General features: G+C 45.1%; 2 protein-coding genes, 2 long non-coding RNA genes and 1 pseudogene across 4 annotated transcripts; 2 read left to right on the forward strand and 3 right to left on the reverse strand.

Moving 5' to 3' along the window:
- Positions 1-25,115: 25,115 nt before the first annotated feature.
- LOC120973795 (uncharacterized) lies at positions 25,116-27,894 on the reverse strand. Its single transcript, XM_045233363.2, has 4 exons — positions 27,815-27,894; positions 27,539-27,685; positions 27,195-27,442; positions 25,116-26,242 (listed from the first exon to the last, which is right to left on the reverse strand). The coding sequence occupies exons 1-4, from the start codon at positions 27,854-27,856 to the stop codon at positions 25,501-25,503; spliced, it is 1,179 nt and encodes a 392-aa protein (XP_045089298.1). The 5' UTR covers positions 27,857-27,894; the 3' UTR covers positions 25,116-25,500.
- A 12-nt stretch (positions 27,895-27,906) lies between these two features.
- LOC141042108 (uncharacterized) lies at positions 27,907-30,140 on the reverse strand. The gene is made up of 3 exons (XR_012203925.1): positions 29,660-30,140; positions 29,444-29,547; positions 27,907-28,054 (listed from the first exon to the last, which is right to left on the reverse strand). It is a non-coding gene; the product is annotated as an uncharacterized lncRNA (long non-coding RNA).
- A 19,834-nt stretch (positions 30,141-49,974) lies between these two features.
- On the forward strand, positions 49,975-52,856 carry LOC109770068 (uncharacterized; annotated as a pseudogene).
- A 286-nt stretch (positions 52,857-53,142) lies between these two features.
- On the forward strand, positions 53,143-54,705 carry LOC109770069 (uncharacterized). The gene is made up of 2 exons (XM_045233651.2): positions 53,143-53,205; positions 53,374-54,705. The coding sequence occupies exons 1-2, from the start codon at positions 53,143-53,145 to the stop codon at positions 54,028-54,030; spliced, it is 720 nt and encodes a 239-aa protein (XP_045089586.1). The 3' UTR covers positions 54,031-54,705.
- Positions 54,706-68,829: 14,124 nt separating this feature from the next.
- Positions 68,830-70,656, reverse strand: LOC109770072 (uncharacterized). The gene is made up of 3 exons (XR_005769221.2): positions 70,540-70,656; positions 69,718-69,981; positions 68,830-69,622 (listed from the first exon to the last, which is right to left on the reverse strand). It is a non-coding gene; the product is annotated as an uncharacterized lncRNA (long non-coding RNA).
- Between the last annotated feature and the right edge of the window lie 1,433 nt (positions 70,657-72,089).

The following is a 72,089-nucleotide window of genomic DNA, read 5'->3' on the forward strand; positions in this document are numbered from 1 at the left end:
CCCCTTGGTATTTGATACTGGTTTAGTTGCTAAAGTAGTAACTCGAAACGGGAGTTGTAGAATAAACAGAGACTAGTAAAAAGGCGAGGTGACGATGTGTGTTGGAAGTAGTTCCAAGATTGATATGATCATCATCGCACACTCCCTGTACTTTCGGGATTATTGTTGAAACTAAATAAGTGTTATTTAGTGTTTACGTTGAGCATGAATATGATTTGATCATGTTTATTGCAATACGGTTATTCATTTAAGTTAGAGAACAATTGTTGTTCTGTTTACATGAATAAAAACCTTTTATGGTCATACACACCAACAAAAATGATTTGTTGGATCTTGATCGTAGTGATACACATAATCATTATATTGAAGCCAAAAGATGTAAAGTTAATAATGATAGTGCAACTTATTTGTGGCACTGCCGTTTAGATCATATTGGTGTAAAGCGCATGAAGAAACTCCATACTGATGGGATTTTGGAATCACTTGATTGTGAATCACTTGATGCTTGCGATCCGTGCCTCATGGGCAAGATGACTAAAACGCCATTCTCCGGAACTATGGAGAGAGCAACAGATTTGTTGGAAATCATACATACAGATGTATGTGGTCCGATGAATATTGAGGCTCGTAGCAGGTATCATTATTTTCTGAACTTCACAGATGATTTGAGCAGATATGGGTATATCTACTTGATGAAACATAAGTCTGAAGCATTTGAAAAGTTCAAAGAATTTCAGAGTGAAGTAGAAAATCATCGTGACGAGAAAATAAGGTTTCTATGATTTGATCGCGGAGACAAATATTTGAGTTACGAGTTTGGTCTTCAATTAAAACAATGTGGAATAGTTTCACAAATTCACGCCACCTGGAACACCACGGTGTAATGGTGTGTCCGAACGTCATAACCGTACTTTATTGGATATAGTGCAATCTATGATGTCTCTTACCAATTTACCACTATCGTTTTGGGGTTATGCATTAGGGACAGTTGCATTCACGTTAAATAGGGCACCATCAAAATCCGTTGAGACGACGCCTTATGAACTGAGGTTTAGCAAGAAACCAAAGTTGTCGTTTCTTAAAATTTTGGGGTTGCGATGCTTATGTGAAAAAAGTTTCATCCTGATAAGCTCAAACCCAAATCGGAGAAATGTGTCTTCATAGGATACCCAAAGGAGACAGTTGGGTACACCTTCTATCACAGATCCGAAGGCAAGACATTCGTTGCTAAAAATGGATCCTTTCTAGAGAAGGAGTTTCTCTCGAAAGAAGTGAGTGGGAGGAAAGTAGAACTTGATGAGGTAACTGTACCTGCTCCCTTATTGGAAAGTAGTTCATCACAGAAATCTGTTCCTGTGACTCCTACACCAATTAGTGAGGAAGTTAATGATGATGATCATGTAACTTCAAATCAAGTTACTACCAAACCTCGTAGGTAAACCAGAGTGAGATCCACACCAGAGTGGTACGGTAATCCTGTTCTGGAGGTTATGTTACTAGACCATGACAAACCTACGAACTATGAAGAAGCGATGGTGAGCCCAGATTCCGCAAAATGGCTTGAGGCCATGAAATCTGAGATGAGATCCATGTATGAGAACAAAGTGTGGACTTTGGTTGACTTGCCCGATGATCGGCAAGCAATTGAGAATAAATGGATCATCAAGAGGAAGACGGACGCTGATAGTAGTATCACTATCTACAAAGCTAGAATTGTCGCAAAAAGGTTTTCGACAAGTTCAAGATGTTGACTACGATGAGAGTTTCTCACTCGTATCTATGCTTAAGTCTGTCTGATTCATGTTAGCAATTGCCGCATTTTATGAAATATGGCAAATGGATAAACAAAACTACATTCCTTAATGGATTTATTAAAGAAGAGTTGTATATGATGCAACCAGGAGGTTTTGTCAATCCTAAAAGTGCTAACAAAATATGCAAGCTCCAGCAATCCATCTATGGACTGGTGCAAGCATCTCGGAGTTGGAATATACACTTTGATAAGTTGATCAAAGGATATAGTTTTATACAGACTTGCGGTGAAGCCTGTATTTACAAGAAAGTGAGTGGGAGCACTACAGCATTTCTGATAAGTATATGTGAATGACATATTGTTGATCGGAAATAATGTAGAATTATTCTGCAAAGCATAAAGGAGTGTTTGAAAGAAGTTTTTCAAAGAAAGACCTCGGTGAAGCTGCTTACATATTGAGCATCAAGATCTATAGAGATAGATGAAGACGCTTGATAAGTTTTTCAATGAGTACATACCTTAACAAGATTTTGAAGTTGTTCAAAATAGAACAATCAAAGAAAGAGTTCTTGCCTGTGTTACAAGGTGTGAAATTGAGTAAGACTCAAAGCCCGACCACGGCAGAAGATAGAAAAAGAATGAAAGTCATTCCCTATGCCTTGGCCATAGGTTCTATAAAGTATGCCATGCTGTGTACCAGATCTATTGTATACCCTACACTGTTTTTGGCAAGGGAGTACAATAGTGATCTAGGAGTAGATCACTGGACAGCGGTCAAAATTATCCTTAGTGGAATAAGGATATGTTTCTCGATTATGGAAGTGACAAAAGGTTCGTCGTAAAGGGTTACGTCGATGCAAGTTTTGACACTAAATCTAGATGACTCTAAGTCCCGGTCTAGATACATATTGAAAGTGGGAGCAATTAGCTAGAGTAGCTCCGTGCAGAGCATTGTAAACATAGAAATTTGCAAAATACTTACGGATCTGAATGTGACCGACCCGTTGACTAAAATTATCTCACAATCAAAACATGATCACACCTTAGTACTCTTTGGGTGTTAATCACATAGCGATGTGAACTAGATTATTGACTCTAGTAAACCCTTTGAGTGTTGGTCACATAGAGATGTGAACTATGGGTGTTAATCACATGGTGATGTGAATTATTGATGTTAAATCACATGGCGATGTGAACTAGATTATTGACTCTAGTGCAAGTGGGAGACTGAAGGAAATATGCCCTAGAGGCAATAATAAAGTATTATATATTTCCTTATATCATGATAAATGTTTATTATTCATGCTAGAATTGTATTAACCGGAAACATAATACATGTGTGAATACATAGACAAACAGAGTGTCACTAGTATGCCTCTACTTGACTAGCTCGTTAATCAAAGATGGTTATGTTTCCTAGCCATAGACATGAGTTGTCATTTGATTAACGAGATCACCTCATTAGGAGAATGACGTGATTGACTTGACCCATTCCGTTAGCTTAGCACTTGATCGTTTAGTATGTTGCTATTGCTTTCTTCATGACTTATACATGTTCCTATGACTATGACATTATGCAACTCCCGTTTACCGGAGGAACACTTTGTGTGCTACCAAACGTCACAACGTAAATGGGTGATTATAAAGGTGCTCTACAGGTGTCTCCAAAGGTACTTGTTGGGTTGGCGTATTTCGAGATTAGGATTTGTCACTCCAATTGTCGGAGAGGTATCTCTGGGCCCACTCGGTAATGCACATCACTATAAACCTTGCAAGCATTGTGACTAATGAGTTAGTTGCGGGATGATGTGTTACGGAAGGAGTAATGAGACTTACCGGTAACGAGATTGAACTAGGTATCGAGATACCGACGATCAAATCTCGGGCAAGTAACATACCGGTGACAAAGGGAACAACGTATGTTGTTATGCGGTCTGACCGATAAAGATCTTCGTAGAATATGTGGGAGCCAATATGGGCATCCAGGTCCCGCTATTGGTTATTGACCGGAGACGTGTCTCGGTCATGTCTACATAGTTCTCGAACCCGTAGGGTCCGCACGCTTAACGTTACGATGACAGTTTTATTGAGTTTTGATGTACCGAAGGAGTTCGGAGTCCCGGATGAGATCGGGGATATGACGAGGAGTCTCGAAATGGTCGAGATGTAAAGATCGATATATTGGACGACTATATTCGGACTTCGAAAAGGTTCCGAGTGATTCGGGTATTTTTCGGAGTACCGGAGAGTTACGGGAATTCGTATTGGGCCTTAATGGGCCATACGGGAAAGGAGAGAAAGGCCTCAAAAGGTGGCCGCACCCCTCCCCATGGTCTGGTCCGAATTGGACTAGAGAAGGGGGGCGCACCCTTCCTTCTTTCTCCTTCCCCCTTCCCTTCTCCTACTCCCACAAGGAAAGGAGGAGTCCTACTCCCGGTGGGAGTAGGACTCCCCCCTATGGCGCGCCTCTCCCCTTGGCCGGCTGCCTCCCCCTTGCTCCTTTATATACGGGGGCAGGGGGGCACCCCAGAGACCAAACAATTGATCCTTAAGATCTCTTAGCCGTGTGCGGTGCCCCCCTCCACCATATTACACCTCGATAATACCATTGCGGAGCTTAGGCGAAGCCCTGCGTCGGTGGAACATCATCATTGTCACCACGCCGTCGTGCTGACGAAACTCTCCCTCAACACTCGGCTGGATCGGAGTTCGAGGGACGTCATCGAGCTGAACGTGTGTAGAACTCGGAGGTGCCGTACGTTCGGTACTTGATCGGTCGGATCGTGAAGACGTACGACTACATCAACCGCGTTGTGATAACGCTTCCGCTGTCGGTCTACGAGGGTACGTGGACAACACTCTCCCCTCTCGTTGCTATGCATCACCATGATCTTGCGTGTGCGTAGGAATTTTTTTGAAATTACTACGTTCCCCAACAATTTATGCTACCGTCGTTCTAAGCAAATAAGATGTAAAACATGATAAACATCACATGCAATCAAATAGTGACATGATATGGCCAATATCATTTTGCTCCTTTTGATCTCCATCTTCGGGGCGCCATGATCATCATCATCACCGGCATGACACCATGATCTCCATCATCGTGTCTTCATGAAGTTGTCTCGCCAACTATTACTTCTACTACTATGGCTAACGGTTAGCAATAAAGTAAAGTAATTACATGACGTTCCAGTTGACACGCAGGTCATAAATAAATTAAGGCAACTCCTATGGCTCCTGCCGGTTGTCATACTCATCGACATGCAAGTCGTGATTCCTATTACAAGAACATGATCAATCTCATACATCATATATATCAGTCATCACATCCTTCTGGCCATATCACATCACATGACACTTGCTGCAAAAACAAGTTAGACGTCCTCTAATTGTTGTTGCAATTTTTTACGTGGCTGCTATAGGTTTCTAGCAAGAACATTTCTTACCTACGCCAAAACCACAACGTGATATGCCAATTTCAATTTACCCTTCATAAGGACCCTTTTCATCGAATCCAATCTGACTAAAGTGGGAGAGACAGACACCCGCTAGCCAGCTTATGCAACTAGTGCATGTCAGTCGGTGGAACCTGTCTCACGTAAGCGTACGTGTAAGGTCGGTCCGGGCCGCTTCATCCCACGATGCCGCCGAATCAAGATAAGACTAGTAACGGCAAGTAAATTGACAAAATCGACGCCTACAACAACTTGTGTTCTACTCGTGCATAGAAACTACGCATAGACCTAGCTCATGATGCCATTGTTGGGGATCGTTGCAGAAATTAAAAAATTTCTACGCATCACCAAGATCAATCTATGGAGTTTACTAGCAACGAGAGGGGAGTGCATCTTCATACCTTTGAAGATCGCGATGCGTAAGTGTTGCAAGAACACGGTTGGAGGAGTCGTACACGTAGCGATTCAGATCGCGGCAGAATCCGATCCAAGCACCGAACAACGGTGCCTCCGCGTTCAACACACGTGCAACCCGGTGACGTCTCCCGCACCTTGATCCAGCAAGGAGGAGGGAGAGGTTGAGGAAGAAGGCTCCAACAGCAGCACGACGGCGTGGTGGTGGTGGAGTGGCAGTTCTCCGGCAGGGCTTCGCCAAGCTCACGCGAAGGAGGAGAGGTGTTGGGGAGGGGAGGGGCTGCGCCTTGGATGTGGTCCTGCAGCCCTCCCTCCACCCCTCTATTTATAGGGAGAAGGGGGAAGGGGGCCGGCTCCTCTAGATGAGATCTAGAGGGAGGGCGGCGGCCAAGGGGGAGGGGGCTTGCCCCCCAAGCAAGGGGGGCGCCCCCCTTTAGGGTTCCCCCAACCCTAGGCGCATGGGCCCTAGGGGGATGGCGCCCAGCCCACTTAGGGGCTGGTTCCCTTCCACCTACAGCCCATAAGGCCCTCCGGGGCAGGTGGACCCTCCCGGTGGACCCCCCGGAACTCCTCCGGTGGTCCCGGTACAATACCGGTATACCCCCGAATATTTCCGGTGACCGTATGATGACTTCCCATATATAAATCTTCACCTCCGGACCAATCCGGAACTCCTCGTGACGTCCGGGATCTCATCCGGGACTCCGAACAACATTCGGTAATCACATACAAACCTTCCTTATAACCCTAGCGTCATCGAACCTTAAGTGTGTAGACCCTACGGGTTCGGGAATCATGCAGACATGACCGAGACACCTCTCTAGCCAATAACCAACAGAGGGATCTGGATACCCATGTTGGCTCCCACACGTTCCATGATGATCTCATCGGATGAACCACGATGTCGAGGATTCAAGCAATCCCATATACAATTCCCTTTGTCAATCGGTACGTTACTTGCCCGAGATTCGATCGTCGGTATCCCAATACCTCGTTCAATCTCGTTACCGGCAAGTCACTTTACTCGTTCTGTAATGCATGATCCCGTGACCAACTACTTGGTCACATTGAGCTCATTATGATGATGCATTACCGAGTGGGCCCATAGATACCTCTCCGTCATACGGAGTGATAAATCCCAGTCTCGATCCGTGCCAACCCAACAGACACTTTCGGAGATACCTGTAGTGCACCTTTATAGCCACCCAGTTACGTTGTGACGTGTGGTACACCCAAAGCATTCCTACGGCATCCGGGAGTTGCACGATCTCATGGTCTAAGGAAATGATACTTGACATTAGAAAAGCTTTAGCAAACGAACTACACGATCTAGTGCTATGCTTAGGATTGGGTCTTGTCCATCACATCACACTAGTAGGAAAAGGGGCTTTTACCCCGGTTTGTAAGGGCCTGTTGTCCCGGTTTTCGAACTGGGACTAAAGGGTCGTTACTAAAGCCCTAACCCTTTAGTCCCGGTTCTTACATGAACCGGGACAGAAGGTCCTCCACGTGGCCGCTGCTGCCAGCCCAGGCAGGGGGGGCCTTTGGTCCCGGTTGGTGCCAACAACCAGGACTAATAGGCAGGGCCTTTTGTCCCGATTGGTGTCACCAACCGGGACCAATAGGCAGGGCCTTTTGTCCCGGTTGGTGTCACCAACCGGGACCAATAGGCATCCACGCGTCAGCATTTCAGGGGCTGGGGTTTTTGTTTTTTTTTGAAAGGTGGAGGGGTTGGGGGGTTAATTTAGGTGTTTCATATATTGTGTTAGCTAGCTAATTAATAGAGAGAAGTGCCCTCTCTTATCTCCGTGCTTGGTCGACGCTACGTACTATATACGTATGGAGAGGGCTAGACACGCTAGCTAGTAATCAAATGAAGGAAACAGAAGATCGTCATGAACATATGCATACAGAGAGAAGTGATATCGACCACCTCTCCTTCTCCGAGAGATTGGTCGAACAACAAGTTCTCGTATATCTATCTGACACTACCGGCTACATATATACAATAATTATCTCTTACAATACAATCTCCTAATTAAATTGTAAGAACACAGGGTCCACATAGTATTCTCCGTTTTCAGCGATCACGTGGTCAAGGAAGAATGCCGCCAATTCCTCTTGAATTCCTCGCATACGATTTGGTGCTAGGAGTTCATCCCGCTTCCGAAACATCTAATTTGAAGAAGGGGGTCAATACATATATATATGAATAAATGAAACTCAACACAAATGATGGTAATAAAATAAAATTGTGAATATTATTGCTTACGCACTTCATATTGTTCTTCAGTGTAGCCCCGCTCACAGGTCGTGTAGCGGATGGACTCGCAAACGTAGTATCCACAGTAATTATTCCCGGGTTGCTGCCACAACCACTTTTCAAGAAATAGAGGTCAATCAAACTGATAAGCAAGCATGCTAAATGGTATTGATGAAACTAGCGCTTGAATCACTAGGAGATGCGCGGAACATGCTACTATAGTACTTACTTTCGGGTGTTTAAATTGCAGCTTCTTCGGCAGTCCCGGAGCTTTTGTGGTGAATTTTCTCCAAACCCTGCCAGACAAAGAAAACAATTACTTGATATCAGGAAATGAACAAAGTTGCTGATATGGTGGATAATGATCGATTTAACTTACTTCTCGAGCATTTGAGTCATGTTCGCATAGTCCTGGGGATCTTTTCGTCTCGAGTCTAAGACGGTTACTACTCCCTCCTCAAGCTTAATCTCTAGGAGAATATAGTGGAAGCTGCGCATGCATGCATAAGTCATCAATTACATTACCATAACCAGGACTAATAAGGGAAACCGAATATGCACAAGACATTAACACTCACTTGAAGTTGTAAGGAAAGAGTATTATATCTTTGTTTTGATTTAATACCAACGATTGTAGCAAGTTGGCCTCGGCTTCTTTGGGATGTTTTTCAACCGTATATGCATCTATGAGATTTGTGTTAATGAACCCAATATCACCGATTTGTCTTTTCTTCAATTCGGCGATCTTCAATCTGCATAATATAGTGAGGATAATTATAAATACATGCAATGAAAGAGTTGACCTATATAGAGAGACTTAATGACAAAAGTAGTACTACTTACAGATAGTAGCAAGTGATCGTTGTTTTATCGAGGGCCTTTTGATTGTAAAACTGGAAGAAATCCTCAAATGGAACATTCAGCAGTTCAATTCCAACGAGGTCATGCTCCGGTTTAACTCTCAGCGTCAAAGTACTCGTCCCATCAGACTCTCTGCAGGTTTTCATGTACCAATCATGTAATCTTCGCATCATCGTTGTTAGAGATCTTTCATCTTTGACGAGAGGCTTCCCGTAATGGTATTTGTGTTCGTCCACCTCCATGATTTCATAATGTACATCGTCGGGCAGGTAATCTCCAAGATTGCTATAACCGGGCACCATCCTCGGATCATTAGCGACGATGTCTTTTGACACCTTGAGCGGGGGGCGCGATTGGTTCGCTTGTTCGCCGAGCTGGGCAATTTTTTTCCCAGCTCGTCGTTCTTTTAACCTTTGATCACTGACAGTACTTCCCGACCGCTCCGCTTCGGCATATGTCTTTGCAAGAATGCGCTCATAGTTGCTTCTTGGCGGAGACTTTGGTGGTTTTGTCAGGGCAGCCAGAGTGCACTTTGCTTTCACCGGATCTACCTTCTCCTCCGGAGGTGGATGTTTCTTTGCTTTCACCCCTTCAAAGAAGTTTGTCACTTCGGCTCGCACGATCTTCCTGGTTTCCTCCTCGGTCCTCTCGTATGGTAACTTCTCTGGAGTCTTCAGAGAAAGACCGAATCTGTATTGCCTCCCGCCTCTGGCAGCTGTGCTGCTAGATGCCGGCAGAGCAGACGGAGCGGCTGCAGCTGTCTTCTTTCCTTGCTTACGAGGCGGAGGAGAAGGACTACGACGCGCCGGAGCAGCCGCAGCGGCGGCGGGTCTCTTCCGCCCTTGCTGACGAGGCGGAGAAGGAGGAGGCTGGCTGCTCTGGCGCGCCGGCGCAGGCGGAGAAGGAGGCGGAGTGCCGCCACGCGCCGGAGAAGGAGGCTGAGTGCCCTGATCACTCGCCGGAGGAGGAGGCGGAGGAGGAGGCGGAGTGCCGCCACGCGCCGGAGAAGGAGGCTGAGTGCCCTGATCACTCGCCGGAGGAGGAGGCGGAGGAGGAGGCGGACTGCCCTTACTCGCCGGAGCCGTCCAGTTCGGAAGGTTGATGAGCTCCTTCTGCCATAGGCACGGAGTCTTCAGGGCTAAACCCAGCCGAGTCTCCCCTTCACCGGTAGGGTGGTCAAGCTGGAGGTCCTCAAATCCCTCCGTTATTTCATCCACCATCACCCTAGCATATCCTTCTGGAATCGGCCGGCAATGATAGGTTGCGCCGGGTTCAGGAGGTAAAACAAAGCCAACAACCGCCTTGACTTTGAAGTTCTGCCATTGCGGCATAAGGTGGCAATGTAGAGACTCCGTGATAGCATCCACGGGGTAGCTAGCAGGAGCCGTCAAGACATGCTCCAGCTGAAGCAGCTTGGTGGAAGCCACGCTGCTTCTCCGCTGAGATGGCGGGGTAGCTTCGGGGATAGTTTCGGCATGTCGATTGCTGTCTCGTTCCTCTAGCGCTTGAACCCTTTCGTGCAGCTTCTGAATTTGGGTCTGCTCCATTTTTTTCCTCCTCTCCTGGCTTTTGTAACCGTCTGCATCCAGAAAACCAGCCTTCCACGGAACGGAGCCTGGCGTGCCTCGTGTCCGTCCAGGGTGCTCAGGATTCCCGAGGGCCATTGTGAGCTCGTCGTTCTCTCTGTCTGGAACGAACGTCCCTTCCTGCGCTGCATCGATATATTGCTAAATCTTCTTGACTGGTATTCTCAAAAGCTCGTTCGTCCAAACGCACCTCCCTGATACAGGGTCCAAGGTTCCGCCAGCCCCGAAGAACCAAGTCCGGCAACGGTCTGTCCAGTTCATTGTCTGTGGTTCGATCCCTTTTTCAAGCAGATCATTCTCAGCCTTGGCCCACTTAGGTCGGGCTTTGAGGTAGCCACCTGACCCCGTGCGATGGTGAAGCTTCTTTTTCGCAGCATTCTTCTTGTTTGTCGCTGACATCTTCTTACTCTTTTCTGATGTCTTGTGGGCCACAAATGCGGGCCAGTGATCTCTGATCTTCTCATACCGGCCGATGAATTCGGGTGTCTCTTCTTTGTCGACAAACGTTTTCAGCTCATTCTTCCACCTCCTGAATAGGTCTACCATCTTCTTAAGAGCATGAGACTTGATTAATTGCTCTTTAACTGGCTTCTCCGGATCCTCCTCTGGCGGTAGGGTGAAATTTGCCTTCAGCTCAGTCCAAAGATCATCTTTCTGCATATCATTGACATAAGACACCTCAGGGTCTTCCTTCTTAGGCTTATACCATTGGTGGATGCTGATCGGGATCTTGTCCCTAACTAGAACCCCGCACTGAGCAGCAAATGCATCCTTTGTCCGGATGGGTTCAATCGGTTGGCCGCCGCGCGTGATTGCTGTGATCTCAAACCTTTCATCCGAGCGCAACTTTCTCTTCGGGCCTCGTCTCTTTACCGCAGTTGTGCTCGATCCGGAGGGCTAGAAAAAAGAAGAAAGACGAGTGTTAATTAATATGCGTACATACCAAAACAATGAATGCATCAATTAGCTAGTCAGCAAAGTCTTAACTAATATATTTACCTGGCCGGACTCTGTTCGGTCACCGGAGCCGTCACCACGGGCTCCTTCTTGCACCAGCATTGGGTCACCGGAGCCATCATAATCATGTCTTTCCTCCTCCACTCTTCGATCACCGTAGCCTGCTTCTTCACCCTATTCTTCCAGACCATCATTGTCGTTAAGATACGACAAGATATCACCTCCGGCTAAGATTATGTCCCCCAACACCTCTTCTGCTTGCTCGTCTCGTCTGTGCTCCATTGTTTCTGCAAATATTACAACATGGCAATTATTACACAAACATGACAGCAGGTGGTTAGTGCAAACGTAGACCTAGCTTATTCCGGGTTTGGGGTGGCCTCAGCAACGCTTCAAGGGTAGGGGCGCGGCGGGAGGGGGTAGGAGACCGACATCGTTTTTTTCTACGGTTTGGGTGTGATTGAGGTTTTGGTCGAGCGAGAGGGCCGGGGGGGGGGTGCTCCCGTGGTATAAGTTATCACGGTCGAGAGGGGGTATAAATATCGACCGTCCATCATGTCGAAGTTATCTGGGAGGGAGTTATATATATCGACAACGACGACATACATACATGGGAAAATAATGTTATCGGGGAGGGGGTATATCGACCCCCCCCCCCACGTGTTGAAGTTATCTGGAGGGGGTTATATCGACAACGACAATGAACGTACATGGGAAAATAATATTATCGGGGAGGGCGTCGGCGTCGTCGGGGCGGCAACTGCTAGGTAACTCTGAAAATTTCCTAAGTGTGAACTTATATAGCAAAGCCTTTAGTCCCGATTCGTGGCACCAACCGGGACTAAAGGTAGGCATTAGTCCCGGTTGGTGCCACCAACCGGGACCAAAGGCCTCTTTTCAGCAGCGCAAAGGGCGGGAAGCGGCGGCCTTTGGTCCCGGTTGGTGGCACCAACCGGGACCAAAGGCCTCTTGCTGTCCGCGTCGCGGCCAAAAGTTTAGTCCCACCTCGCTAGTTGAGAAAGGCTCGGAGTGGTTTATAAGCCCCGTTGCGGCTGCTGTATCGAACTCCTCTCTATAGCAGGCTTCTGGGCCTAACTTTGGCGCGCTGCCCGTTGAGCCCTCTAGCCCTTCTGGGCCTGTATTTGCAAACCCGAGGGTTGGAGGGCCCAGCGGACAGCGCCCCAACAATTTTTATTGCTGTTTTTAGTTTTTTTGTTTTCTTTTTTGCTTTATTTATTTTGTTTTGTTTCTACTTACAACAAAAAAACTTATTTATTTTATTTTATTTTGTTTCTAATTACTTATTTATTTTACTTTATGATAAATCTTTTTGCTATTAAAGTTTCTATCAAAAAAAGTTCTTTATGAAAATTCTTTTTGCTGTATTTAGTTTTTTGTTTTCTTTTTTGCTTTATTTATTTTGTTTTGTTTCTACTTACAATAAAAAACTTATTTATTTTATTTTATTTTGTTTCTAATTACTTATTTATTTTACTTTATGATAATTCTTTTTGCTATTAAAGTTTCTATCAGAAAAAGTTCTTTATGAAAATTCTTTTTGCTGTATTTAGTTTTCTTGTTTTCCTTTTTGCTTTATTTATTTTGTTTTGTTTCTACTTACAACAAAAAACTTATTTATTTTATTTTATTTTTTTTCTAATTACTTATTTATTTTACTTTATGATAATTCTTTTTGCTATTAAAGTTTCTACCAAAAAAAGTTCTTTATGAAAATTCATTTTGCTGTATTTAGTTCTTTTGTTTTATGTTTTGCTTTATTTATTTTGTTTTGTTTCTACTTACAACAAAAAACTTACTTATTTTATTTTATTTTGTTTCTAATTACTTATTTATTTTACTTTATGATAATTCTTTTTGCTATTAAAGTTTCTATCAAAAAAGTTCTTTATGAAAATTCTTTTTGCTTCTAATGATTTTGAACAGAAAATACTTCGATAATTTTAGTTGCATCAATTTTATATGATTTTAGTTTCAATAATAATAGAGGTTTCTTATAATGTTTTGAACAGAAAATACTTTGTTAATTTTAGTTTCATAAATTTTATTAAAGTTTATTTTATTTTGTCGGAACACAAGAAGTCCGGAGTTGTAATAAGTTATTAAAAATAAAAAAGGGCGCAATGCTCGTTGATTTGCTTCAAGCCTTTCGGAATAGTGTAGACTGCACTGCACATAGCTCCATGCAGTCTACCTTATTCCTCAAGGCTTGAAGCTAAGCAACGTGAGCATTGCGCCTCTTCTTCATCGTCTCTGCACTCAGGGCTTATAAACCGCTCCTAGTGCCTCTCAGCTAGCGAGGTGGGACTTAAAAACTGCTTAGTAAGAAACTCTAGTACCGGTTCGTGCCACGAACCGGTACTAAAGGTGCTCGTGGGGCCACAGCCTCATTACTAGATGCACTTCGTGTACAAAACGGACAATGGTATCATACTCGTCTGTTACAAAGTTGGCATGGTATCATCATAATAGTTGCGGGAGAAAGTCTTCACTTTTTCTTCGCTTGTGTCATTTGCTTATTGCGCCGTAACCATGGATAATCTTCATCGTTTATCAGGATGCTTGGGTCAGCCTTGACTTTGAAGGGAGGAATTTCATGAAACTTTTCATAATCTTCAGACATGTCTGTCTTGCCCTCCACTCCCACAATGTCCCTTTTTCCTGAAAGAACTATGTGGCGCTTTGGCTCATCGTATGATGTATTCGCTTCCTTATCTTTTCTTTTCCTCGGTCTGGTAGACATGTCCTTCACATAGATAACCTGTGCCACATCATTGGCTAGGACGAACGGTTCGTCAGTGTACCCAAGATTGTTCAGATCCACTGTTGTCATTCCGTACTGTGGGTCTACCTGTACCCCGCCTCCTGACAGATTGACCCATTTGCACTTAAACAAAGGGACCTTAAAATCATGTCCGTAGTCAAGTTCCCATATGTCCATTATGTAACCATAATATGTGTCCTTTCCCCTCTCGGTTGCTGCATCAAAGCAGACACCGCTGTTTTGGTTGGTGCTCTTTTGATCTTGGGCGATCGTGTAAAATGTATTCCCATTTATCTCGTATCCTTTGTAAGTCAATACAGTCGAAGATGGTCCCCTGGACAACGAGTACAACTCATCGCAAACAGTGGTGTCACCTCTGAGACGTGTTTCCAACCAACTGCTGAAAGTCCTGATGTGTTCACATGTAATCCAGTCGTCACACTGCTCCGGGTGTTTGGAGCGCAGGCTGTTCTTGTGTTCATCGACATACGGGGTCACCAAGGTAGAGTTCTGTAGAACTGTGTAGTGTGCTTGAGACCAAGAATATCCGTCCCTGCATATTATTGAGTCCCCTCCAAGCGTGCCTTTTCCAGTCAGTCTCCTCTCATACCGCGATTTAGGGAGACCTATCTTCTTAAGGCCAGGAATGAAGTCAACACAAAACCCAATGACATCCTCTGTTTGATGGCCCATGGAGATGCTTCCTTCTGGCCTAGCGCGGTTACGGACATATTTATTTAGGACTCCCATGAACCTCTCAAAGGGGAACATATTGTGTAGAAATACGGGCCCCAAAATGACAATCTCGTCGACTAGATGAACTAGGACGTGCGTCATGATATTGAAGAAGGATGGTGGGAACACCAGCTCGAAACTGACAAGACATTGCGCCACATCACTCCTTAGCCTTGGTATGATTTCTGGATCGATCACCTTCTGAGAGATTGCATTGAGGAATGCACATAGCTTCACAATGGCTAATCGGACGTTTTCCGGTAGAAGCCCCCTGAATGCAACCGGAAGCAGTTGCGTCATAATCACGTGGTAGTCATGAGACTTTAGGTTCTGGAACTTTTTCTCTGGCATATTTATTATTCCCTTTATATTCGATGAGAAGCCAGTCGGGACCTTCATACTGAGCAGGCATTCAAAGAAGATTTCTTTCTCTTCTTTCGTAAGAGCGTAGCTGGCACGACCTTCATACTGCTTCGGAGGCATGCCGTCTTTTTCGTGCAAACGTTGCAGGTCCTCCCGTGCCTCAGGTGTATCTTTTGTCTTCCCATACACGCCCAAGAAGCCTAGCAGTTTCACGCAAAGGTTCTTTGTCACGTGCATCACGTCGATTGAAGAGCGGACCTCTAGCTCTTTCCAGTAGGGTAGGTCCCAAAATATAGATTTCTTCTTCCACATGGGTGCGTGTCCCTCAGCGTCATTCGGAACAGCTAGTCCGCCGGGACTCTTTCCAAAGATTACGTCTAAATCATTGACCATAGCAAGTACGTGATCACAGGTACGCATGGCGGGCTTCTTCCGGTGATCTGCCTCGCCTTTGAAATGCTTGCCTTTCTTTCGACATTGATGGTTGGTCCGAAGAAATCGACGATGGCCCAGGTACACATTCTTCCCGCATTTGTCCAGGTATATACTTTCAGTGTCATCTAAACAGTGCGTGCATGCGTGGTATCCCTTGTTTGTCTGTCCTGAAAGGTTACTGAGAGCAGGCCAATCGTTGATGGTTACAAACAGCAACGCGTGCAGGTTAAATTCCTCCTTTTTGTGCTCATCCCACGTACGTACACCGTTTCCATTCCACAGATGTAAAAGTTCTTCAACTAATGGCCTTAGGTACACATCAATGTCGTTGCCGGGTTGCTTAGGGCCTTGGATGAGAACTGGCATCATAATGAACTTCCACTTCATGCACATCCAAGGAGGAAGGTTATACATACATAGAGTCACGGGCCAGGTGCTGTGATTGCTGCTCTGCACCCCGAAAGGATTAATGCCATCCGCGCTTAAACCAAACCATACGTTCCTTGGGTCAGCTGCAAACTCAGCCCAGTACTTTCTCTCGATTTTTCTCCACTGCGACCCGTCAGCGGGTGCTCTCAACTTCCCGTCTTTCTTACGGTCCTCACTGTGCCATCGCATCAACTTGGCATGCTCTTCGTTTCTGAACAGACGTTTCAACCGTTGTATTATAGGAGCATACCACATCACCTTCGCAGGAACCCTCTTCCTGGGGGGCTCGCCGTCAACATCACCAGGGTCATCTCGTCTGATCTTATACCGCAATGCACCGCATACCGGGCATGCGTTCAGATCCTTGTACGCACCGTGGTAGAGGATGCAGTCATTAGGGCATGCATGTATCTTCTGCACCTCCAATCCTAGAGGGCATACGACCTTCTTTGCTGCGTATGTACTGTCGGGCAATTCGTTATCCTTTGGAAGCTTCTTCTTCAATATTTTCAATAGCTTCTCAAATCCTTTGTCAGGCACAGCATTCTCTGCCTTCCACTGCAGCAATTCCAGTACGGTACCGAGCTTTGTGTTGCCATCTTCGCAATTGGGGTACAACCCTTTTTTGTGATCCTCTAACATGCGATCGAACTTCAGCTTCTCCTTTTGACTTTCGCATTGCGTCCTTGCATTGACTATGACCCGGCGGAGATCATCATCATCGGGCACTGGTTCCTCTTGATCTCCAGTAGCTTCCCCCCTTGCAGCATCATTGGGCACATCGTCTGGTTCCTCTTGATCTTCAGCAGCTTCCCCCGTTGCAGCATCACCGTATTCAGGGGGCACATAGTTGTCATCGTCCTCTTCTTCTTCGTCGTCTTCCATCATAACCCCTATTTCTCCGTGCCTCGTCCAAACATTATAGTGTGGCATGAAACCCTTGTAAAGCAGGTGGGGTGAAGGATTTTCCGGTCAGAGTAAGACTTCGTATTCCCACATATAGGGCATGGACAACACATAAAACCATTCTGCTTGTTTGCCTCAGCCACTTCGAGAAAATCATGCACGCCCTTAATGTACTCGGAGGTGTGTCTGTCACCGTACATCCATTGCCGGTTCATCTGCGTGCATTATATATAATTAAGTGTGTCAAAAACCATTACAGAACATCATGAATAGATAATTAAGTGACCAAATTAATAGAAGTTCATCATCACATTAAAACCAAAGTACATACATAGTTCTCATCTAACAACATATATATAGCTCTCCAGAGCATCTAATTAATTAAACCATACATTGAAACTATGTAAAACATTTCAATGCGAAAACAAATCAGATCATAATCGCAACCAAGGTAACAATTGATCCAACGGCATAATGATACCAAGCCTCGGTATGAATGGCATATTTTCTAATCTTTCTAATCTTCAAGCGCATTGCATCCATCTTGATCTTGTGATCATCGACGACATCCGCAACATGCAACTCCAATATCATCTTCTCCTCCTCAATTTTTTTTCCTTCAAGTAATTGTTTTCTTCTTCAACTAAATTTAACCTCTCGACAATAGGATCGGTTAGAATTTCCGGTTCAACCACCTCCTAGATAAATAAGATCTATGTCACGTTGGTCGGTATATTTGTCATAAACAATAAATGAACCAAATAGTTATAAAAAGATAATATATACCACATCCGAATCATAGACAGGACGAGGGCCGACGGGGGCGGATACCAAAACCATCGCACTATGTAATAAGAAGGAATAATAAAAGTAACAAAATTAGACAAGTAACTATCTAAAGTAAGAATTTTTTTTCCTTTCAGAAAGAAGATAAGAACAAGAGGCTCACCACGGTGGTGCTGGCGACGAGATCGGCGCGGGCGATCGACGGCGGTGAAGACGGGGACGGGACGTGACGGACCGCGAAACCTAGACAAATCTCAGGGAAAATGGAGCTCGGAGGTCGAGTTTCGAGAGGAGAAAGATTAACTAGTGTGGCTCAGACATTTCATCGAACACCTCATGTGCATAGGAGGTGAGCTAGAGCACCCAAATGCCCTCCCCTCGCCGGCCAGAAAAAACAGAGCACTGTGGAGTGCTCTGCTGTGGCGATGGGGTATATATAGGGAACTCTTTGGTCCCGGTTCGTGGCACCAACCGGGACTAAAGGCCTTTGGTCCCGGTTGGTGCCACGAACCGGGACCAATGCCCCCTTTAGACCCGGTTGGTGGCACCAACCGGGACCAAAGGCCTTGTGCTGCCCCACGTCAAAAGTTTAGTCCCACCTCGCTAGTTGAGAGGGCTCGAGAGTGGTTTATAAGCGCTGCTGCGCCCACCCTCTCGAGCTCCTCTCAACTGCAGGCTTTCGGGCCTAACCATTCTCTTTGCCTGTGGGGCCTACTAGGCCTTCTGCGGGCCCGAATCCTGGCCCACGGACGGGTTTCAAATCGTATTCAGGCCGTGGTGGCCCAGTAGGTGGCATAATTTTTTTTCTCTGTTTTTTGGTTTCTCTTTTGCTTTATTTGTTTTGTTTTGTTTGTACTTACAACAAAAAACTTATTTATTTTATTTCTAATTACTTATGTATTTTACTTTAATTATTTTGTTTTTATTTATTTTACTGCTGCTATTTTTATTTATTTTACTGCTGCTATTTTTATTTATTTTACTGCTGCTTTTTTATTTAATTTATTAAGGTTTATTTATTTTAGTTACTATAGTTTATTTTATTTTATTTTATTAAGGTTTATTTATTTTATTTACTATAAAAAATGAACATAGATGCGCTTATAGAGGAAATTCAACCTAAATTCATAATAAATTTCTATGAAATTTACTGTGAATTTAGGTCAAATTCCCTGTATAAGGGCATCTATTTTCACTTTAAGAGGAGCTCAACAAGGCAGAGAGGGACGGGCTTATAAACTGGTGTGACCGCCCTTCGGTTGGCGAGGTGGGACTAAACACTGGCCGCAACTAGGACCAGCCCTTTAGTCCCGGTTTGTGGTATGAACCGGGACTAAAGGGTGGTGGGCCAGGAGTGTGGCCCATTGGTCCCGGTTTGTCCCACCAACCGGGACCAAAGGGTCCGGACGAACCGGGACCAATGCCCCCACGAGGCCCGGTAGGCCCCTGGCCGCACGAACCGGGACCAATGCTCACATTAGTCCCGGTTCGTGACTGAACCGGGACTAATGTGAATATTGCCCTGTGACCAAAGCCCAGTTTTCTACTAGTGTCATTCTCCTAATGATGTGATCCCGTTATCAATGACATCCAATGTCCATGGTCAGGAAACCGTAACCATCTATTGATCAACGAGCTAGTCAACTAGAGGCTCACTAGGGACATGTTGTGGTCTATGTATTCACACATGTATTACGATTTCCGGATAACACAATTATAGCATGAACAATAGACAATTATCATGAACAAGGAAATATAATAATAACCATTTTATTATTGCCTCTAGGGCATATTTCCAACAGTCTCCCACTTGCACTAGAGTCAATAATCTAGTTACATTGTGATGAATCGAACACCCATAGAGTTCTGGTGTTGATCATGTTTTGCTCGTGGAAGAGGTTTAGTCAACGGATCTGCGAAATTCAGGTCCGTATGCACTTTACAAATATCTATGTCTCCATCTTGAACATTTTCACGAATGGAGTTGAAGCGACGCTTGATATGCCTGGTCTTCTTGTGAAACCTGGGCTCCTTGGCCAGGGCAATAGCTCCAGTGTTGTCACAGAAGAGAGTCATCGGGCCCGACGCATTGGGAATAACTCCTAGGTCGGTAATGAACTCCTTCATCCAGATTGCTTCATGCGCTGCCTCCGAGGCTGCCATGTACTCCGCTTCACATGTAGATCCTGCCACGACGCTTTGCTTGCAACTGCATCAGCTGACTGCCCCACCATTCAAAATATACACGTATCCGGTTTGTGACTTAGAGTCATCCAGATCCGTGTCGAAGCTAGCGTCGACGTAACCCTTTACGACGAGCTCTTCGTCACCTCCATAAACGAGAGACATATCCTTAGTTCTCTTCAGGTACTTCAGGATATTCTTGACCGCTGTCCAGTGTTCCATGCCGGGATTACTTTGGTACCTTCCTACCAAACTTACAGCAAGGTTTACATCAGGTCTGGTACACAGCATGGCATACATAATAGACCCTATGGCCGAGGCATAGGGGATGACACTTATCTTTTCTCTATCTTCTGCCGTGGTCGGGCATTGAGCCGTGCTCAATCTCACACCTTGCAATACAGGCAAGAACCCCTTCTTGGACTGATCCATATTGAACGTCTTCAATATCTTGTCAAGGTACGTGCTTTGTGAAAGACCAATGCGGCGTCTTTGATATCAATATATATTGTTATTATCATCATTCTATTTTGTAAAAACACAATATATATTGTATCAGCATTTTGATATCAATAAAATTTGTATGTATCCTATATATCCAATAAAGTGTTTTTCATTAAACTGAAAATTCCACATTTTTAATATATAGATTTCTACGGGAGTCAATCCAATGGAGGAGGAAATGTGCCTTGTGGACAGTGGCACCACAAACTCTATACTTAGGGAAATAAAGTATTTCCAAACTCTTACAAAATTGAATGGAGATATTTTAACAATCGCTGGACGCGATGCGGTAATTGTTGGCAAAGGACGTGCCACATTTACCCTCCCTATGGGTACACAAATTGTAATTGAGGATGCTTTATTGTATCCCGATTCAACTCGTACCCTCATAGGTTATAGAGATATCCGCAAAAATGGTTTCCACATTGAAACTTATGAAGATAACAAAGAGGAATATCTCCTCTTTACCAAAGACAACGGATATGGCAAACATATATTTGAGAAAATTCCCTCTTTATCATCAGGATTGTACTACACGTACATAAAACCCATAGAGCATGTTGCGTATAAGGTAATTTTTCAGAATGTAAATGCATTCCAAACTTGGCATGATCGCCTTGGTCATCCTGGTATAGGGATGATGAGGAAAATTATCTGCAATTCCAATGGTCATGACTTAAATGAAGCTAAATTCCCACAATCTTCAGATTTTATGTGCACTGCATGTGCTACTGGGAAACTCATTTTAAGACCCTCATATCTTAAAATTCAAGCAGAACCACTACAATTCCTTGAACGAATTCAAGGTGATATTTGTGGTCCGATCCAACCATTGTCTGGACCTTTTAGGTATTTCATGGTTCTAATAGATGCATCTACACGATGGTCTCACGTGTGTTTACTATCTACACGAAACCATGCATTTGCCAAAATAATGAGACAAGTTATCAAATTGCAAGCTCATTATCCTGAGAATCGAATTAAATCAATTCGAATGGACAACGCTGCTGAATTCTCTTCACATGCTTTCAATGATTATTGCATGGCATTAGGCATTGAAGTTCAGCACTATGTCCCATATGTCCACACTCAAAATGGATTGGCCGAATCTCTAATTAAGAGAATTAAGCTCATTGCACGACCCTTACTAATGAATTGCAATTTACCAACTTCTTGTTGGGGTCACGCAGTTTTACACGCTGCTGACTTAATCCAATTGCGACCAACTGCATATCACAACACTTCCCCTCTGCAATTAGTACGTGGAAACCTACCAAATATTTCCCATCTGCGTAAATTCGGATGCGCCACATATGTGCCAATCTCACCACCACAGCGTACATCCATGGGCCCACACAGAAAATTGGGGATCTATGTGGGGTCCAAATCACCGTCGATAATCAAGTACCTTGAACCCCTCACAGGGGATTTGTTCACAGCCCGTCACGCTGACTACATCTTCAATGAGGACCATTTCCCGGCATTAGGGGGAGACATCAAGTACCAAAAAGAATGCCCGGAAATCGATTGGAATGCCCAAGGCATTTCCTCCTCTGATCCACATACTCAAGAAACTGAACTTCAAGTTCGGAAAATAATTAATTTGCAACACATTGCAAATAACCTGCCAGATTCATTTACTAACTATAAAGGTGTTACCAAATCCTACAATCCTGCTAAAAACGCGCCCGAAAGAGTGGAGGTACCAACAAAAACTACTCAACCCCCTGTTCAAAGGAAGAGGGGGAGAAGTACGGCCACGGAACAGGATTCAGCTCCTCACAAGCAACAAAGCAAACAGAGAAAGAAACTCTCTGAACCAGTAAATGTAAACCAACCTAGCATTGATAATCATCAAATGGGTAATATACACCCAGTGGAAGAACAACCTCCACAACCCAGCTCAGTGGTGCACAAACTAACTGGGACATCGGAACACCCAGACTCAATCGTATTGGGAAATCACGAAGAGTCACTAAGGGTGCAGGAAATTTCTATCAACTATGTTGATTCTGGAGAATCATTTGACTGTAAGACTACGACTGTCGACATATATTTTGCTGAAAAGATTGCAGATACCCTTCTCACTGATCATGATCCAAAGACCATGGCAGAGTGCAAGAAACGCTCCGCCTGGCCTAAATGGAAGGATGCAATCCAAGCAGAATTATCCTCGCTCAATAAACGAAAGGTATTCACTGAAGCAATACCTACACCTCCCAGAGTTTTCCCCGTGGGATTCAAATGGGTTTTTGTTCGTAAAAGAAACGAGAACAACGAGGTGGTGAGATATAAAGCAAGGCTCGTAGCACAAGGTTTCACGCAGAAACCCGGCATTGATTTCACCGAAACATATTCTCCAGTAATGAGTGCAACCACTTTCCGATATCTTATATCTTTGGCAGTGCAAAATTGTCTATCTATGCAGTTGATGGACGTAGTGACCGCTTACCTTTACGGTTCACTTGATTCGGACATATACATGAAGGTTCCTGATGGAGTCCCAATCCCGAATCCAAACGCAAAACGCAATGCATATTGTGTAAAACTAAATAAGTCTTTATACGGCTTAAAACAGTCGGGTCGCATGTGGTACAACCGACTTAGTGAGTTCTTTTTGAAAAAAGGATACTCCAATAATGATGATTGCCCATGTGTTTTCATAAAAAAAAGTCCAAAACTGGATTTTGCATTATTTCTGTGTATGTTGATGATCTGAACATCATTGGACCCACACAAGATATTGATGAAGCACGCAATCACCTAAAGACGGAATTTGAGATGAAGGATTTGGGTAAAACCAAATTTTGCTTAGGATTACAACTTGAGCACCTTCCCTCGGGTATTTTGGTTCATCAAACCGCCTATATCCAGAAAATATTGGAGAAATTCAATATGGACAAATCCTATCCATCCAAAACTCCTATGGTAGTTCGATCTCTAGACGTAGAGAAAGATCAATTTAGACCAATGGATAATGGAGAAGAGATATTAGGACCTGAAGTTCCATATCTCAGTGCCGTTGGAGCGCTCATGTATCTTGCAAATTGCACCAGGCCTGATATTGCATTTGCAGTGAATTTACTAGCTAGACATAGCGCAGCTCCTACTAAACGCCATTGGACGGGAGTTAAGAATATCTTTTGATATCTCCAAGGCACAAAGGATCTTGGCCTATTCTTTCAATTTCAGAGAAATTTGGACATTGATATGATTGGGTATGCTGATGCTGGCTACTTATCTGACCCCCACAATGCCAGATCACAAACCAGTTTTGTGTTCCTACATGGTGGGACAACCATATCATGGAAGTCTTCCAAACAGACTCTAGTGGCTACATCCACCAATCATTCTGAAATAATCTCTTTATTTGAGGCAACACGTGAATGTGTATGGCTTCGTAGAATGATAAATCACATACAAAAATCATGTGGTAAAGGTTCTATCGAATCTCCAACCATTATCTATGAAGATAATGCAGCTTGTGTTGCTCAAATGCAAACAGGTTACATAAAGAGCAATATCACTAAGCATATTTCTCCTAAATTATTTTTCCCCCATCAATTACAAAAGAAAGGGAAGATAAACATTTTGCAAGTCAAATCATGCGATAATCTAGCTGATCTATTCACAAAGTCACTCCCAGCTTCAACATTTGAAAAATATGTTCATGGGATTGGTATGCGACGACTTCGAGATTTGCAAAGATCAGGGAGAGAGTCTCTCTGAATCATAACATGTTCAAACATTATATTGCACTCTTTTTCCCTTTATGAGTTTACTCTCATGGTTCTTATCAAGGTTTTTAATGAGGTAATATCAACATAAGAATATATGTCATACATCCTATTTTTCCCCACCGAGGTTTTTAATGAGTGTATACAAGACATATTAATTGTCCTCTAAACTTACCAATGAGTTTTATCCTCAAGGTTTTCTCATATAAGTTATCAAAGAGACGATAACATATGTTGTAACATTTTCTCCTTATTTTTCCTACCGGGTTTTAATGGAGTTTTAACAACATATCAAGTTCTATTCTCCTCATATTTTTCCCACAGGGTTTTTGGAGGAGTTATTCAAGATCATATACGCTTGTGATTAAGAGCAATATTCTCAAAGTTATACAAGGATGCAAGACATAGAAGAAGCAGCTTTGTACAAGGGGGAGTGTTAAGAATAAAGCGACGTCATTAGCATTAAGAGTCGTCACGTGTGTCCAAAGCGCCGTACGGACGCGAACGTCCGTACAGGCGTCTTCTCGCGCCACAGGCGCCTATTGTAAACGGACGCCTCTCCGGAGACGCCCCAAATCCTTGTATAAATAGGGCTTTACCCAGAATCAATAAACACAAGTTTTCATCAAATCTTTACATGTTGTACGCGAGGTCGAGGTCCGGTTGAGGATGCTGTTGCTGTCTGAAGTAGGAGTATATATAAGTTGTAGAGACCGGGGTAGAGAGCAGGCCACTTGCCGTAGCCGGCACTACGAGACGCGCGATCGGGAGGAGCGTGTTGGCGGGCCAGTCGATGCTCTGCCAAAGCGCCCGCCCTCTGGAGTTGCACAGGGTTACCGGAATCGTTAGGCAAAGCTCCCAACTGGGAATTGAGCAATCTATAGACATTACAGAGGATAATGACGTGATAAAAAACAAACACATTACAGCATTCTCCAGACGCCTCCCAACTGTGAGCCTGAGCCAGGTTCCATTACTCCTCATTAACGGAAAAAAGGTACAGTACAAAACAGAAGCAGTAACCGAATTCCAAACCATACCAAAAACCAAAGGCCCAACTACACAAGTGACTAGTACTGTACCAAGTAACCGAGTTCCAATGCGAAAAGATAACTACACAAGTGACTAGTACTGTACCAAGTAACCGAGTTCCAAAACTGCCAAGATCTAGATTCATATACAAGTTCAGCGCCCATCAAGCAAGACTAGGGCCAAAACGACTATACATTTTCCCAGGACACCGCATGAACTATACATGCTGACCTCCACAAAACGACTTCTGGCATCTTCGCACCACTGGTCATCACCCTTCTCAAAACAGCATCCTCTTCACCTCGACTTCTGGAGTTACTGGGCCTCATCGATGGGCAAATCATTCAAGAGGAAATCTATCAATTTCAACCCTTGCACATCTCTGATAGTCCCCCATCGAACATATTCAGCATCGTCTTCATTTTTCCTAAGCTCTGCTGCAATCTTATCCTCTGGTGACAACTCTTTCGGGTTTTGCTCTTCAGGTTTGGGTGGGTACTCGTGGAGGAAGTTGGTGACTCTATGTTTAGTCCGCATGATGATCCTAATGATATCATGCTTTTCACACTTCAAGACCCGAAGATAACTCCCCAGCAGTGTTCTCAAATTGAACCTCCCATCTGCTCCACAAAAATCTAGCTGCAGGGTCTTCAAATTGAGGCTGTCATCCAGCTCCAGGGCAGGCCTACCTCTCCCAAGTGCCGTATGCATCAGCTCCCTAGCTTCATCAAAACTAGCTCGAGACCCCCGGAAATGCATGTCGAATTCTATGATGGCGACGAAAAATTTGAACGCCAGTTTTGATAGAAAAGACCATATATGGATCAGTCCATCCAGCCTCTGGGTCACCCTTGACAGATGAGAAAGGGGCCTGTCCCAATTCGCAACCACAAAGTCCTCACTTTCAGGGAAAGCGTGGGCACTCTCCGATAAGAACATCGCCAGATTCAGCAAACGAACGATATAAGGATCAAATTCTCGTCGATTGTCCACATTGAGGGTCCTAAGTCCATCGCTCATTCTCTTAAGAAAGCTCTGGAATATTTCAACTTGTTTCCTGGGTGAAACAAATGACAACATCAGAACTCAATTAACTTTTGCTAGTTAGAGATCAGAACATGATTATATTAGATAAAATTCATGAAAACAGAGCAGCAGCTATAATATTTTTCACACGATCAGGAAACTTAATTGTTCCAACTTCCAAGCTTGCCAGGGTTGAAATAGCAACCACCAGCCTAATAAACTGCATATTGCTAATTGGCCTGGGTACTATTACACTCATAAATTGGTCAGACCTGTTGCTACACATAAATAGGTCTCGTACGTTATTCCTTCCCGCAACCCATGTGCCGGAGCACATGCGCATTTGTGATTCATCCATCATCATGTGGTTACAAAACTTATGAGCGACCCTAAAGCACAGATACTGTCGCCTGCTTTGCATGCAAGCCTCAAGTGCCATGTATCTTCGGCGAAGAGGCCAAGACATTCCCACTGATAAATTATTTGAGCAGGAAGCAGCCAGTATCTTCAGTGAAGTGCTAAACTCAGCTGACGTAGATTCACAACTAAATATTTGACATGGAATTAGACATAAGGACTGACCAAGTGTCAGAAAAAATGTGAACAGAAGTCACATCATGTCTTCATGTCATTACTTTATTGAGCATCACAGAAGTTGAACAATGTCATGAGCACTACCGTGGCACGTTATTTCCTACTCCCTCCACCGTTCACAAATATAAGATGTTTTGGATATTTCAATATGGACTACATACGGAGTAAAATGAGTGAACAAACACGCTAAAACGTGTCTATGTACATCCGATTTAGAAAAAAGGTTAAAACATCTTATATTTGTGAACTGTGGGAGTATTTTGTTAGGTTTTTCTTCAAACACACAAAAAGGCTTTCAAGTGTTCCCTGTGATTCTTCTTTCAAAAAAAGTACTTGTTGCACTAACCAAAAATAATAAAATATTGTAGTAAAGAAGTATTGTCACTTACACATCCGTGTAAGCTTCTTCATATTGCTCTAACTCAGTGATGGGTCCAAAAATATCTGGCAAATACATCTTCTCCTTCATGCGAGCAAATGTCAAGAAACCTCCTTTCTGGTACCTCTTCTTAGGGTCCTGCGAGTAGTCTGGAGTTTCTCGCAATAGCATGAAATAACCACTCCAATCACAGCAGAGCATTTGCAATACAGATACCTCAGGGCTACCTTCCATTAGTTCGGTCATATTGAAGGTAACCTGCACACCCATACATAAATGGAGACATTCAGATATAGACAACCAATGGGCAGGCAAAGCATGTTCATGGACAGAAAGGCATTGTAACCCACTTACCACATGATCAGGTGGTGTTGCCACAATTTTTTCCCCAAAATTGTACGACGCAACTTTTCTGATGTGTAGTCTTCTTTTCCTGATATATTCCTTGAATTCTTGGCCTGAACAATTGACTTTGAGCTCAAACTTTTGAAGACTTTCACTCTGTTCAAAATAAAGGCTTTAGCAAGGTGGTTTTTTTTACACCGGTAGCAGCAGATTTACAGTATGGCATACCTATCATGTTTTTGAAACTAGAAACTGGTAGCCAGAAATAAGCATAAAACAACTCACCTCAATGAGTTTCTGCCTCTCTGCCACGAGGGTACCTCGCATACCTGCCTCTGTCCAAGCGCGCTCGCACCTATTTGTCCCCCCCCCCCCCCGGTGAGCTTGCTGAATGCACCCCTAAGGCGTCGCTGCACCTCCTCCTCTAGCTTCCTGTCATCCTCCTCCTCCTTCTCCTCCGGGTAAGTTGAGCACCCCCAGCTCGCCTGCCTCTCCTCCGCTTGGACATCGCATTCCACTTTTACTCTGGGGCAAGAGAAGGGTGTCAACTTATCAGTAATTTGCTGGTAACAGATATCAAAAAAGAATGTTACTAACATGAAATAAGCAAAGCAAATTATTATAATCCAGAATATAAATATCAAAATATCAAAAAGACTGTTACTAAGATTACAAAATCATCTAGAAATTGACGAATTATGTATGTGATGTTACTAGTGATTATGCTTCTGTTTGGAAGTAAAACAGTATGGTGATCAAATTTGGTAATTTATCTTTAGTTACAAAATGTGTAGTGCTTGTTCTGTATTTCCCTTACATGCCTGTGCCATGGCTAGGATTTCTCTACTCCTATAAAAGAGCCAGTTCGTGGTGATGGTTTGTCAGTCTTCCTGCTACCTATACCATTCAATCTTAAATTAAAGGCTGAGATCCAGTCGGATTGCCCCCGAGCCACTTAACCACCTTTCGCAAAAACACCCCACATGTCATACAAAATTTCGGAGAAGACAGCCAAAACACAGCACCACGCACACCTCTCTCTCCCTCTTTTTCTCCACCGAGCGCCGCCACCGGCAACCTCCACCATTTCTACAGATGGATGATCCCTTCTCTACCAGTTCCCATAAACTCAGGTCAGATCTGAAGGGAGGGAGAATATCAAGGGTGTACACTAGGAGTTGACCTCTTCTTTCCAACACACATGCTGCCATCACCGTTTTGAAGGAATGGAGCAACTCAGCGGGAGGATAGATGGTATATCTTGAAGGAATGGAGGAGCAACTCAACTCAAATCTGTAATCCATCCGCAGAGATAAGCCTCAAGCCGTAACGCTCATTCCCTATGTAAGTTCCGTGGTTCTCCTATCAGATCCAATAAATTTGTCTAAGTCTTTTGTGTGTTGATGTGAACCAGATCGATGCACTTGTGCGATTGAAACCGTAGTCTCTCCGTAAACACGTGAATCTATGTAATATGGATATGCCAATTGTTTGTGGATCTACAAAGTAGCTCGTGAACTGCGGAATTAAGCATGCGGGTGTGGCAAGCATGGTAAAAGCAATCTCAAACAGACAAATTAGCCTTTGTACTTGATCTTAGCAGAAAGTTGGAGACATGTGTGCCTGAACGACTTTGTGTTTGGATGGTGGCCTGGGCCTGGGGGCTATCAACGGAGTAGAAAGGTCTGAAACAAAGTGGCCAAGCCCACCATCCATGTCCAATTTCTTCTGATTAACGTGAGGCTAATGTGGCACGTCTGCCATGCTACCGGAGACGGGCGCCTAACCCCTCTGCGTGGCGTTTCAGGCCAGTCCTGGTCTAGATTGACAAAATCCCAGGCGAGGCGCTACCAAGCGACAACACAAACCAACCAATTGCGCTCTCTGCAAATATGCAAATACAAGAGTGCTTACTTTGAATGTCGGCTTCGTCCTTGCCGCTGGCGTCGTCCTGATCGCCGGCCGCTCCACCAGCAGAGATGGACTCCGGTGTCGTGTCGTGGTCGGCGGCCGCTCACCTGCAGAGACGAAGCGGGGGTCAGAGAGAGAGAGAGAGAGAGAGAGAGAGAGAGAGAGAGAGAGAGATGGAGGGAGAGGATCAGGAGAGGGAGAGAGAGAGGAGACACTAACCCGTCGCCTGCCGCGCGCCGCCGAAGGGGGGAGGGGTAGGGGTGGGGAAGCGCCGCCGAAGGGGGGAGGGGGTGGGCAGGCGCCGCCGTACGGGTGCTGACAGGTGGCAGATGGGGCTTCCAGAGAGGGGCGAATGGGAGAGTAGGCGGCGACCGGAGCACCAGCCGGCGACCTCAAACCCTAGGCCGACGGCGCCCGTCGCGCTGCTCGTGCTCTCTGGGTTTTGGGGTCGATGGAATGGGGGGCGCCGTCTGCGGGAAGGAATGGGGTTTTGGGTTCGGGAGACGGGATCCAAGGCCGCGCGGGGCAGGTCGCCACCCCCAGCCGGCGGCTCAAGTCGGCGCCGTCGCTTCTCTCTTGTGCTGTTGATCTGGACTGGGCCCGTGCTGGCAGTGGGAGAGACATTGACGCTGGGCCCGTGCTGTCAGTGGGAGAGACCATTGACAGGGGCTTGACCATGGGCCCATCCATCGCACCGCACCGGCGCCGGCGCGTCGTCAGGCAGCAACGGGTCGCTCCTGTACGGCGGCCACAACGAGCCCCTCGCCGTGCCGCACGGCTCGGTGTGCCAAAGGCCCAAAGCCCAATGTTCGGGAGGAAATATATGGGGCATTACCGGGCCACATGCATGCCGACACGTATCAACCCAGCACAATGGACCGATCTCTATTTTTAGATCAGATCAAGCTTGAAGTTGAAGCTCTAGTAGATTCTTCAAAATGGACCGATCTCTAGAAATATTGTTTTATAAAGAACACGTTTCAAAGTTTCACTCTAGCAAAATTTCGAATCGGTCGCCGCTAATATTTTTTGGGAGAGCTTTAAATTAAGCCTACATGTTTGAAGGAAGGTGGGATGTTTTGACATGAACTTCATAACTACTTTTCCTTTTTGAAGAAAAACACTTCATAATTACTAGAATTATGGAACTGCGGGAGTATCTAGGTGTGCTCCTCAACTATCTTGCCCGCAATTGAGTCCCACCTCAAGGAATCGACCATCATCGTCGGCATGTGGTTGGGGGGTCTCGTGCCAATTCTTTCCCCGCTGGCTCACACGGCCTCAACTTGGAGGTGGAGGAAGGGAGCAGAGGCACGCACCGCTTCTGGCCGCATTTCTCCTCCAAGCTCGCCACGAATGTCACATTCTTCGCGCCACCCCATCCTCCTTGCCAAGCTCACCGCATCCTTCGCAAGCGCCACCTAGGACATGTCGTGTAACATACCAATATTTACTTCTTGGTTTTCTATGGCTTCTATTTTGTTTTCCTTTGTGGCCGGTTTTCTTTTTGAATTTCTCTTGTTTTTTCATTGGCTACCTCAAACTTTGGTCACTTGGCATGATAAAATCGACATAGATCCCTTGTCACAACCATGACACCACGCATATTCCAAAGCCAAAGTCATAGCCCATGCGAAATAATTCTTTCCCTGTTAAAGAAAATCATTTTTTAAGTGAAAAGAAAATCATATTTTATTCTACCATAATGAAGCAACCCCTATTTCCACTAATTGAAAAATTCCAAGAAAATTCATGGAGCTCCGCATACTCATAGAATGCCTATATACACACAAATATGGGGCTTCACTTTTCAAATATTGAATTTCTATGGAACATCCTTTCTCCAATCAGCCCAAAGTCTTACAAAAAATGAAAACCCAATTTCTACTTCTCCCATGTAGATAAGACTTTGGCATTTTGTCTTTAGTCATCCAGAACACCTACACTTGAATGCCATGGTTAAATAGATCATCCTATGATTCAATGGTCCAACTAACTTTATTCCTTAAATAATAGTCATGTCGTTTACAACTTCGGGAAGAATAAAGTCAGGAGTATCAGAATCCCAGAATTCAGAAGAACTCAAACTAAAAGAATGTCTAGCTAGGCGATCAGCTACCTGGTTGGCCTCTCTGCTACAATAAAACATATCTGACACTAGCAAATTCCATCGCCAACTGAGTGCACTCAGTTGTGATCGATCAGGACCAAAATATGCTTCAGGTTTGTTTAATGCTTCCAACGCATGCTATCAGACTCGATGACAACTTTCATGCACCCAATGTTTGCTGCATTCCAAATATGTAGGTTTCTTCAATACAATTAACCGTGTCTTCGTATATAAAACGAAAGAATTATCATTCAGTGTACAATTCTCTCTGCTCCGTTTGCAAAGAACAGGGCCTTTTGCTACATCTTCTGTGTAGAAGATGCTAGCGTTCTTTGGCCTGACAAGCATATGAATATATGATTCCAGTTGCTAAAAAGAATGCTCCAATTATTACTTTCACATGACCATTTTAGCAGCACAACATAGGCAAAATTCAGTCGTACTCCCTCCGTTCCAAAATATAAGTCTTTCTAGAGATTTCAATAGGTGACTACATACGGAGCAAGATTAGTGAATCTACACTCTAAAATATGTCTACATACATCCGTATGTTGTAGTCCATTTGAAATGTCTAAAAAGACTTATATTTCGGAACGGAGGGAGTATATTGTAGAGACTTGGCCCAGTCTTCCTTGAAAAGTAATGTTTGTAAATTGTAATGTTTACATAACATGTTAATCTGGATTCAACTTGCGGTGACAGTCTTGTAAAGGGATGAACATATTATGAGGAATGATATTATTTCTACATCAACCTTATCAATAATAAGAAAACTTAATACAGAAACAGAAAATATAGGGAAGCAGTACATAGTATTGTATCTGCTTATTTTTGTTTCACGACAGAAGTAGCTAGATATCTTTTTTTTGCGGGTAGAAGTAGCTAGGTATCGACCTGGAGTTTATGAGCACAAGCTCACATTCACCCTTGGGAACAGTAAAATTCCGAAAAATAGTAAAACAAATAAAAAATGAATTTTTTGGCAACAAACATTCGATGTGTGTTTCACATGTGTGCAAAACTTCATGATTTTTTTTGCCTGTTCTCCACAAATGTCACTCATCGCGAAATTTTGCATGCATGTGAAACACATATCATTGTTTGTTGCCAAAAGTTTTAGAATTTTTTTGAATTTTACTATTCCAAATGTGATCTCGTGCCCACACGAGTACTTTCACTAATATCTTCCAGCCCGGGAAGGCAGGTACAATACATGCATGTAATTTGAAATTATGTTTCACGCATGTTTTTTTGACAAACGGTAATATATCACTAGTAGAAAACTGGGCTTTGGTCATAGGGCAATATTCACATTAGTCCCGGTTCAGTCATGAACCGGGACTAATGTGAGCATTGGTCCCGGTTCGTGCGGCCAGGGCCTGCTGGGCCTCGTGGGGGCATTGGTCCCGGTTCGTCCGGCCCCTTTGGTCCCGGTTGGTGGGACAAACCGGGACCAAAGGGCCACGCTCCTGGCCCACCACCCTTTAGTCCCGGTTCATACCACAAACCGGGACTAAAGGGCTGGTCCTAGTTGCGGCCAGTGTTTAGTCCCACCTCGTCAAACGAAGGACGCTCACACCAGTTTATAAGCCCGTCCCTCTCTGCCTTTTAAAGTAAAAATAGATGCCCTTATACAGGGAATTTGACCTAAATTCACAGTAAATTTCATAGAAATTTATTATGAATTTAGGTTGAATTTTCTCTATAAGCGCATCTATTTTCATTTTTTTATATTTATAAAATAAATAAACCTTAATAAAATAAATAAAACTAAATAAACCTTAATAAAATAAAATAAAATAAACTATAGTAACTACAATAAATAAACCTTAATAAATTAAGTAAAAATAGCAGCAGTAAAATAAATAAAAATAAAATAATTAAAGTAAAATACATAAGTAATTAGAAATAAAATAATAAGTTTTTTGTTGTAAGTAGAAACAAAACAAAACAAATAAAGCAAAAGAGAAAAAAACAGAGGAAAGAAATTATGCCACCTACTGGGCCACCACGGCCTGAATACGACTAGAAACCCATCCATGGGCCAGGATTCAGGCCCGCAGAAGGCCCAGTAGGCCCCATAGGCAAAGAGTGACAGAATAGGCCCGTAAGCCTGCATTTGAGAGGAGCTCGAAGTGTTCAGCGCAGCTGCGCTTATAAACCACTGTCGAAGCCTCTCGGCCGCACCGCGCCAGTTCCAGCACAAGGCCTTTGGTCCCGGTTGGTGCCACCAACCGGGACTAAAGGGGGCATTGGTCCCGGTTCGTGGCACCAACCGGGACCAAAGGCCTTTAGTCCCGGTTGGTGCCACGAACCGGGACCAATGAGTTGCCTATATATACCCCATCGCCACAGCAGAGCACCCCAGAGTGCTCTGTTTTTTCTGGCCGGCGAGGGGAGGGCATTTGGGTGCTCTAGCTCACCTCCTATGCACATGAGGTGTTCGATGAAATGTCTGAGCCACACTAGTTAATCTTTCTCCTCTCGAAACTCGACCTCCGAGCTCCATTTTCCCCGAGATTTGTCTAGGTTTAGCGGTCCGTCACGTCCCGTCCCCGTCTTCACCGCCGTCGATCGCCCGCGCCGATCTCGTCGCCAGCACCACCGTGGTGAGCCTCTTGTTCTTATCTTCTTTCTGAAAGGAAAAAAATTCTTACTTTAGATAGTTACTTGTCTAATTTTGTTACTTTTATTATTCCTTCTTATTACATAGTGCGATGGTTTTGGTATCCGCCCCCGTCGGCCCTCGTCCTGTCTATGATTCGGATGTGGTATATATTATCTTTTTATAACTGTTTGGTTCATTTATTGTTTATGACAAATATACCGACGAACGTGACATGGATTTTATTTATCTAGGAGGTGGTTGAACCGGAAATTCTAACCGACCCTATTGTCGAGAGGTTAAATTTAGTTGAAGAAGAAAACAATTATTTGAAGGAAAAAATAAAAAAAATTGAGGAGGAGAAGATGATATTGGAGTTGCATGTTGCGGATGTCGTCGATGATCACAAGATCAAGATGGATGCAATGCGCTTCAAGATTAGAAAGATTAGAAAATATGCCATTCATACCGAGGCTTGGTATCATTATGCCGTTGGATCAATTGTTACCTTGGTTGCGATTATGATCGCATTTGTTTTCGCATTGAAATGTTTTACATAGTTTCAATGTATGGTTTAATTAATTAGATGCTCTGGAGAGCTATATATATGTTGTTAGATGAGAACTATGTATGTACTTTGGTTCTAATGTGATGATGAACTTCTATTAATTTGGTCACTTAATTATCTATTCATGATGTTCTGTAATGGTTTTTGACACACTTAATTATATATAATGCACGCAGATGAACCGGCAATGGATGTACGGTGACAGACACACCTCCAAGTACATTAAGGGCGTGCATGATTTTCTCGAAGTGGCTGAGGCAAACAAGCAGAATGGTTTTATGTGTTGTCCATGCCCTATATGTGGGAATACGAAGTCTTACTCTGACCGGAAAATCCTTCACGCCCACCTGCTTTACAAGGGTTTCATGCCACACTATAATGTTTGGACGAGGCACGGAGAAATGGGGGTTATGATGGAAGACGGCGAAGAAGAAGAGGACGATGACAACTATGTGCCCCCTGAATACGGTGATGCTGCAACGGGGGAAGCTGCTGAAGATCAAGAGGAACCAGACGATGTGCCCAATGATGCTGCAAAGGGAGAAGCTGCTGGAGATCAAGAGGAACCAGTGCCCGATGATGATGATCTCCGCCGGGTCATAGTCGATGCAATGACGCAATGCGAAAGTCAAAAGGAGAAGCTGAAGTTCGATCGCATGTTAGAGGATCGCAAAAAAGGGTTGTACCCCAATTGCGAAGATGGCAACACAAAGCTCGGTACCGTACTGGAATTGCTGCAGTGGAAGGCAGAGAATGCTGTGCCTGACAAAGGATTTGAGAAGCTATTGAAAATATTGAAGAAGAAGCTTCCAAAGGATAACGAATTGCCCGACAGTACATACGCAGCAAAGAAGGTCGTATGCCCTCTAGGATTGGAGGTGCAGAAGATACATGCATGCCCTAATGACTGCATCCTCTACCGCGGTGCGTACAAGGATCTGAACGCATGCCCGGTATGCGGTGCATTGCGGTATAAGATCAGACGAGATGACCCTGGTGATGTTGACGGCGAGCCGCCCAGGAAGAGGGTTCCTGCGAAGGTGATGTGGTATGCTCCTATAATACCACGGTTGAAACGTCTGTTCAGAAACGAAGAGCATGCCAAGTTGATGCGATGGCACAGTGAGGACCGTAAGAAAGACGGGAAGTTGAGAGCACCCGCTGACGGGTCGCAGTGGAGAAAAATCGAGAGAAAGTACTGGGCTGAGTTTGCAGCTGACCCAAGGAACGTATGGTTTGGTTTAAGCGCGGATGGCATTAATCCTTTCGGGGAGCAGAGCAGCAATCACAGCACCTGGCCCGTGACTCTATGTATGTATAACCTTCCTCCTTGGATGTGCATGAAGCGAAAGTTCATTATGATGCCAGTTCTCATCCAAGGCCCTAAGCAACCCGGCAACGACATTGATGTGTACCTAAGGCCATTAGTTGAAGAACTTTTACAGCTGTGGAATGGAAACGGTGTACGTACGTGGGATGAGCACAAACAGGAGGAATTTAACCTGCACGCGTTGTTGTTTGTAACCATCAACGATTGTCCCGCTCTCAGTAACCTTTCAGGACAGACAAACAAGGGATACCACGCATGCACGCACTGTTTAGATGACACTGAAAGTATATACCTGGACAAAAGCAGGAAGAATGTGTACCTGGGCCATCGTCGATTTCTTCCGACCAACCATCAATGTCGAAAGAAAGGCAAGCATTTCAAAGGCGAGGCAGATCACCGGAAGAAGCCCGCCATGCGTACCGGTGATCACGTACTTGCTATGGTCAATGATTTACACGTAATCTTTGGAAAGGGTCCCGGCGGACTAGCTGTTCCGAATGACGCTGAGGGACACGCACCCATGTGGAAGAAGAAATCTATATTTTGGGACCTACCCTACTGGAAAGAGCTAGAGGTCCGCTCTTCAATCGACGTGATGCACGTGACGAAGAACCTTTGCGTGAACCTGCTAGGCTTCTTGGGCGTGTATGGGAAGACAAAAGATACACCTGAGGCACGGGAGGACCTGCAACGTTTGCACGAAAAAGATGGCATGCCTCCGAAGCAGTATGAAGGTCCTGCCAGCTACGCTCTTACGAAAGAAGAGAAAGAAATCTTCTTTGAATGCCTGCTCAGTATGAAGGTCCCGACTGGCTTCTCGTCGAATATAAAGGGAATAATAAATATGCCAGAGAAAAAGTTCCAGAACCTAAAGTCTCATGACTGCCACGTGATTATGACGCAACTGCTTCCGGTTGCATTGAGGGGGCTTCTACCGGAAAACGTCCGATTAGCCATTGTGAAGCTATCTGCATTCCTCAATGCAATCTCTCATAAGGTGATCGATCCAGAAATCATACCAAGGCTAAGGAGTGATGTGGCGCAGTGTCTTGTCAGTTTCGAGCTGGTGTTCCCACCATCCTTCTTCAATATCATGACGCGCGTCCTAGTTCATCTAGTCGACGAGATTGTCATTCTAGGGCCCGTATTTCTACACAATATGTTCCCCTTTGAGAGGTTCATGGGAGTCCTAAAGAAATATGTCCGTAACTGTGCTAGGCCAGAAGGAAGCATCTCCATGGGCCATCAAACAGAGGATGTCATTGGGTTTTGTGTTGACTTCATTCCTGGCCTTAAGAAGATAGGTCTCCCTAAATCGCGGTATGAGGGGAGACTGACTGGAAAAGGCACGCTTAGAGGGGGGAACTCAATAATATGCAGGGACGGATATTCTTGGTCTGAAGCACACTACACAGTTCTACAGAACTCTACCTTGGTGACCCCGTATGTCGATGAACACAAGAATAGTCTGCGGTCCAAACACCCAGAGCAGTGTGACGACTGGATTACATGTGAACACATCAGGACTTTCAGCAGTTGGTTGGAAACACGTCTCAGAGGTGACACCACTGTTTGTGATGAGTTGTACTCGTTGTCCAGGGGACCATCTTCGACTGTATTGACTTACAAAGGATACGAGATAAATGGGAATACATTTTACACGATCGCCCAAGATCAAAAGAGCACCAACTAAAACAGCGGTGTCCGCTTTGATGCAGCAACCGAGAGGGGAAAGGACACATATTATGGTTACATAATGGACATATGGGAACTTGACTACGGACATGATTTTAAGGTCCCTTTGTTTAAGTGCAAATGGGTCAATCTGTCAGGAGGCGGGGTACAGGTAGACCCACAGTACGGAATGACAACAGTGGATCTGAACAATCTTGGGTACACTGACGAACCGTTCGTCCTAGCCAATGATGTGGCACAGGTTATCTATGTGAAGGACATGTCTACCAGACCGGGGAAAAGAAAAGATAAGGAAGCGAATACATCATATGATGAGCCAAAGCGGCACATAGTTCTTTCAGGAAAAAGGGCCATTGTGGGAGTGGGGGGCAAGACAGACATGTCTGAAGATTATGAAAAGTTTCATGAAATTCCTCCCTTCAAAGTCAAGGCTGACCCAAGCATCCTGATAAACGATGAAGATTATCCATGGTTACGGTGCAATAAGTAAATGACACAAGCGAAGAAAAAGTGAAGACTTTCTCCCGCAACTATTATGATGATACCATGCCAACTTTGTAATAGACGAGTATGATACCATTGTCCGTTTTGTACAAGAAGTGCATCTAGTTTTTGCCGTAACCCTCTCAACTTTCTTGCACATGCTATGTGGATGAAATGATGATACCATGCCAACTTTCAACCTTTTCAGAGTTCATTTGAAATGCTTTATAAGCCCTGAGTGCAGAGAGGTTAGGCTCGTAAGCCTGCTTTAGAGAGGAGCTCGACAGCTCAGGCGCACCGCACCTTATAAACAGGTGCGACTCTCTCTTAGCTAGCGAGGTGGGACTAAACTCACCACCACGCCGCTGTGCAAGGCCATTGGTCCCGGTTGGTGGCACGAACCGGGACCAATTCCACCCTTTGGTCCCTGTTGGTGCCACGAACCGGTACTAATGAGGCTGTGGCCCACGAGCACCTTTAGTATCTGTTCATGGCATGAACCGGTACTAGAGTTTCTTACTAGCTAAGCAGTTTTTTAGTCCCACCTCGCTAGCTGAGAGGCACTAGGAGCGGTTTATAAGCCCTGAGTGCAGAGACGATGAAGAAGAGGCACAATGCTTACGTTGCTTAGCTTCAAGCCTTGAGGAATAAGGTAGACTGCATCGAGCTATGTGTAGTGCAGTCTACACTATTCCGAAAGGCTTGAAGCAAATCAACGCGCATTGCACCTCTTTTTTATTTTTAATCATTAAAAGCAAAAAGAATTTTCATAAAAAACTTTTTTTGATAGAAACTTTAATAGCAGAAAGAATTATCATAAAGTAAAATAAATAAGTAATTAGAAACAAAATAAACTAAAATAAATAAGTTTTTTGTTGTAAGTAGAAACAAAACAAAATAAATATAGCAAAAAAGAAAACAAACAAACTAAATACAGCAAAAAGAATTTTCATAAAGAACTAATGGCACTAATAGAAAGTTTATATGTTTTCTAAAACTAATGGCACTAACAGACAGTTTATAATTTTGCTGACCTAAAAGCAAAAAGAATTAAAAAATAAAGAAAAACAAAAGAAAATAAATAATGCAAAAAACAGAACCAAAAAACTGGAAAAAAAATTAAAAAACTGCCACCTATTGGGCACCACGGCCTGAATACGACTAGAAACCCAACCTGGGCCAGGATTCAGGCCCGCGGAAGGCCCAATAGGCCAACAGACAGCACAGTGTGACATTAGGCCCGTAAGCCTGCATTTGAGAGGATCTCGAGAGGGCAGCCGCAGTGGGGCTTATAAACCACTCCGAGCCCCCCTCAACTAGCGAGGTGGGACTAAACTTTTGGCCGCGGGCAGCGCAAGGCCTTTGGTCCCGGTTGGTGCCACCAACCGGGACCAAAGGCCGCCGCTTCCCGCCCTTTGGGCTGCTGAAAAGGGGCCTTTGGTCCCGGTTGGTGGCACCAACCGGGACTAAAGGGGGCATTGGTCCCGGTTGGTGCCACGAACCGGGACGCACCAACCGGGACCAATGCTTCATGTATATATAGCAAACACTTAGAAAATTTCAGTTTTCATCTAGCAGTTGCCCCCGTCGTCCCCGAGCCCGCGCGCCCCTGCCCTCGCCCCCGACGCCACCTCGCTGTGAGCGCCGCCCCATTCCCCTGCTCCTCCCCCTGTACTGGCCGCCGTCGCCGCCGCGCGCTGCCACCGCGCCGCCGCCCCTGCCCTTCGCTGCCGCCGCGCGCCGCCCCTGCCCTTCGCTGCTGCCACACGCCGCCCCGCCGTGCGCCGCCCCTGCCCTGCCGCCGCATGCCGCCCCTGCCCCGGCGCCCCAAGCCCCCTGCCGATTTTTATTAGTTTAATTTTTATTTATTAGTTTAATTTTTTTGTTCATATGTGATGTATATGTGAGAAATGATATATATGAGAATGATGATGATCCATGGAAAAGTTTTATATATGTGAGAAATGATATATATGAGAAATGATATATATGTGAGAAATTTTTTTGTTCATATGTGAGAAATGATATATATATGAGAAATGATATATATATGAGAAATGATATATATGTGAGAAATTTTTTTGTTCGATATATATGAGAAATGATGATCCATGGAAAAGTTTTATATATGCAAAAGTTACAATTTTAGAAAAGTTTTATATATCTAGCTAGGAAGGGAAGAAGAAGAAAAAGAAGGATAGGAAAGAAGAAAATAAGAAGAGGAAAGAAAGAAGAAGAGGAGAGGACGAAGAGGAGAAATAAATAAGAAGAGGAAAAAAGAAGAAAAAGAAGAGGAGAAGAAGAAAGGAATAGAGGAGAAGAAGAAGAAATAGAATATTCTATTTCTTCTTCTTCTCCTCTATTCCTTTCTTCTTCTCCTCTTTTTTCTTCTTCTTTTTTTTCTTCTTTTTTTTCTTCAATCCTCTCCTCTATTCCTTTCTTCTTCTCTCCTCTTTTTATTTCTTCTTTGTTTTCTTATGTTTTATCGGGCCTGTCGTCGTCGATATATACCCCCTCCTAATAACTTCAACACGTGGGGGGGGGGGTCAATATACCCCCTCCCCGATAACATTATTTTCCCGTGTATGTACGTTGTCGTTGTCGATATTACCCCTTCCCGATAACTTCAACACGAGGGGGGATATAACTTCAACACGAGGGGGGGTCGATATACCCCCTCCTCGATAACATTATTTTCCCGTGTATGTATGTCGTCGTTGTCGATATAAAACCCCCTCCCGATAACTTCAACACGTGGGGGGGGGTCGATATATACCCCCTCCCCGATAACATTATTTTCCCGTGTATGTATGTCGTCGTTGTCGATATAAATAACTCCCTCCCAGATAACTTCGACATGATGGACGGTCGATATGTATACCCCCTCTCGACCGTGATAACTTATACCACGGGAGCACCCCCCGGCCCTCTCGCTTGACCAAAACTCTCGAGGATACCCAAACCCTAGAAAAAAACGATGTCGGTCTCCTACCCCCTCCCGCCGCGCCCCTACCCTTGAAGCGTTGCCTAGGCCACCCCAAACCCGGAATAAGCTAGGTCTACGTTTGCACTAATATATCCACCTGTTGTCATGTTTGTGTAATAATTGCCATGTTGTAATATTTGCAGAAACAATGGAGCACGGACGAGATGAGCAAGCAGAAGGTGTGTTGGGGGACATAATCTTAGCCGGAGGTGATATCTTGTCGTATCTTAACGACAATGATGGTCTGGAAGAACAGGGTGAAGAAGCAGGCTGCGGTGATCGAAGAGTGGAGGAGGAAAGACATGATTATGATGGCTCCGGTGACCCAATGCTGGTGCAAGAAGGAGCCCGTGGTGACGGCTCCGGTGACCGAGCAGAGTCCGGCCAGGTAAATATATTAGTTAAGCCTGTGCTGACTAGCTAATTGATGCATTCATTGTTTTGGTATGTACACATATTAATTAACACTCGTCTTTCTTCTTTTTTCTAGCCCTCCGGATCGAGCACAACTGCGGTAAAGAGACGAGGCCCGAAGAGAAAGTTGCGCTCAGATGAAAGGTTTGAGATCACAGCAATCGTGCGCGACGGCCAACCGATTGAACCCCTCCGGACAAAGGATGCTTTTGCTGCTCAGTGCGGGGTTCTAGTTAGGGACAAGATCCCGATCAGCATCCACCAATGGTATGAGCCTAAGAAGGAAGACCCTGAGGTGTCTTATGTCAATGATATGCAGAAAGATGATCTTTGGACTGAGCTGAAGGAAAATTTCACCCTACCGCCAGAGGAGGATCCGGAGAAGCCAGTTATAGAGCAATTAATCAAGTCTCATGCTCTTAAGAAGATGACAGACCTATTCAGGAGGTGGAAGAATGAGCTGAAAACGTTTGTCGACAAAGAAGAGACATCAGAATTCATCGGCGGGTATGAGAAGATCAGAGATCATTGGCCCGCATTTGTGGCCCACAAGACATCGGAAAAGAGTAAGAAGATGTCAGCGACAAACAAGAAGAATGCTGTGAAGAAGAAGCTTCATCATCGCACGGGGTCAGGTGGCTACCTCAAAGCCTGGCCTAAGTGGGCCAAGTCTGAGAGGGATCTGCTTGATAAAGGGATCGAACCAGAGACAATGAACTGGCCAGACCGTTGCCGGACTTGGTTCTTCGGGGCTGGCGGAACCTTGGACCCTGTATCAGGGAGGTGTCGTTGGACGGACGAGCAACTTGCAATACCCGTCAAGAAGCTTAAGCACTATATCGATGTAGCGCAGCAAGGGACGTTCGTTCCAGACAGAGAGAACGACGAGCTCACAATGGCCCTCGGGAATCCTGAGCACCCTGGACGGACACGAGGCACGCCAGGCTCCGTTCCGTGGAAGGCTGGTTTTCCGGACGCGGGCGGTTACAAAACCCAGGAGAGGAGGAAAAAAGTGGAGCAGATCCAAATTCAGCGTCTGCACGAAAGGTTTCAAGTGCTAGAGGAACGAGACGGCAATAGAGATGCTGAAACTGCCCCCGAAGCTACACCGCCATCTCAGCGTAGAAGCAGCGTGGCTTCCACCGAGCAGCCTCAGCTGGAGCATGCGGCTACTCCTAGCTACCCCGTGGATGCTATCACGGAGTCTCAACATTGCCACCTTATGGCGGAATGGCAGAACTTGAAAGTCAAGGCGGTTGTTGGCTCTGTTTTACCTACTGAACCCGGCGCAACCTACCACTGCCGGCCGATTCCAGAAGGATATGCTAGGGTGATGGTGGATGAAATAACGGAGGGATTTGAGGACCTCCAGCTTGACCACCCTACCGGTGAAGGGGAGACTCGGCTAGGTTTAGCTCTGAAGACTCCATGCCTATGGCGGAAGGAGCTCATCAAGCTTCCGAACTGGACGACTCCGGCGAGTAAGGGCACTCCGCCTCCTCCTCCGCCTCCTCCTCCGGCGAGTGATCAGGGCACTCAGCCTCCTTCTCCGGCGCGTGGCGGCACTCCGCCTCCTTCTCCGCCAGCGCCGGCACGCCAGAGCAGCCAGCCTCCTCCTTCTCCGCCTCGTCAGCAAGGGCGGAAGAGACCCGCCGCCGCTGCGGCTGCTCCGGCGCGTCGTAGTCCTTCTCCTCCGCCTCGTAAGCAAGGAAAGAAGACAGCCGCTTCGTCTGCTCTGCCGGCGTCTAGCAGTACAGCTGCCAGAGGCGGGAGGCAATACAGATTCGGTCCTTCTCTGAAGACTCCAGAGAAGTTACCATATGAGAGGACCGAGGAGGAGAACGCGAAGATCGTGCGAGCTGAAGTGAAGAACTTCTATGAAGGGGTCAAAGCAAAGAAACATCCACCTCCGGAGGAAAAGGTAGATCCGGTGAAAGCAAAGCGCACTCTGGCTGCCCTGACAAAACCACCAAAGTCTCCGCCGAGAGGCAACTATGAGCGCGTTCTTGGAAAGGCATATGCCGAAGCGGAGCGGTCGGGAAGTACTGTCAGTGATAAAAGGATGAAAGAACGACGAGCTGGGAAAAAAATTGCCCGGCTCGGCGAACAAGCGAACCAATCGTGCCCCCCGCTCAAGGTGTCAAAAGACATCATCGCTAATGATCCGGGTATGGTGCCCGGTTATAGCAATCTTGGAGATTACCTGCCCGACGATGTACATTATGAAATCATGGAGGTGGACGAACACAAATACCATTACGGGAAGCCTCTCGTCAAAGATGTCAGATCTCTAAGCACGATGATGCGAAGACTACATGATTGGTACATGAAAACCTGCAGAGAGTCTGATGGGATGAGTACTTTGACGCTGAGAGTTAAACCGGAGCATGACCTCGTTGGAATTGAACTGCTGAATGTTCCATTTGAGGATTTCTTCCAGTTTTACAATCAAAAGTCCCTCGATAAAACAACGATCACTTGCTACTGTCTGTAAGTAGTACTACTTCTGTCATTAAGTCTCTCTATATAGGTCAGCTCTTTCATTGCATGTATTTATACTTATCCTCACTATATTATGCAGATTGAAGATCGCCGAATTGAAGAAAAGACAAATCGGTGATATTGGGTTCATTAACACAAATCTCATAGATGCATATACGGTTGAAAAACATCCCAAAGAAGCCGAGGCCAACTTGCTACAATCGTTGGTATTAAATCAAAACAAAGATATAATACTCTTTCCTTACAACTTCAAGTGAGTGTTACTGTCTTCTGCATATTCGGTTTCCCTTATTAGTCCAGGTTATGGTAATGTAATTGATGACTTATGCATGCATACGCAGCTTTCATTATATTCTCCTAGAGATTAAGCTTGAGCCGGGAGTAGTAACCGTCTTAGACTCGAGACGAAAAGATCCCCAGGACTATGCGAACATGACTCAAATGCTCGAGAAGTAAGTTAAATCGATCATTATTCACCATATCAGCAACTTTGTTCATTTCCTGATATCAAGTAATTGTTTTCTTTGTCTGGCAGGGTTTGGAGAAAATTCACCTCAAAAGCCCCGGGACTGCCGAACCAGCTGCAATTTAGACACCCGAAAGTAAGTACTATAGTAGCATGTTCCGCGCATCTCCTAGTGATTCAAGCGCTAGTTTGATCAATACCATTTAGCATGCTTGCTTATCAGTTTGATTGACCTCTATTTCTTGAAAAGTGGTTGTGGCAGCAACCCGGGAATAATTACTGTGGATACTACGTTTGCGAGTCCATCCGCTACCATACCTGTGAGCGGGGCTACACTGAAGAACAAAATGAAGTGCGTAAGCAATAATATTCACAATTTTATTTTATTACCATCATTTGTGTTGAGTTTCATTTATTCATATATATATGTATTGGCCCCCTTCTTCAAATTAGATTTTTCGGAAGCGGGATCAACTCCTAGCAGAAGATCGTATGCGAGGAATTCAAGAGGAATTGGCGGCATTCTTCCTTGACCACGTGATCGCTGAAAACGGAGAATACTATGTGGACCCTGTGTTCCTACAATATAATTAGGAGATTGTATTGTAAGAGATAATTATTGTATATATGTAGCCGGTAGTGTCGGATAGATATACGAGAACTTGTTGTTCGACCAATATCTCGGAGAAGGAGAGGTGGTCGATATCACTTCTCTCTGTATGCATAATTACTAGCTAGCGTGTCTACTCCTCTCCATACGTATATAGTACGTAGCGTCGACCAAGCACGGAGATAAGAGAGGGCACTTCTCTCTATTAATTAGCTAGCTAACACAATATATGAAACACCTAAATTAACCCCCCAAAACCCCTAAACCACCCCCTTTCAAAAAAAACCTCAGCTACTGCCAGCTGCTGACGCGTGGATGCCTATTGGTCCCGGTTGGTGACACCAAGGTTGGTGCCACCAACCGGGACCAAAGGCCCCCTGCCTGGGCTGGCAGCAGCGGCCACGTGGAGGACCTTCTATCCCGGTTCGTGTAAGAACCGGGACTAAAGGGGGGAGGCATTAGTAACGACCCTTTAGTCCCGGTTTCAGAACCGGGACTAAAGGCCCTTATGAACCGGTGTAAAAGCCCCTTTTCCTACTAGTGTATTGATATGAGATGATACCAATTACAGCCGGTCCTGCAACGACACAAATATCTGACCATAGTCCATAGCCAAAAAAGAAAAAAGATAACAATGATAAAAAAAAAAGAGCCGACATGACCAACAACACACAACAAGCAACAACACCATATGACGCCATTGACAACACGGGAACTATGCGAAATATTTTCCAAAAGCAATGTTTCAGGAAAGGAAGGACGCACAAGCTCCCCGCCTTCGAATCGAACTGCTGAAGATCAGAACAAGGGTTTTCATCTTGAGTGCACATTTGAGGAATATCCAAAGCAATGCCTTCAAGAAGGAAACAACACATAGACACCGCCACTACCACATGCAACCACCAAAGGCGAAACCCTTGATTTTCACCCCGAAGTTTGAGACATGATACTCTGGAGAGGGTCAAACATCATCGACAGATTCAACATCTTGCGTGCATGTGCTCCAGAGCCAGTCTGATGAGACATAGAGGCCGAGATGCGGCAAGCCATAGCCACACCATCCCAGATGTACCGCCCCGAGTCTCCGCTGTTGCTATTGCATTGCCGCTGCCATAATCGAACAAGTCACCGCCCGCCTCGCGAGCTGCCGCACGCCAAATCCGCAGTGACCTGAGTCTGCCGCCACAGCACCCGTGCCGTTGCAGTTAAGCATTGCCATCAGGGGACAATACCGCATCGTTGTGCCGGAGGAACACGCCACCTCATGAAAACTAAGGGTAACATGCGTGTTGCTACTGAATAAATAAATAAAATACATTTTATTAATAATGCATTAGGGCATGTACAACGGGGGCGCTTACAATCGGCGCCAGGGTTCGATTCCCGTCCGATTTGGTCAAATCCCCCCGATCCCAGGATTTGGGCTGGCATCGATGCCGAGCCAGTCGCCGAGCGCTTAGCCTATTTTTTTTTTCACGCGACCCTTTTTCTCCGTTCGGATCTGGCAGCGGGCGCTACCTACAGCGCTACAAATCGGCAACCGCTCAACTAACTCAGCTGGTCGTTGTACTAAAAACCAGCTCTACTCAACTAACTTAGATGATTTCGTTTTGCAGCTGGACAAATAATTCTTTTCTTTCCTCTTCACGCACAACAATAATCTAGAATAAACTATAGAGCTTGTCAATCTATTATAAATCTACATGAAACCTGAATACTTACAATAAAAATTGAATTGATACAAAATAAATGTGTAAAAATGAAATGCTTGTGGTTGCCAAGCTGGCCCAACAGGGACAAAGATCCCAATCTTAAAACCTGAAAGCACGGTGAGATAAAGTTAGAAAAATATATGCCAAGTTACTTCAACCGTTCTTTCAGTCATACACGGTTAAATCGGCCTAACTAAATCATGCATGCAGTGCTGACTAAATCATGCATGCAGTAAAGCTATCTCGTTATATATAGTCCTAGTTGCAGGTTCCAGTTCCACGCCCATCCCAAAAATTTCTGCTCATACACAAGCACAATCCTACTCAAATCTGGTACAAGTTTTTGTTCATACACATCACATCTTTCAATGGATATCGGCCATGCCAACATCGGAGACATACACTTACAATGGACCGAAGAGGATAATCTATGCCTGGTAAGTCATTTGTTTAATTATTAGTAGTTACTATATCATGAAAAGCTTGGCCTAACAACATTTTCTGAATTGAGTAGGTAAATGCTTGGTTAAATGTTTCCACTGATTTTGTTATTGGCAATGAAAACACTGCACGGGATTTTTGGAATCAAATCGCTGAAGAATATAACGCAAATACCGCCGATAATCGAAGAAGACAACCTATCCAAATCAAACGTCGTTGGAGTAAGATGAGCTCAGAAATTCTGCTATTCGATGGCATGTGGCGCAGGGTTGACGATGCATTCACAGCTACTGGACAATATAACCAGGACTTGGTTTCCAAATCTCTAGAGATGTATAGGTTAGAACAAAATCAATCATTCAAATTTCTCAACATGTGGATGTTCATACGGAACTATCCCCAGTGGAATGCAATGTACTGTCGAGTCAAAAAGCCATGATTTAGATAATAAATTGTTGTTCTCATTCCAAGTTGTACTCCCCAAATTTGTTTTTTTTTGCGAGTTTTTTTTTGGCGATTCCCCAAATTTCTTTTTAGGACTATGTAAATCAAAGATCAGTCAGTTTGGAATATGCCAAAAGTTTAGATCACCAAATATTGTTCTCATATGATAATTAAAATTTCCTTCATGCAAGTATTGTTCTATCCAGAAAGAACATGGCGCCTACAGATCCCCATATATAGTTTCATGTGTGCATCTCAGCACCAACCAAATCAATAATTCAGGGATTAGTACAGCGAGGGGTACGGAGATTACCTCGACGCCGTACGTGATGGCGCTGCCGGGTGAGCTTGGTCGTCCTGTACGCCTCGTGCTCGAGTGCCGCTCCCTCCTCCCACCTTCCAGTCCGCCAGCCTCACCGCGAGCTTCCCCGGCCTCGTCTGAGTCGTCTCCATGCCGGAAGGCGCGGCTACTGCCTGCTCTGCTCTACTGCTTCCTCCCCCCTCCTGACCATCAGCCTCGACGCGAGCTCGTCCGGCCTCGTCCCCATGCCCATGCGGCGTGGCTGCTTCCTCCTCCGTGCACACGACGCCCTCTTCCTATCCGTCAGCCTCGCCGCCATCCCATCCGGCCTCGTCTCCATGGAGGAAGAGGCGGGCTGCTGCCTCCTCCGGCCGCGCGCCGCCGTTCGCGGTGGCTGCCATCTAAGGGTGGGGGAGGTCGGCCTGGGTCTTGTCCCACTCGCTGGATCTGACGAGAGATGGTCTTGTGCAGAAGGGTGTGGAGAGTTCGAGAGGAGAGAGCTAGCTGAATGAGGACTGAGCTGAGTGGGTAGCAGGCTGGCAGAGCTGGTTCGTTGTTCGGTCAGACGGTGGCGTCGACGCTTCGGTTTGTGCGTTGGAGGGACGGGCGCTTCACACGTTCGTCCAGAAAAAAAGAAAATCAGATAAGCGCTCAAATAGCGCTCGTGCGTTTGCAAGCCCAGTCGCTTACACCGGTGCTTCCCCCTAAATTAATTTTCTTTTTAACGCAAGCGCCCAAATAAGCGCCCGTGCATTGGAGATGCCCTTAAATATGACATGCAGTTTTCTTTTTCAAGAAACTGAAAACTTTAATATATAAGCATCTTGCACACAAAAAGGGCAACTAGATGTACTGAACAGCTGGGTTATTTTATTCCTTTGAACATACTGTGGAAACTCAGTGTCTTGTGTATTTTACCAAACATTTCAGATAATTAACTCTTGTCATATTGATGAAGACCATTGATAATTGTGAGGAAAAAATCATAAGATTAAACAAATCAATCAATACAAAAAAATAAAAGATGTTTTTAATCCCATATGGATATGCCTACGAGAAGCTAATTACTCCAACTGTGACCATGTCAAAAATTATAGAGATGGATGGAGATGTACTACAAACGTAGTGACACACACACCCCCATCTTAGCAAAATGGCGAGAATGAATGCACAAGGTAGTAGGGCTGCCTTCCACTTCTAATAATTGATCACCTCATAAAGAGAGAAAAATATATTAAGAAACGAATGCGAGGTACTAGCATTAAACAGATGTTACCTTTCGGGCACTGGTTCGTCTCCGCTTTGTCCAGTTCCTCATTTGAGAAATCAATTCCAAGAAGCCCCCGCCGAATGTGTGTGGAACGAAGAGAAGCGTTCGGCGGGTAGGAGTGAAAAAAAAAGAGAATAGAACATATGTGTGGTGGATGGGGTAGATAGTAGAATTATCACATCATCGTGTTTCGAGTGCATGAGCATTTTTTGGATACACGAATTTATTTTTTGGTATGCATGAACATTTTTTTACAACAATAATTTCATTTTCTAACCAATTTATAGATTATTACAAATTCAATATAAATTTGGAGTTTGCAATGAAAAAACATTGTGCTGTTAGTGGACCGTGCCGAATATGGCTTTGAAGTCCGGTGCACCTGCGATTCTACTGGGCCGGGCTGAGCGGAGAGTTGGGTGCTTTGCCTTCCCCCTAACAAAGGAAAATATCGTGTGTTGCTCAAAAAAAAGGAAAATAGCGTGTTCTCCCCCCAAAAAACGAAAATAGCGGCGGCGGCGGCGGCAGCCGGAGAAGAAACGACGGAGGTGAGGGCAGTGAGATGACGACCGCTGGGAGTTCGAAGACATGGGAGTGGCAAGTCCGAGTTAAGCAAGGAGCTCTATCAGGCCGCAATCTGCATGTAGGAGAGGATCCGCGCGTTGCAGTCCGCCGGTTGGATCGGCAATAAAGGGGAATCGATGGAGCCCCAGAGCAAGATTCGCGACGAGGACGACAAGATGGAAACCGGAGGGGAGCTTTCGACAGGAAGGAGCGGCGGCGAGTCCCTGAATCTTGCCGCCGCAGTCGAGACCGAGTGGAGGATCACCGGCGACTCCGACGAGAACTCGGTGTTCATCCTGGAGGAGACCGTGCACAGATTGGTTAGCGACATCGTCATGCCGGAATTCGAAGCAAAGGTCGGCGACGTCGCTTCAGTGCTCGAAGCAGAGGAGACCCGGAAAGAGGCACTGGCGGCGCTGAGCTTCGGCTTCAGACTGCAGTTGTTCTCCGAGCAGATCGATGAGCTGCGGCACGAGATGTGCAAGTTGCTGAGATCGTTCTCGCCGGAAAACAAAGATATAAGGAGCACCATGATCAAATTTATCTCTGAGCCATACCTAGGCCGTATCTGCAAATTGCAGTGGATCTCTGAACGTGTCAGTATGCTCTAGCGAATGGACCCAGACTTCGACTCCAAAGTGAAGTCAACAATCATCAAGCTGAAATCGGAATCCTTCTTGTTAGCCATGGAGGAGTTGAAGGAGGAGGAGGAGGAGGAGGGGAGCGGCAGGGAAGGAATCGCCGGAGAAGGTCGTGGAGACCAAGAAGTTTCCATGGAGATGGAGGAGAAGAGATTCGCTTCCTACCGCCGCTGCTGGGAACGTTTATGGGGCAATGACCGCAGCTTCGAAGACCAGAGTGAGTAAAACGTGCATGCTGCTAGTTATCTACTCTTAGTTAGTTTTCTTCTTTATACTTACTGCGTGTCTCAAGCAAGCTGATTCCTTAAAAGTTGGAATTTACTCCACTTGTAGTATGTAGCCATATTGATTCTACTTTATTATTCTTGTATGCGTAAAAGGATTCTGGCCGCTATATAGTTACTTCATGTTCAATCTTTAACTCATACTTAACTTGGATGCAGCATTATTGAGCCCCATGCTCTTTACACATTGCACAGCAAGCCGCATCCCGAATGAAGCTGTCGCCGGGAGTACCTTGCAGATCCACTCCATCAAAATCTCAACAGCAAAAGAGCTCACATTGCCACTGGAGGTGTATGGAGTGGTCGCAGTCCAAGATGCTGTGGACCGTCATCGCAACCCTCTATTCCTTTGTTCAAGAACACATTGCCAAATCCTTGAAGGAAATGTATGTATGGTATTTTTGTGTTCTTAATCTTTTCTTTGTTGCCTGGCTGCCTGCATCCTTGTTGATTAGTTAATGGCAAACAACGATGCTTGCAGGATTCATTTTTGCGCTTGACTGGCCCGGTTCGTGCAATTGTGTTGATGGATACTGTTTACATCGAAATCCAACTAAAAGTAAAGGGCGCAACAAAATCTGAAGATACAACATTGATCAGTACATTCGGCTTTTACAATGGTGACAGTTCTGGTACCTATCTCCTGAAAAACAGTTTGTGCACAGTGGAGTTATGCTATGAGCAACTTAAATAGTCGGTCCAGGCCACTATCATGGGTGTGTTTGTTACACCCAAACAGGAATCATTGCCTTTTCCATATGGTGGCCGAGTTATTTGCTCTTCACTGCCTCAGGATGGTAATGAAGATATCGCTGGGCTTCCATCTAGGGAAGTCTTGCTGCTTGATTCGAAAGGTGGAAGAATGTCTCTGACTAGTAATGGCTACCTTAGTCTGGCAAGATGTGTAGTTTCTGTGGAGTTAAAAGGAAAGCTGCAAGTCCTCATAATGGCTGAATCACCATCACAAAATGCTGAGATTGCTGCGCAATTCCTCTTCGCACCCGAAAAATGCAACATAAGTAAAGGTGAATGTTACCTCCCTGATGGCTCTAAGGTTGAGATTACTGTTGCTTGGTCCCTCATTCCCTCGACGATGCTACAGTCAGGTGACAGTCGTGAGGACAGTGGGATGGTGACCGGAGGATATTCAAAGGAAAGGACTGGCGGGTCCATGTTAAGTGAGGAGGTATGTAAGGCTGGAATCTTAATGCAGGAGAGTATCCGCTGGGTCCAGGCCCGGGAGGAGAAGATGTTAGAGATTGGACTTTGCAACTCCGTGGAAGACTCGAATCTTCTGAAGTTGAAATTTGATATGTTGGAGTTGTCGGAAAAGATCTTCGGTCGGGCCGAGTACGAGACCCATTTCAAAATTGGCGACTACGGTAAGATGGAAACTGGAGGGAAGCCTTTGAAGGGAAGGAGTGGCGATGTTGAATTGTTGAGGATTGGTAACGAAGGCAGAATGTTGAAGACACTGAGCAAGATTGGTGACGGGGGCAAATTGGTCTCCAAGCAGTTCATGGAGCCGCTGGTCAATTTCTCAATGTTTGTAGCCAGATCTGTCAGAAACATGATTGAGGAGGAGGTAGAGACAGAGACGGTAGGGGTGGTGCCGATGGTCAGCTTCAAATTACATTTGCTCTCCAGGCAGTTTGATGAGCTGTGGGACAACATGGGCCAGCTAGTCTCAACAGAAGCAAAGTTTCTAGCGATATGCATGCTTATTCATGAGCCCTTCGCATGCTATTGCTCCACACTAAAGTTTATCTCTGAAGTTTTCAACCGGCTTTGTCAATGGGTGCCAGATTTGACATCGGCAATGGGATCGATAAGGGAACACGAGGAGATGGAGGACGTGGATAAGGATAGGAAGGTTGTGAATGAGTATGAGGAGGAGAAGAAGGCTGAGGAGTTCTATTTCAATGCCCACCGTGAAAACTGGGAATTTAGTCGCAACAACTTTGGCAGCTTTGAAGACCCAAGTGAGTAAATGTGCTACTGATATGGTCGTAGTTAGTATGCTTTTCTTCTTCCACTTACTGCATGTCTCAAGCAAGCGAATTCGTTCTGTAAGCGTAGGGATTTACTCTACTCAGATTGACTCTTCTTTATTCTTCTTGAATGTATAGTAAAAGCAATCTGTGCACTCTTTAGTTAGTTCACGTTAGATTTCTAACACATACTTCACTTGGTTGCATGCAGCGGTACTGAGCCCCTTGCTCTTTACCCACTACATAGCAGGCCACACCCAACTGGGTGCTGAAGTCGGGAGGACTATGCAGGTCTACTCTATTAAAGTCACAGAAACAGAAGGCTATGCCCTTGAGTGGCCGCTGAAGGTATACGGTGTAGTCGCTGCACGAGATGTTGTTGACTATCGTCGCAACATTCTCTTCCTTCGCGCTAGGGATGACTGCCAAATCCTCACAAGAGAGGTATGCACCTGTTCCTTTTGTTATTCCTTGCATATTTGTTAACAAGTTAATGGAGAATACTGATGTTTGCAGGATTCATTTTTGCACTTGACTGGCCCTTCTCGTGCAATTATGTCTGGTGGCATATTGGAGAGCAATGTTACTATTGAAGTCCACCTAACACTAAAGGACACAGTGGAGTCTAAGGATAGAACATTGATCAGTAAAGCCTTCATTTATGACGAAGATGATCTTGGTAGTGGTGATGTTATTTCTACGTGTCTTCTCCAGGGCCTTTGTTCAATAGAGTTATGCTGTGAGCATCTTGAACAGTCAGTCCAAGCCACTATCGTTGGTGCTCGTGTTGTAAAGGGCCCATTGCGTTGTGGCAATGGCATCAAGGTCGTTTGCTCCGCTCTACCTGAAGGTAAAACTGAAGGCAGTGTCAAGTGCCCATCTGGGCGTGTTTTGCTGCTTGGTTCACAAGCTGGAACAGTGCCTGTGGGTGGTTATCTAGATCTGTCAAGGCAAGCTGTATCCGTAAAATCAAGAGGAAGACTTGAAATTCTCATACAGGCCGGAGAAATCAGTGGAAGTGTCGTCTTCAAAGCTGAAGACAGCAACATAAGTCGAGGAAGATGTCGTCTTGGTGATTGTGAAGTGGAGATAACTGTTGCTTGGTCCCTCCTTGTTGAAAGCCAGCATGATATCTTGGTGATGGGATATATAGCGCCTTACGCAGAGAATTAATTCCACCTTTGCCCGTCATGAAGCTTTATACATAAGTAGAAAAAGGGTTAAATGTCAAGCACATTAGTGCCGGTTTGCTTTTGAGCCGGCACTAATGTGTGCATTAGTGCCGGTTCCAACGGCTAGCCGGCCGCTTTCATTAGTACCGGTTCGTGGCCGACCTTTAGCACCGGTTCGTGCCACGGACCGGTACTAAAGTGAGTGGTGGCAGGATGTTGTCAGTCCGGGGCCCCTCCAGCACCTTTAGTACCGGTTCGTGGCACGAACCGGTGCTAAAGGTCGTCCTACATAAACCCTTCGTCCACCCGAGCTCGCTCTGTTCTTCCCCTTTCCCCTCTCCTCTTTGTTCTTCCCCTCTTCCTCTCGAGCTCATCACACATTTTGCCCAAAATTTGTCAAGATTTGAAGGCCCCCATCCATTCAAATGATCACAAAGGTTAGCAACTTTGTCCTTTCATCTCTCATTGCTAGATTAGCTCTTGCAATGCTTTGTATAGTGATTAATTTATGAGTTTAGTAATTTGGGAGGAAAATATGTGCTAGTATTTGATTTATATGCAATTCGAGGTCAAAAATAACACTTAGTTTGCATATGTAGGTGTGGTTTACTTAGTGCCTTCTAAATCTCCGTCGTAACCACAGTCGATCGCCCGCACCGTTCCGTCGCCGGCACCACCTTGTGGTGAGCCTCTTGTTCATGAATATTTTACATTACCAAATTGATGTTTGTGTGATTTGGATATATAGTTACTCGTATAATTATCTTATCCGTACGTTGTTTGTTATACATAGTGCCATGGTTTTGATATCCGTCCCCGTCGGCCCTCGTCCTTGTTATGATTCGGATGTGGTATATTCTCTTTTAAAACTAGTTGTTGCATTTCGTGTTTATGACAAATTATGCCCATCAAGTTGACATAGATATTTTTGTCTAGGAGGTTTGTGAACCGGAAATTCCAACCGACCCTATTATCGAGAGGTTAAATTTAGTTGAAAGAGAAAACGAGTATTTGAAAGAAAAATTGAAAAGAATTGAGGGGGAGAAGATGGAATTGGAGTTGCATGTTGCCGATGTCGTCGATGATCACAAGATCAAGATGAAGAAAATGCGCTTGAAGATTAGAAAGATTAGAAAATATGCCATTGATAGTGAGGCTTGGTATCATTATGCTGTTGGATCAATTGTTACCTTAGTTGCGATCTTGATCGCATTTATTGTTGCAGTTAAATTCTTTAGTTAGAGAGTTATTTGTTTGTTGCATTTAAGTCTTGTATGAACTTTATGTATGAACTTGTATTAATTTGGTCTTTTCGGTGTTGTGTAATGAAGATGAGCCGACAATGGATGTACGATGACCGATGCTCTCCCGAGTTCATTAATGGTGTGCAAACTTTTCTGCTTGCGGCTGAGGCAAACAAGTGGGCGGATGGTTTTATGCCTTGTCCATGTTTAGTCTGTAAGAATGATCACAATTACTCTACGTCAAGAACCATTCACGTCCACCTGTTTAAGTCCGGTTTCATGCCCCACTATAATGTTTGGACCAAGCACGGAGAAAGAGGGTTATGATGGAAGACAATGAAGAAGAAGAGGACGACGACAGCTATCCTGGCCATGGGTTCCCTGAATACGATGATACAACAATGGGGGAAGAAGCTGAGCCGGCAATGCGGGAAGAAACTGAATAAGAGGCATCAGATGAGCCCGCTGATGATCTAGGTCGGGCCATTGCCGATGCAAAGAGAAGCTGTGCAAGTGATTTGGAGAAGAAGAAGTTGCAGCGCATGTTAGAGGATCACAAGAAATTGTTGTACCCGAATTGCGAAGCTGACAAGAAAAAGTTGGGCACCACACCGCAATTGCTGCAATGGAAGGCAGAGAATGGTGTATCTGACAAGGGATTTGGAAAGTTGCTGGTAATAATAAAGAATATGCTTCCAAAGGACAACGAATTGCCCGAGAGTACGTACGAAGCAAAGAAGCCTGTCTGCCCTCTAGGGTTAGAGGTGCAGAAAATACATGCATGCCCTAATGACTGCATCCTCTACCGCGGTGAGTACGAGGATTTGAACGCTTGCCCGATATGTGGTGCATTGCGCTATAAGATCAGGCGCGATGACCCTGGTGATGTCGAGGGCGAGCGCCCCAGGAAGAAGATTCCTGCCAAGGTGATGTGGTATGCTCCTATAATACCACGGTTGAAACGTTTGTTCCAAAACAAAGAGCATGCCAAGGCGATGCGATGGCACAGAGAAGACCGTAAGAAAGACGGAAAGTTGAGAGTACCCGCTGACGGGTCGCAGTGGAGAAAAATCGAGAGAAAGTACGGGAAGGGGTTTGCAGATGACGCAAGGAACGTATGGTTTGGTCTAAGCGCAGATGGCATTAATCCTTTTGGGGAGCAGAGCAGCAACCATAGCACCTGGCTTGTGACTCTATGTTTGTATAACCTTCCTCCTTGGTTGTGCATGAAGCGGAAGTTCATTATGATGCCAGTGCTCATCCAAGGCCCTAAGCAACCCGGCAACGACATTGATGTGTACCTAAGGCCATTAGTTGAAGAACTCTTACAGCTGTGGAATGGAACAGGTGTACGTGCATAGGATGAGCACATGGGGAAGAATTTGACCTAAAGGCCTTGCTGTTCGTGACCATCAATGATTGGCCTGCTCTCAGTAACCTTTCAGGACAGACAAACAAGGGATACCGCGCATGCACGCACTGTTTAGATGATACCGACAGTATATATTTGGACAATTGTAGGAAGAATGTGTACCTGGGACATTGTCGATTTCTTTCGAGCAGGCATCCCGTAAGAAAGAAAGGCAAGCATTTCAAAGGTGAGGCGGATCACCGGACGAAGCCTCGCCACCGTACTGATGCTGATGTACATGATATGGTCAAGGATTTGAAGGTAGTCTTTGGAAAGGGTCCTGGCGGACAACCTGTTCCGAATGACGCTGACGGACGCGCACCCATGTGGAAGAAGAAATCTATATTTTGGGACCTGCCCTATTGGGAAGACCTAGAGGTCCGCTCTGCAATCGACGTGATGCACGTGATGAAGAATCTTTGCGTGACCCTGCTTGGCTTCTTGGGCGTGTATGGGAAGACAAAAGATACACCTGAGGCACGGGAGGACCAGCAACGTATGCATGGAAAAGACGGCATACATCAGAGTCATGCCAGCTACGCTCTTACCAAAGAAGAGAAGGAAATCTTCTTTGAATGCCTGCTCAGTATTAAGGTACCGTCTGGCTCCTCGTCGAATATAAAGGGAATAATAAACATGGCAGAGAAAAAGTTCCAGAACCTAAAGTCTTATGTCTGCCACGTGATTATGACGCAACTGCTTCCGGTTGCATTGAGGGGGCTTCTACCAGATAACGTTCGATTAGCCATTGTGAAGCTATGTGCATTCCTTAATGCAATCTCTCAGAAGGTAATCGATCCAGAAATCATACCAAGGTTAGAGAATGATTTGGTGCAATGTCTTGTCAGTTTCGAGTTGGTGTTCCCACCATCCTTCTTCAACATCATGACGCACGTCCTAGTTCACCTATGCGAAGAGATTAACGTTTTGGGTCCTGTATTTCTACACAATATGTTCCCCTTTGAGAGGTTCATGTGAGTCTTAAAGAAATATGTTCATAACCGTGCTAGGCCAGAAGGAAGCATCTCCAAGGGCCATGAAAATGAGGAGGTCATTGAGTTTTGTATTGACTTTATTCCTGACCTTAAGCCAATTGGTGTTCCTGAATCGCGGCATAAGGGCAGATTGGATGGAAAAGGCACGCTAGGAGGGAATCCAAAAATATGTATGGACGGACATTCTCTCACTGAAGCACACTACACAGTTCTACAGAATTCCGCCTTCGTGGCTCCGTATATGGACGAACACAAGAATTTTCTACGCTCCAAACACCCGGAGCGGTCTGATGACTGGATTACACGTGAACAAACCAGGAGTTTCGCCGGCTGGTTGCAGACACGTACCATGCATGACGCCTCTATTGAAGATGACATGTACTCGCTGTCCCAGTTACCATCTTCGAATATAATGACTTTCAAAGGGTACGAGATAAATGGTAATACATTTTACACGATCGCCCAAGATAAGAAGAGCACCAACCAAAACAGTGGTGTCCGTTTTGATGCAACAACCAAGACGGGAAAGGAAACATATTATGGTTACATAGAGGAGATATGGGAACTTGACTATGGACGTGGTTTGAAGGTCCTTTTGTTTCGGTGCAAATGGGTCAATATGACACGAGGCGGGGTAACGGAAGACCCGCAGTATGGAATGACAACAGTAGATCTCAACAATCTTGCGTATGCAGACGAACCATTCGTCCTAGATAATGATCTGGCACAGGTTTTCTATGTGAAGGATATGTCTACCAAGCCGAGAAAAAGAAAAGATAAGGAAGCGAATGCATCATACGATGAGCCAAAGCGCCACATAGTTCTTTCTGGGAAGAGAAACATCGTGGGAGTGGATGACAAGACAGACATGTCAGAAGATTATGAAAAGTTTGATGAAATTGCTCCATTCACAGTGAATATTGACCCGAGCATCCAGTTAAATGATGAAGATTTTTCCATGGCTACGGCACAAAGGGACACACGCGAAGAAAAAGTTTCACACCCAAAGACCTGGGATGTGATCGGCTTCACTATCATCACTTTCTTCTGTGTTTCACACCCAGGAGGGAATCTCTGTAATAGTTAGGGGAGTTATGTTTTGGCATTTGAAACGCGAAGAAATTTTATGTGCAAACAAATTCTTTCATGCATTTACTGATTTTTTCAGCTAAATGACCCTGAAATTGAAAAGCATTTCAAATGAACTCCGAAAAGGTTGAAAGTTGGCATGGTATCATAATTTCACCCACATAGCATGTGCAAAAAAGTAGAGAGGGTTACCGCAAAAACTGGATGCACTTCGTGTACAAAATGGACAATCTCTTTCGAAGTATCAGGGTTTCGGACGAAAACTCATCCGTTACAAAGGCATTTTATTTTTTAAATAACCTAAGCATTACCAAATTGAATATAATGATAAAACACACTAATATTAAACATAAGAAAAAAGAATCACTAAAAAATCTATTTTCAAAGTTAAGTTATTCACAAACTAGTGATTCACACAAATTTCAAATAATTCAAAATGTAAACTATTCAAATTTGTAAACTACCGGCACTAATAGAAAGTTTGTAATTTTTTGTACCTAAAGCAAAAATATTCACAAAGAAACTCTAAATACAGCAAAAAACAACTCAAAAATAAATAAAGCAAAAAAAAATAAGAAAATAAAAAAGCCCACCTACTGCGCCACAGCGGCCTGCATATGACTAGAAACCCAACCTGTTGTTGGGCCAGGATGCAGGCCCGCAAAGGCCCAGTAGGACCACAGGGCAGCACAGAACATTTAGGCCCAGTAGGCCTGCTTTGGAGAGGAGCTCGAGAGAGTTACCGCACTGGGGCTTATAAACCAGTGCGGACGCCCCTCGGCTAGTGAGGTGGGACTAAACATGACGCACCGCACCTGCGCCAGCGCACCATCTTTAGTACCGGGTGGTGGCTCAAACCGGTATTAAAGGGAGGGTCTTTAGTACCGGTTGGAGCCACCACCCGGTACTAAAGGTGGGCGCTTCCCGCCGCTTGGCCTGGCCAAAATTGACCTTTAGTACCGGTTGGTCGCTCCAACCGGTACTAAAGGCCCATCCTATATAAGAAAACACTTCAAAAAATTCAGTTTCTCATCTGCTTCTTCTCCTCTGCCCCGTCGCCGCCCCCGTCGCCACCCCTAGTCGACGCCCCCATCGCCGCCCCGTCCCCGTCGTCGCCGCGCCCCACCCCGTCCCCGTCCCCGTCGTCGCCGTGCCCCGCGCCGTCGTCCCGTCGTCCCCGCCCGGCCTGTCCCCGTCCCCGTCGTCACCACCCCGTCCCCAAACCCGTCGTCGCCGCCCGTCGCCGCCCCCCGTCGCCTCGCCTCGCCGGTGAGCTCTTGCCTCGGCCGCCATGTCCACACACACACACATTGTTTTTTAGTTATAGAAATTTTTCTGTTTTTTAGTTATAGAAATATTAGAAATGTTAGTTATATAGAAATGTTATAAATTTTTCTGTTTTTAAGTTATAGAAATATTTATAGAAATGTTAGCAATTTTTCTGTTTTTTAGTTATAGAAATATTAGAAATGTTATAGAAATGTTAGTTATATATATAGAAATTTTAGAATTAGTTTTAGTTAGATGAATTAGATTAATGTCAAATTGTTAGAATTTGCATATAGAATTTTAGTTATCACAATCCAATCATTTAAAAAATGTTACTTTTTGCGGGCATATAGTATTTGTTCTCGACGATGCCCGGCCCGCATCCTCGCCGTCGACCCGTTCGCGACGACGTCCAGCTGACCCATGTCCGGGATTGGGCTCCGCCGGGCTGGCACTGGGAGGTGCTACCTGGAGGGGCGCGCCGCTTGGTGAGGAACCCGGCCTCGGGTCCCGTCATCGACCCTGATCTCTTTTGGTGGCGTTCGCGTGGGCCACATACGGTGCAGAGGGAGCCGGCCCCGCCGGAGGTGGTGCGTCGTCGTGTCAGGGAGGAGGACGAGCACGTCCATCGCTACATGGCTGCTATGGACGTCAGGTTCTCCAATACCTGGCAGGTTCTTTGGGCAGATGACCGGAGATATGATCCTGTGATGGTTCCTTGTCTTTGGGTGTCCACCGCCCGCGCCCCAGGAACCGCGAGTGGCCTAGATTCTTCTATAGTATTCCATCTTTATAGTTACCTAGCCAGTGATGTATTCGAGATTATATATTATTCGAGACGATGTATTCGAGACGATGCATATTATGTACTATATGATTCAGTTTTTCCTTATTGATTGCATCCATGCATTGTAATTTGAATACTAAATTGTTTTATATTTCTTCTGTATTAGTTAAATAAAAGCTATGGCGGACAATACCGGCAGAGAGGGAGAAGAGGCCCTGTTCGAGATCATACGCAGCCCTAACAGGCCAGATGATCTGAATGAAGCAAATGACGGCTCCCAATATCTGAACAATACCGGGGAGGGTGATGATAAGATATTCGATCTCGACGACCGAGCTGATGAAGTCATGAACTATGATTATGATTATGATGACGCAGACAATGATTATGATGACGAATACAATGTTGATCTTGAAATAACAAAGACTACCGGCGAGGTATATTTATATAAGCAGGCATCTAGTGATCATCACATGTTTTTTTATTTGAAGATATATTAACGAATCGATCTTTTTTCTTTCAGCCCTCCGGATCGAGCAAATCTGCTTCTATAGACAGCAGGACAAAGCGCGGCCCGGGCAAAAAGTTGAAGGAGGGTGTAAAGTACAACATCGATTCCATCAAAGCTAGTGGCGAACCCCTCACACCTAAGAATATTGCGAACAAGTTCGTTCGTCAGTGCGGAGTTCTTGTGAAGGACCAACTCCCGATCTCCATTCAAGAATGGAAAGAGCCAAAAACTAAACGCCCAGATGTTACTTGGGTCGACGACAGAGCAAAACAAAAGCTTTGGGAATCTCTGATGGAACATTTCACCCTACCAGATTATTTCACTGGTGCAGATGTGCAGAAAGTCAAGGACGCTGCTCTTAAGAAGATGGCAATTGCATTCAACACCCACAAGAAAATTGTATGGGCCAACTACCTCGCTGCAGAAAGGAAGACTCCAGAATTCAAGGGAACACTGGAGAAGCAAAGAGATCACTGGCCCGCTTTCGTGAAATTCAAGGAATCAGAATTATCTAAGGAACGGTCGAGAAAAAACAAGGCCAATGCCGCAAAAAAGACGCAGTTCCATAGGCTGGGTCCAGGTGGCTACGCGGTGGCAATGCCTAAGTGTGATAAGTCTGAGCAAGAGATGGAGGATGCAGGGGTCACTCCGGTTACTAGGAGCTGGCCCCCCAGGTGCAGAACTTGGTTCTATGCGCATGGGGGGCGTTGGACCCGAAGACAGGCCTGGTTTCGAAGAAGGCAAGTCTAAAAGGAGCAGAACAAAAGTTACTTGACGCAATAGAAGATGCTCGAAAGGGGGTGTTCACGCCCAACAGAGAGAACGACGAGCTTACGCACGCCCTGGGAAATCCTGAACACCCGGGAAGAACACGAGGCAAGGGCGTTATTCCCTAGTATGGGGGCTTTTCGAAATGCAACGACGACTACAGGACCCGTGCAAGAAAGAAGATGGAGGAGGAGAAGAAGAGGAAGCTGGAGGAGGAGTAGAGGAAGCAGGACGCGGAACGCCTTCAAGGCCTAGAAGCAAGGCACGCGGACTTGGCACTCAAATTCCAGCAGCAGCAACAGCAGATCGACTCACTTAGCCAGGAAAGGGGGGTCTCAGTAGCGGCAGCAGCAAGCGGATGATCATCCAGCATTGGATAGCACCGTCCCATCCATGCCGAGAAGCAGCGTTGGTTCCGCCCCGGGCGACGCACTGCTGGATACATACCCTGTGGATGACATCATAGAGAACACTAACTGTGAGCTACACTTCAAAATGAAGAACATATCCATGAAGGTGGCGGACGCCGTGTTGGGGAACGTAGTAATTTCAAAAAAATTCCTACGCACACGCAAGATCATGGTGATGCATAGCAACGAGAGGGGAGAGTGTTGTCCACGTACCCTCGTAGACCGACAGCGGAAGTGTTATCACAACGCGGTTGATGTAGTCGTACGTCTTCACGATCCGACCGATCAAGTACCGAACGCACGGCACCTCCGAGTTCTACACACGTTCAGCTCGATGACGTCCCTCGAACTCCGATCCAGCCGAGTGTTGAGGGAGAGTTTCGTCAGCACGACGGCGTGGTGACGCTGATGATGTTCCACCGACGCAGGGCTTCGCCTAAGCTCCGCAATGATATTATCGAGGTGTAATATGGTGAAGGGGGCACCGCACACGGCTAAGAGATCTCAAGGATCAATTGTTGTGTCTCTGGGGTGCCCCCCTGCCCCCGTATATAAAGGAGCAAGGGAGGAGGAGGCCGGCCCTAGGAGGGGGCGCACCAAGTGTGGAGTCCTACTAGGACTCCCTAGTCCTAGTAGGATTCCACCTCCCATATGGAATAGGAAAAGAGGAAGGGAAAAAGAGAAGGAAGGAAGGGGGCGCCCCCCTTCCCTAGTCCAATTCGGACCAGACCAAGGGGAGGGGTGCGGCCACCCTTGAGGCCCTTTTTCTTCTTTCCCGTATGGCCCAATAAGGCCCAATACGTATTCCCGTAACTCTCCGGTACTCCGAAAAATACCCGAATCACTCGGAACCTTTCCGAAGTCCGAATATAGTCGTCCAATATATCGATCTTTACGTCTCGACCATTTCGAGACTCCTCGTCATGTCCCCGATCTCATCCGGGACTCCGAACTCCTTCGGTACATCAACATACATAAACTCATAATAAAACTGTCATCGTAACTTTAAGCGTGCGGACCCTACGGGTTCGAGAACTATGTAGACATGACCGAGACACGTCTCCGGTCAATAACCAATAGCGGGACCTGGATGCCCATATTGGCTCCCACATATTCTACGAAGATCTTTATCGGTCAGACCGCATAACAACATACGTTGTTCCCTTTGTCATCAGTATGTTACTTGCCCGAGATTCGATCGTCGGTATCTCGATACCTAGTTCAATCTCGTTACCGGCAAGTCTCTTTACTCGTTCCGTAACACATCATCGCGCAACTAACTTATTAGTCACAATGCTTGCAAGGCTTATAGTGATGTGCATTACCGAGTGGGCCCAGAGATACCTCTCCGACAATCGGAGTGACAAATCCTAATCTCGAAATACGCCAACCCAACAAGTACCTTTGGAGACACCTGTAGAGCACATTTATAATCACCCATTTACGTTGTGACGTTTGGTAGCACACAAAGTGTTCCTCCGGTAAACGGGAGTTGCATAATCTCATAGTCAGAGGAACATGTATAAGTCATGAAGAAAGCAATAGCAACATACTAAACGATCGGGTGCTAAGCTAACGGAATGGGTCAAGTCAATCACGTCATTCTCCTAATGAGGTGATCTCGTTAATCAAATGACAACTTATGTCTATGGCTAGGAAACATAACCATCTTTGATTAACGAGCTAGTCAAGTAGAGGCATACTAGTGACACTCTGTTTGTCTATGTATTCACACATGTATTATGTTTCCGGTTAATACAATTCTAGCATGAATAATAAACATTTATCATGATATAAGGAAATAAATAATAACTTTATTATTGCCTCTAGGGCATATTTCCTTCAGTCTCCCACTTGCACTAGAGTCAATAATCTAGTTTACATCGCCATGTGATTTAACATGAATAGTTCACATCACCATGTGATTAACACCCATGGTTCACATCGTCATGTGACCATCACCCAAAGGGTTTACTAAGGTGTGATCATGTTTTGCTTGTGAGATAATTTTAGTCAACGGGTCTGTCACATTCAGATCCGTAAGTATTTTGCAAATTTCTATGTCTACAATGCTCTGCATGGAGCTACTCTAGCTAATTGCTCCCACTTTCAATATGTATCTAGACCGAGACTTAGAGTCCTCTAGATTAGTGTCAAAACTTGCATCGACGTAACCTTTTACGACGAGCCTTTTGTCACTTCCATAATCGAGAAACATATCCTTATTCCAGTAAGGATAATTTTGACCGTTGTCCAGTGATCTACTCCTAGATCACTATTGTACTCCCTTGCCAAAATCAGTGTAGGGTATACAATAGATCTGGTACACAGCATGGCATACTTTATAGAACCTATGGCCAAGGCATAGGGAATGACTTTCATTCTCTTTCTATCTTTTGCCGTGGTCGGGCTTTGAGTCTTTACTCAATTTCACACCTTGTAACACAGGCAAGAACTCTTTTCTTTGACTGTTCTATTTTGAACTACTTCAAAATCTTGTTAAGGTATGTACTCATTGAAAAAACTTATCAAGCGTCTTCATCTATCTCTATAGATCTTGATGCTCAATATGTAAGCAGCTTCACCGAGGTCTATCTTTGAAAAACTCCTTTCAAACACTCCTTTATGCTTTGCAGAAAGGATTGCATCATCTTTCGAAGTCCACCGACACCGCGTCTACCGACTCCTCCTCGAAGTCCGCCACCGTGTCAGCAGACTCCCGCTCCTCCAAGTCCACGAACGCGTGAGCAGACTCCTGCTTCAAGTCCGGCACAGCGTCAAGCCACTCCTCCTGTTTCAAGTCCGACACCGTGTCAGGCCACACCTCCTGCTTCAAGTCCGGCACAGCGTCATGCCACACCTCCTGCTTCAAGTCTGACACGGTGTCAGGCCACACCTCCTGCTTCAAGTCCGGCACAGCGTCAGGCCACTCCTCCTGCTCCAACTAAGCCACGTCAGCCGTCTCCGCCGCCTAAGCAATCGCAGAAGAGACACGCCGCAGCTATGGTGCGTAGCGGTACGAGTCGAGGTAGTACAGGAAGTACAGGCGGAGACAAGCGATATAAATATGGTCCAAGCAGCCTCGCTCCTCTTCCTCAGAGGCCTTACGACATGACCGAGAAGCAAAATGATGCAATAGTGCAGGCCGAAGTGGACGCTCATTTTGGACCGAAACCGGCAACGCCGCCGAGGGAGAAAGTGCCTGAGGAAAAGATTGATCACTTCATTCGTATGGCTAGACCACCAGCTCCCAAGCCTGTTGACTCAGACTATCAGCGCCAAATCAGGAAGGCGCATCGAGCACGACTACAGAAAGAAGCGAGCTCGAGCTCGAGCCAACAAGCAGCTGTCAAAAAATGTGGGAAAACCGTTCCCCACCTAGGAGAACAGGCGGCGCAATCGACCCCCCCCCCCCCCCCGCTTGTTGTGCCAACAACACATGAGAGTGCGCGCCCCCAATATTATTGTGGGCAAACCGTTTATGTTCCCGAGCTGGGCGATGTGGTAATAACCGAGGAGCATATAATGCAGGCTGAAATGCTCAAGATCACTGTTGGACAACTCCTCGATATCGAGCCCATGTCTCCGCTTAGAGAGGAGAAAATAAAACGGAAATATGTCCGGGGCCAACCTTTGGTCGAGCCCGAGGAGGTCAAGAACCTCCCAACGAGAATGTATGAATCGCATGATTGGTACATGAAAATTACCAAGATTTCCAATCGAGAGTCCCTCATGGTGCAAGTCGAGGAAGATCATTACTTCAATAAGAAAGCTCTGTCCGTTGAGTATTCAGAACTATTTCAGTTATTCAATCAAGATGCACTCGACAAATCTATCGTCAGTTGCTATTGTCTGTAAGTGATTTCTTTCTGTAATTTAAGTCTCAAGCTAGCTCTAGTGCTCATTGATTGATCATTAATTACCTGTAATTATATATCCTCACTATATATTCTTCGCTGTGGTATTATGCAGGATGAAGATGTATGAAATGAAAAAAGCTGGACGCTATGGCATTGGGTTCATTGACCCAAATACCGTTAATGAATACACATGGAAATTGGAATGGTGTAGACAAGATGTAGAGAAAAACATGGTAGAGTTCTTGAAGCGCCTCAATAGCAATGAAGATATACTACTTCCTTACAACTTCGAGTGAGTCACACTGTCTTGTACTACAAATTCTGTTTTTGCTTACTAGCTAGATGTTAATAAGTGTATAGGGTTTAGGGTTATAATTGATTAGTGTTATGCACATGCCCGCTTAATTTATACATGCAAACGTATGCGCATGCAGCTTCCACTGGATCTTGTTAGACATTAAAGTTGATGAAGGAAAAGTTGAAGTACTGGACTCATTACTTAAAAAAGATAGTGACTACAGCATCGTGAAGGGGATAGTCGACAGGTTATTTCAATCATTATTAACTATATCTCAGCCTATTTAGTTCGTCATTTCCTGATATGAACTATTTTTAATAACCTCTTTATTAATTTTCTTTGCTGGCGGGCAGGGCTTGGGCAAAGTACATCAAGGTGACTCCAGGAAAATGGCGACAAAAACTATGTTGGTATCGACCCAAGGTAAGTAATTAAGTAGTACTAGCTAGCTAGCTACCATCTCTTTAATTCTTGTTTCAATACCATTAATTAATTAACATGCTTGATTAATTATTATCTGATTAAATTCTATTCTCGTAAAGGCCCTGAAGCAGGCGCCGGGGACTGAAGTGTGCGCATACTACGTTTGCGAGAACATTCGCATGATGGCGTCCGAAAGGAGCAGATCTGATAGACAGGACTGGGTACGTTTGCCAGAACACTATTCACAAATCTTACATGATTGTTGATATCTAGTCACAGAATTAATACACATGCATATTGATCTCCTTCTTAACAGTTCAAAGAGGTGCGGGACCAGCTCCACCAGAGGAGCGCATACGAGCACTTCAAGAGGAAATAGCGGGATTTTTGCTCGACCAGGTCATAGATCCCAAAGGAGACTACTATTACCCGCTACCGCCCCCATGAACCACTTGTCATCGTGCTCCAAAGGCACCAAGGCAACATGTAGGAGAAATTGTATATATATACATGTGTATGTGTGAATAATTAATGGTGGTTGTGAGACATTCGATTATATATATATATGATCGGTTCTACGAGAAAATCTATTTATATATATGCATAACGTGTACAATATGTAGTATCGTAAAATACCAGCAAACAAAAAAGAATTAAATGGAAAACACAAAATTAATGGGAAAATAAAAATTAAAACCAACCCCCCCCCAAACATTTAGTATCGGTTGGTGCTACCAAGCGGTACTAATGGTCTACCAGCACCCGTGCCTGGCTCGTGCCGAACCGGTAGTAAAGGGGGAGGCCTTTATTCTCCACTCTTAGTGCCGGTTGCAGAACCGGCACTAAAGGCCCTTACGAACCGGCGCTAAAGCTCGGTTCTGCACTAGTGATAGAAGGCGCTCGGTGATGATGAAGCCATGCATCTGATATCATGTTTACTGTTCCATCGTGAACTTGTCTGCTAATTCCTGTACTATGATATACTACCTAGATACATCCGTTTGAGCGACAAGTATTTCCAGATGGAGGGAGTACAACACTAGCATATGCTCGTTTTTTCTTAACTATGGTCTTGTGTGTACTATGATACAAGACAAAGCATGTGTATATATTGCTGTTATGCACATATATGGTGTTGTTGTTGAGCTAGGTAAGCCTACTTTGGAATTTCTAGCTTATTGGTGGAGCATCTTATTGGTGGATTGTATGCGAAAATGGCCTTTGGTGGCCGAGCACCCTGCAGGTCGGAATCAGCCCCGTTGGTGCTCGTTGTGATCGGTGCCACGTGAGTATGACGCTGCCATATTTTTACTGTATTTATAGGAGAGTCGGCTGCACAGCCCCGTATTTGCTATTAAATAAACCGTGCAGACTCACGAACTCTAGCAGGCACATGAGTGCAGCACAGTTGCATGTCGCGGTCACGCGCTGCATGGCACGGGTTTGACTCCGTCAACATGTGCGCTTGGCAAACGGGCAGGGAGCTAGCCGTTTGGGTTGAACGTTGAGGATCCTGCCGTTGCCTTGGCCTCATGGGCTACTTATAGGAGTTGGCTCTACATCGTTGCCGCACCCAGCTCAAACAAAATCGACATGGCTTCATCTTCATCCTTAGTTCGTTGCAGGGAAAGGCGACAGCATCTGCCGCTCATCATGTGCCCGGACTGCGGCAAGGTTCAGGTGGAGACCGCTCATCCTAAATGGTACACCAATCAAAGCAACACAACTTGAAGCGAAAAGGATCAAACAAGTGATTTTCACACCAAACACACATTGTCTCCAAGCAATTCTCCGACAACAAATGATACTACAGATATAGAGATACACTAATATGTGGAGTAGTCATTAGCAGTCTGACATCCACATTAGCACGGTTACATGAAACTGTCATGTTTCAAGCATAGAAAACAAATGAAATCAACCATAGAAATCAGCCTTGGGCGTGTTGGTGCAAGTGTTTCTTCTGTGGCCTTTCAGGCTGCACCTGGAGCAGCGAGGTGATTTCCTTGGCGCCTTTGGAAGACCCCCCGTGCCGCGGACATGTTGTGCTCTTGTGCCCCTGGGCCCGGCAGATCGAACAGAACCTACTCCTCTTAGCTGGTTGTTCGTATGGTGCTTTGTCGCAGCTTGTCGTAGGGCGCCCCGCTGGTCTCTTCTTTGATGGCGCCCCAAAGCTATCTGAACATTGCGAGGCACTTTGCACCTATTTTTTGTTGGACCAAAATGTTGCTTCTCTGCTGTAGCTGAACCTGCAGAATCACCTGCCACCTATCTGTCAGATAAACCCGTGCCATCGCGTGCAGCAGCCACCGACTCCGGCAATGTTTTCACATTTCTTAGTTGCTCCATCTATCTATGTGCCAGTGTGATTTCCAGTGCAGCTTCTCCATACAGTTAACTGAGAGTGCATGGTTGTGCTCTGCTTTGTGCTCACATATGTACCATCCTTTATCATCAGACCTAAGAATCCGCATCAACGCAGGGCATCCACACATCGTCGAGCGGCTATTCGATTGCAATGGCTTGCCCTGCAGTGTTTTTCTATAACATATGAGAACATAATAGGAAAAAATTAGGTGTGAGGAAACAATTTCTCTTTTTTGAATTAATGAATCATCCTCACCGCACACGCGCACACAAACTCCTGCATACATTTTTTCCGATGGACGTTCAGCCTGCTTTTGGCATACCTGACGCCAAAACCAGTCTCCCAGGAGTATAATTTGTAAAACTCATATGCTTCTACAACTGTGTCAAAGCTAGTCCCGAGCGCCGGGTTAACAACAGTGCCAACCTTGTTGTCTGCATAAGCTTGCATTGAAGCATCGAGGGCAGGGACCTGCTTGGGTTGGCATCCCTCTCTTCTGGCGCGTTGCCAATCCTAACACTGCATTTTCCCCAAAATCGGTGTTAAATGTAATTCCCACTGGTACAGACCGATATAAGCAAAGCACTTCTGAAAAAAAAAGTCGATCTATTGATACAGAAATAATAAATATGATCTAGCAGCATTTTTTTCACTCGACACCTGATTGTAAAATTATGGTTCCAAGCTAGCATGAATGCTGTAACAGGGGAAAAAAGAGAATTATTCATCCATGGGGCTGCAAACTCTTTGCACGCGTGTGTTTTTGTTACAGGCGATTACAGGAAGCTACAATCTCTGGTCTAACAGCAAAGGTGAGTACAGGAAGCTACAATCTATGGTCTAACAGCAAAGGAATGACAACATTGATCCCGCCAACCAAAATATCACCCGCATGAGCCCTAGGAACCAATCTGTGGCACATACAAAAGTCTCATCTAGTCAGATCCATCCAACATCAGGGAGAAGAACTCAAGAACGAACTGCGGTGAAATCAATGAGCAGAACACCAACCAAAGAAAGATCCCCTTTTGGAGTGAGCAACGGCAAGAGAAATATGGACGCCAGATCGGTTCTTACCCTGATTCTGCTTCCTCAAAGAACTCGAGGCCATCCATGGCGAATCGCCGTGCCACATAGCTTTTTTTTCCACATTCCACGGGAAGGGGATGAATGAACTGACCACAAACATCACATCCGGGGTTAAGCTAGGTGCTGTGCCAGATGGGCCCGGAATTAATGTCGCACCAGCCCATAACTGCCACCAGCTATATGTGCTATTTTTAAACCAGCCCAGCAAGGACAAGAGGTGCCTGCACCCGAGGCCCACGTACAACACTAGCACACGAGCCCACGGCACGCATGTATTTTAATCTGACAGCTATCGTATACCTTCCGATTAAAAAGCCATGCACACATCGCAGCGCTATACTCCACGGCGGGAGATTGCGGCCTGCAGGGTGCTCGGCCACCAAAACGCCACACTCGATTGTATGCCAATTTACACTTGTTTGGAAACCTGTTGATTCATCATGGATCTGGAGATATAGCCTTGTGCTTTCCTCTAGGTTGTACTGCTAGAACCTAGCCGACAATAAAGGATAACCGTTTTTTTACAATTAATAAAGGATAAAAGTTGAAATGCGATATGACAACTCAAACAGTAACAACTCCTAGGGGTATTTTTACTCTTATTATAGATGTGCTTTTCTTATTTTTCGATGAAAGCATATATGCGCTTTTCTTTTTGGAAAAGCGTAGAAGCATAACATGTGCTTCCCGTGAAAGCAAAGTTGTGATTCTCGCGTAATTATAACTATGCTTCTCACATAAGCACATGTTGGATTTTTTTTCTTTTTTCGGTGGAAGCACAGATGTTTTTCTCGCGGCTATGTTTTTCCTTTTTGAGAAGCACAACTATGCTTTTCTGTAAAAGCACATGTTGTGCTTCTCGCAAAAAAAACACTGCTTCCTAAAAAACAAAAACAAAATTACTTTCAACAAAACCTAGTAAAAAACAAGCAAAAACCGAAAATTTGGAAATAAACAAATCTATATCTATTCTATACCTAATATTAAAGGGCGGACGCGTTCATAGTTCTCCACAGGTCATTCTTTTATATCCCTTGATTTTATATTAATTATAGAGATTGACAGCTGTGATTGAAATCTCTTTGGTTCATCCGCTGTTTCCTCAGGAATAGACTCAGAAAAAATTCGTCTGCTATAAAAAAAAGAGGTAAATACACCGGGAGTCATAAAACTTGCATGTGACGTTCAGTTTGGTGCATAAACTTGTAAAATTCGTGTTTCTGGTCATCTAACTTGCCCTCTCATTCATAGACAGTGCTTTCTATCGTATTCGGCCGTATCCCACACACACGTGGCGTGCCAACGTTGTGGGGGCCCATTGTCAGTGTTTTTTTAACCCTTGCATTTTATTTATTTATGCAGAAAATTCTCAAATAAAATTAAAACCAAACTTTTTCTGAACCCTTGCATTTTATTTACACGGACATTTCTCAAATGAAATTGAAAACGCTGGTACATGCTGGGCTTCGAACTACTCGACCAACCTGATTGTTGGTGATTAGTACGCACAGTTAGCTGCATATAATATGGACAGTACG

The sequence above is a fragment of the Aegilops tauschii genome, chromosome 2, assembly GCF_002575655.3.
Source record: "Aegilops tauschii subsp. strangulata cultivar AL8/78 chromosome 2, Aet v6.0, whole genome shotgun sequence".
Classification (NCBI taxonomy): Eukaryota; Viridiplantae; Streptophyta; class Magnoliopsida; order Poales; family Poaceae; genus Aegilops; species Aegilops tauschii.

Coding starts and splice junctions, on each gene's coding strand:
- LOC109770069 (XM_045233651.2), top strand. CDS start 53,143: ATGCAGGTCTACTCTATTAAAGTCACAGAAACAGAAGGCTATGCCCTT. Junction 53,206..53,373: donor CCCTTGAGTGGCCGCTGAAG/GTATACGGTGTA, acceptor TGATGTTTGCAG/GATTCATTTTTGCACTTGAC.
- LOC120973795 (XM_045233363.2), bottom strand. CDS start 27,856: ATGCGAGGTACCCTCGTGGCAGAGAGGCAGAAACTCATTGAG. Junction 27,686..27,814: donor AGAGGCAGAAACTCATTGAG/GTGAGTTGTTTT, acceptor TATTTTGAACAG/AGTGAAAGTCTTCAAAAGTT. Junction 27,443..27,538: donor CAACACCACCTGATCATGTG/GTAAGTGGGTTA, acceptor ATGGGTGTGCAG/GTTACCTTCAATATGACCGA.